Source organism: Panthera onca (assembly GCF_046562875.1).
Source record: "Panthera onca isolate mPanOnc1 chromosome E1 unlocalized genomic scaffold, mPanOnc1 haplotype 2 h2.Chr16_ul_1, whole genome shotgun sequence".
NCBI lineage: Eukaryota > Metazoa > Chordata > Mammalia > Carnivora > Felidae > Panthera > Panthera onca.
In genome coordinates this window covers 360,771-431,831 of record NW_027675808.1, presented here as the reverse complement: position 1 = coordinate 431,831, position 71,061 = coordinate 360,771, and the positions used below count along the sequence as shown (strand labels likewise).

The 71,061-nt window shown below is 42.8% G+C and overlaps 1 protein-coding gene and 3 long non-coding RNA genes across 9 annotated transcripts; 1 reads left to right on the top strand and 3 right to left on the bottom strand.

Moving 5' to 3' along the window:
* Positions 1-15,915: 15,915 nt before the first annotated feature.
* On the top strand, positions 15,916-65,401 carry LOC144615167 (uncharacterized). 6 transcript variants are annotated; one of them, XM_081794674.1, is made up of 14 exons: positions 15,916-21,342; positions 23,607-23,678; positions 28,952-29,023; positions 33,106-33,177; positions 33,892-33,972; positions 44,688-44,759; positions 45,323-45,397; positions 53,217-53,335; positions 55,369-55,412; positions 57,736-57,840; positions 62,021-62,070; positions 63,602-63,656; positions 63,736-63,878; positions 63,980-65,401. In XM_081794674.1, the coding sequence occupies exons 1-14, from the start codon at positions 15,974-15,976 to the stop codon at positions 64,080-64,082; spliced, it is 6,432 nt and encodes a 2,143-aa protein (XP_081650800.1). In that variant the 5' UTR covers positions 15,916-15,973; the 3' UTR covers positions 64,083-65,401. The 6 variants fall into 6 exon arrangements, with proteins under 6 accessions (XP_081650800.1, XP_081650801.1, XP_081650802.1 ...); XM_081794679.1 differs by lacking the exons at positions 33,106-33,177; positions 33,892-33,972 and adding exons at positions 55,914-56,114; positions 56,286-57,353 and having other exon boundaries at positions 15,959-21,342; positions 55,369-55,646; positions 63,980-64,206; XM_081794675.1 differs by lacking the exon at positions 28,952-29,023 and having other exon boundaries at positions 63,980-64,206.
* Positions 21,516-22,976, bottom strand: LOC145715111 (uncharacterized). Its single transcript, XR_014137124.1, has 2 exons — positions 22,645-22,976; positions 21,516-22,439 (listed from the first exon to the last, which is right to left on the bottom strand). It is a non-coding gene; the product is annotated as an uncharacterized LOC145715111 (long non-coding RNA).
* On the bottom strand, positions 29,287-34,939 carry LOC144615323 (uncharacterized). The gene is made up of 3 exons (XR_014137115.1): positions 34,660-34,939; positions 33,916-33,970; positions 29,287-29,633 (listed from the first exon to the last, which is right to left on the bottom strand). It is a non-coding gene; the product is annotated as an uncharacterized LOC144615323 (long non-coding RNA).
* LOC144615172 (uncharacterized) lies at positions 39,069-51,766 on the bottom strand. Its single transcript, XR_013553652.1, has 2 exons — positions 51,684-51,766; positions 39,069-39,105 (listed from the first exon to the last, which is right to left on the bottom strand). It is a non-coding gene; the product is annotated as an uncharacterized LOC144615172 (long non-coding RNA).
* Positions 65,402-71,061: the final 5,660 nt, after the last annotated feature.

Genomic DNA, 71,061 nt, shown 5'->3' with positions numbered 1-71,061 from the left:
TTAACAGTCTCTTATGCTTTGGCTCTCTCCCACTCTAGCCTCTTTTTTTTTTTTTTTTTTCCTTCCCCTCCCCCATGGGTTTCTGTTACCTTTCTCAGGATCCACAGAAGAGTGAAACCATATGGTATCTGTCTTTCTCTGTATGGCTTATTTCACTTAGCATCACACTCTCCAGTTCCATCCATGTTGCTACAAAAGGCCATATTTCATTTTTTCTCATTGCCACGTAGTATTCCATTGTGTATATAAACCACAATTTCTTTCTCCATTCATCAGTTGATGGACATTTAGGCTCTTTCCATAATTTGGCTATTGTTGAGAGTGCCGCTATAAACATTGGGGTACAGGTGCCCCTATGCATCAGTACTCCTGTATCCCTTGGATAAATGCCTAGCAGTGCTATTGCTGGGTCATAGGGTAGGTCTATTTTTAATTTTCTGAGGAACCTCCACACTGCTTTCCAGAGCGGCTGCACCAATTTGCATTCCCACCAACAGTGCAAGAGGGTTCCTGTTTCTCCACATCCTCTCCAGCATCTATAGTCTCCTGATTTCTTCATTTTGGCCACTCTGACTGGCGTGAGGTGATATCTGAGTGTGGTTTTGATTTGTATTTCCCTGATAAGGAGCGACGTTGAACATCTTTTCATGTGCCTGTTGGCCATCCGGATGTCTTCTTTAGAGAAGTGTCTATTCATGTTTTCTGCCCATTTCTTCACTGGGTTATTTGTTTTTCGGGTGTGGAGTTTGATGAGCTCTTTATAGATTTTGGATACTAGCCCTTTGTCCGTTGTGTCATTTGCAAATATCTTTTCCCATTCCGTTGGTTGCCTTTTAGTTTTGTTGGTTGTTTCCTTTGCTGTGCAGAAGCTTTTTATCTTCATAAGGTCCCAGTAATTCACTTTTGCTTTTAATTCCCTTGCCTTTGGGGATGTGCCGAGTAAGAGATTGCTACGGCTGAGGTCAGAGAGGTCTTTTCCTGCTTTCTCCTCTAAGGTTTTGATGGTTTCCTGTCTCACATTCAGGTCCTTTATCCATTTTGAGTTTATTTTTGTGAATGGTGTGAGAAAGTGGTCTAGTTTCAACCTTCTGCATGTTGCTGTCCAGTTCTCCCAGCACCATTTGTTAAAGAGACTGTCTTTTTTCCATTGGATGTTCTTTCCTGCTTTGTCAAAGATGAGTTGGCCATACGTTTGTGGGTCTAGTTCTGGGGTTTCTATTCTATTCCATTGGTCTATGTGTCTGTTTTTATGCCAATACCATGCTGACTTGATGATGACAGCTTTGTAGTAGAGGCTAAAGTCTGGGATTGTGATGCCTCCTGCTTTGGTCTTCTTCTTCAAAATTACTTTGGCTATTCGGGGCCTTTTGTGGTTCCATATGAATGTTAGGATTGCTTGTTCTAGTTTCCAGAAGAATGCTGGTGCAATTTTGATTGGGATTGCATTGAATGTGTAGATAGCTTTGGGTAGTATTGACATTTTGACAATATTTATTCTTCCAATCCATGAGCAGGGAATGTCTTTCCATTTCTTTATATCTTCTTCAATTACCTGCATAAGCTTTCTATAGTTTTCAGCATACAGATCTTTTACATCTTTGGTTAGATTTATTCCTAGGTATTTTATGCTTCTTGGTGCAATTGTGAATGGGATCAGTTTCTTCATTTGTCTTTCTGTTGCTTCATTGTTAGTGTATAAGAATGCAACTGATTTCTGCACATTGATTTTGTATCCTGCAACTTTGCTGAATTCATGTATCAGTTCTAGCAGACTTTTGGTGGAGTCTGTCGGATTTTCCATGTATAATATCATGTCATCTGCAAAAAGCGAAAGCTTGACTTCATCTTTGCCAATTTTGATGCCTTTGATTTCCTTTTGTTGTCTGATTGCTGATGCTAGAACTTCCAGCACTATGTTAAACAAGAGCGGTGACAGTGGGCATCCCTGTCGTGTTCCTGATCTCAGGGAAAAAGCTCTCAGTTTTTCCCCGTTGAGGATGATGTTAGCTGTGGGCTTTTCATAAATGGCCTTTATGATCTTTAAGTATGTTCCTTCTATCCCGATTTTCTCAAGGGTTTTTATTAAGAAAGGGTGCTGGATTTTGTCAAAGGCCTTTTCTGCATCGATTGACAGGATCATATGGTTCTTCTCTTTTTTTTGTTAATGTGATGTATCACGTTGATCGATTTGCGAATGTTGAACCAGCCCTGCATCCCAGGAATGAATCCCACTTGATCATGGTGAATAATTCTTTTTATATGCTGTTGAATTCGATTTGCTAGTATCTTATTAAGAATTTTTGCATCCATATTCATCAGGGATATTGGCCTGTAGTTCTCTTTTTTTACTGGGTCTCTGTCTGGTTTAGGAATCAAAGTAATACTGGCTTCATAGAATGAGTCTGGAAGTTTTCCTTCCCTTTCTATTTCTTGGAATAGCTTGAGAAGGATAGGTATTATCTCTGCTTTAAACGTCTGGTAGAACTCCCCTGGGAAGCCATCTGGTCCTGGACTCTTATTTGTTGGGAGATTTTTGATAACCGATTCAATTTCTTCGCTGGTTATGGGTCTGTTCAAGCTTTCTATTTCCTCCTGATTGAGTTTTGGAAGAGTGTGGGTGTTTAGGAATTTGTCCATTTCTTCCAGGTTGTCCAATTTGCTGGCATATAATTTTTCATAGTATTCCCTGATAATTGTTTGTATCTCTGAGGGATTGGTTGTAATCATTCCATTTTCATTCATGATTTTATCTATTTGGGTCACCTCCCTTTTCTTTTTGAGAAGCCTGGCTAGAGGTTTATCAATTTTGTTTATTTTTTCAAAAAACCAACTCTTGGTTTCGTTGATCTGCTCTACAGTTTTTTTAGATTCTATATTGTTTATTTCTGCTCTGATCTTTATGATTTCTCTTCTTCTGCTGGGTTTAGGCTGCCTTTGCTGTTCTGCTTCTATTTCCTTTAGGTGTGCTGTTAGATTTTGTATTTGGGATTTTTCTTGTTTCTTGAGATAGGTCTGGATTGCAATGTATTTTCCTCTCAGGACTGCCTTCGCTGCGTCCCAAAGCGTTTGGATTGTTGTATTTTCATTTTTGTTTGTTTCCATATATTTTTTAATTTCTTCTCTAATTGCCTGGTTGACCCACTCATTCGTTAGTAGGGTGTTCTTTAACCTCCATGCTTTTGGAGGTTTTCCAGACTTTTTCCTGTGGTTGATTTCAAGCTTCATAGCATTGTGGTCTGAAAGTATGCATGGTATGATTTCAATTCTTGTATACTTATGAAGGGCTGTTTTGTGACTCAGTGTGTGATCTATCTTGGAGAATGTTCCATGTGCACTCGAGAAGAAAGTATATTCTGTTGCTTTGGGATGCAGAGTTCTAAATAGATCTGTCAAGTCCATCGGATCCAATGTATCATTCAGGGCCCTTGTTTCTTTATTGACCGTGTGTCTAGATGATCTATCCATTTCTGTAAGTGGGGTGTTAAAGTCCCCTGCAATGACCACATTCTTATCAATAAGGTTGCTTATGTTTATGAGTCATTGTTTTATATATCTGGGGGCTCCGGTATTTGGCGCATAGACATTTATAATAGTTAGCTCTTCCTGATGGATAGACCCTGTGATTATTATATAATGCCCTTCTTCATCTCTTGTTACAGCCTTTAATTTAAAGTCTAGTTTTTCTGATATAAGTATGGCTACTCCAGCTTTCTTTTGGCTTCCAGTAGCATGATAAATAGTTCTCCATCCCCTCACTCTCAATCTAAAGGTGTCCTCAGATCTAAAATGAGTCTCTTGTAGACAGCAAATAGATGGGTCTTGTTTTTTTATCCATTCTGATACCCTATGTCTTTTAGTTGGCGCATTTAATCCATTTACATTCAGTGTTATTATAGAAAGATACGGGTTTAGAGTCATTGTGATGTCTGTATGTTTTATGCTTGTAGCGATGTCTCTGGTACTTTGTCTCACAGGATCCCCCTTAGGATCTCTTGTAGGGCTGGTTTCGTGGTGACAAATTCCTTCAGTTTTTGTTTGTTTGGGAGACCTTTATCTCTCCTTCTATTCTAAATGACAGACTTGCTGGATAAAGGATTCTCGGCTGCATATTTTTTCTGTTTAGCACACTGTAGATATCATGCCAAGCCTTTCTGGCCTGCCAAGTTTCAAAGGAGAGATCAGTCACAAGTCTTATAGGTCTCCCTTTATATGTGAGGGCACGTTTATCCCTTGCTGCTTTCAGAATTTTCTCTTTATCCTTGTATTTTGCCAGTTTCACTATGATATGTCGTGCAGAAGATCGATTCAAGTTACGTCTGAAGGGAGTTCTCTGTGCCTCTTGGATTTCAATGCCTTTTTCCTTCCCCAGTTCAGGGAAGTTCTCAGCTATAATTTGTTCAAGTACCCCTTCAGCACCTTTCCCTCTCTCTTCTTCCTCTGGGATACCAATTATGCGTATATTATTTCTTTTTAGTGTATCACTTAGTTCTCTAATTTTCCCCTCATACTCCTGGATTTTTTTATCTCTCTTTCTTTCAGCTTCCTCTTTCTCCATAACTTTATCTTCTAGTTCACCTATTCTCTCCTCTGCCTCTTCAAGCCGAGCCGTCGTGGTTTCCATTTTGTTTTGCATTTCGTTTAAAGCGTTTTTCAGCTCCTCGTGACTGTTCCTTAGTCCCTTGATCTCTGTGGCAAGAGATTCTCTGCTGTCCTGTATACTGTTTTCAAGCCCAGCGATTAATTTTATGACTGTTATTCTAAATTCACTTTCTGTTATATTATTTAAATCCTTTTTGATCAGTTCATTAGCTGTTGTTATTTCTGGAGATTCTTCTGAGGGGAATTCTTCCGTTTGGTCATTTTGGAGAGTCCCTGGCGTGGTGAGGACCTGCAGGGCACTTCCCCTGTGCTGTGGTGTATAACTGGAGTTGGTGGGCGGGGCCACAGTCCACCCTGATGTCTGCCCCCAGCCCACCGCTGGGGCCACAGTCAGACTGGTGTGTGCCTTCTCTTCCCCTCTCCTAGGGGCGTGATTCACTGTGGGGTGGCGTGGCCCATCTGGGCTACTTGCACACTGCCAGGCTTGTGTTGCTGGGGATCTGGCATATTAGCTGGGGTGGGTAGGCAAGGTGCACGGGGGCTGGAGGGGCAGGCTTAGCTCGCTTCTCCTTAGGTGATCCACTTCAGGAGGGGCCCTGTGGCAGCGGAAGGGAGTCAGATCCGCTGCCGGAGGTTTGGCTCCGCAGAAGCACAGAGTTGGGTGTTTGCGCTGCGCGAGCAAGTTCCCTGGCAGGAACTGGTTCCCTTTGGGATTTTGGCTGGGGGATGGGCGGGGGAGATGGCGCTGGCGAGCGCCTTTGTTCCCCGCCAAGCTGAGCTCTGCCGTCCGGGGGCTCAGCAGCTCTCCCTCCCTTTGTCCTCCAGCCTTCCCGCTTTCTGAGCAGAGCTGTTAACTTCTGACCTCCCAGACGCTAAGTCGCGCTTGCTGTCGGAACACAGTCCGTCCGGCCCCTCCGCTTTTGCCAGCCAGACTCGGGGGCTCTGCTTGGCTGGCGAGCCGCCCCTCCACCCCAGCTCCCTCCCGCCAGTCCGTGGAGCGCGCCCCGCCTTGCCGCCCTTCCTACCCTCTTCCGTGGGCCTCTCGTCTGCGCTTGGCTCCGGAGACTCCGTTCTGCTAATCCTCTGGCGGTTTTCTGGATTCTTTAGGCAGGTGTAGGTGGAATCTAAGTGATCAGCAGGACGCGCGGTGAGCCCAGCATCCTCCTACGCCGCCATCTTCCGGAACCTTCTATTTCTGGGTTTTCTATTCTGTTACATTGATCTATGTGTCTTTTTGTGCCAGTACCATACTGTTTTGATTACTACGGCTTTGTAATATAACCTGAAGTCCAGAATTGTGATACCTCCAGCTTTGCTTTTCTTTTTCAAAATTGCTTTGGCTATTTGGGGTCTCTTGTGGTTCCATATAAATTTTAGGGTTTTTTTCTAGTTAAAAAATGCGTTGGTATTTTGATAAGGATTACAATAATGTACAGGTTGCTTTGGGTAGTATAAACATTTTAAGAATATTTGTTCTCTCAATCCATGAGCATGGAATGTCTTTTCATTCATTTGTGTTTTCTTCAATTTCTTTCATCAGTGTTTTACAGTTTTCAGAGTAGAGGTCTTTCACCTCTTTGATTAGGTTTATTCCTAGGTATTTTGTTATTTTTGGTGTAGTTGTAAATGGGATTGTTTTCTTCATTTTTCTTTCTACTACTTAATCATTAGTGTATAGAAATACAACAGATTTCTGAATATTGATTTGTATCCTGTGACTTTACTGAATTCATTTATCAGTTGTAGTAGTTTTTGGTGAAGTCTTTAGGGTTTTCTTTTTTATTAGTATGTTTTATTTAAACTTTAACAGTTCCCCCTCCCTTTTTTCTTGCCATTCATTTATTAAAGAAACTGGGTCATCTGTTCTAATATTTCTTACATTCTAGATTTCATTGATTATATCTCCAGGGTGTTCCTCAAATTTTTTTAAGTGTTTTATTTATTGTTGAGAGAGAGAGAGAGAGAGAGAGAGAGAGACAGCACAAGTGGGGCAGGAGCAGAGAGAGTGGGAGACACAGGCTCCGAAGCAGGCTCCAGGCTCCAGGCTCCAAGCTGTGAGCACAGAGCCTGATGTGGGGCTTGAACCCATGAACTGTGAGATCATGACCTGATCCAAAGTCAGACACTCAATCAACTGAGCCACACAGGCAGCCCTCCAGGGAGTTCTTTAAATGTTCCTCTACCACCTACACATTCTGTACACTAGGCAGACCTAAACACTTGATTAGATTTCAGGTTTGCTTTTTTTCCCCAGAAAGAATATTTACACCTAGTATCATGTGCTTCATATTGCATCACATGAGGAAGTGCATTAGCTTATATCTCTTTCTTTTTTTTTTGTTTTTTGTTTTTGTTTGTTTTTTTGTTTTTTTTTTTTTTTTTTTTTTTTGTATCTCTTTCTATATGATGTGAAAATCTACATCTGGACTCTGATGATGTCATTCTGATCCCATCCATCATAATATTCTCTGTCAGCCTTTTACCTAATTAATAGTTTTTAGCAGCTATTGATAATCACTACTTAAACCCATTATTTCACTTGGAGTTGCAAAATGGTAAAAATTCTTCATTCTTCCTGCATTTATTAACTAAAATACTTCTGAAAGAATTCTCTCACTAGTTATTTGGATTTTTACTTTTTAAAAATCTGAAATCTGAATCACTTACATCTTCAACTTAAGAACAATGACTTAATTATTAGATTTATACAAAAAGAAATCAATGTTCAGTCTACAAATTTAGAAAAATATACAACTGTTTGGGTAACAACAAACATCCATATACTGGTATTGCAAAGCTCTTATTACAAGAATAATTCCTATTCTAGTTCAAAGACTTTTTCAACAAGAAGACTATATGACAATCTTGTAATTTAGAAGTAACTATGTATCATAGTCTCTTGGGCACCTGGCTGGCTCAGCGGGCTAAGCGTCTGACCCTTGATTTTGGCTCAGGTCATGATCTCAGGATTCAGGAGTTCAAGCCCCATCTCAGGCTCCGTGCTGATGGTGCAGAGCCTGCCTGGGATTCTCTCTCCCTCTCTCTCTGCCCATTTCCCACTTGCTCTTTCTCTCTCTCAAAATAAATAACTTTAAAAAAAAAAGAATCTCTGTACATCAACAGATGAAGTAAAGATAAGCACCTGTGGCAAATGCTATGTGGATATCTCTGAATCAAGAACAATATCTGCTAGTAATGGAAAGACTGCAGACCCTGGCCACCCCCATCCAAAAAAAAAAAAAAAAAAAAAAAGTTGTTCAAAAGAGTGTCTGGAGATTTTGAACAAATCCAGACAAGCATGAAGAAGCGTGTCTGGAGCTGAGCCATGGTGAGGAGTATAGATAAGACTTGTCTACAGAAACATAGAGGCTAATAGTCAGACAACAGGTGCTCTGCTCTCTTAAGACTACAAAAAGAGGCAGCTCAAAATTAGCTTGCACACTGTCTTTCCTGGGGTCTCCTCAGCAATGAAAAACTACAAGGCTCCGGGGTTTTCTATATAGAGTATCATGTCATTTGCAAATAGTGAGTTTTACTTCTTCCTTACCAATTTGGATGCCTTTTATTTCTTTATGTTGTCTAATTGCTGTGGCTATGACTTCCAGTACTATGTTGAATAAAAGTGGTGAGAATGGACATCCTTGTCTTTGTTAGCCATGGATTTTTCATATGTGACCTTTATTATGTTGAGGTGTGTTCCCTCTAAAACTACTTTGTTGAGGGCTTGTGTCATGAATGGATGTTGTACTTTATCAAATTCTTTTTCTGCATCTAGTGAGATGATCATATGGTTTTTATCCTTTCGTTTGTTGATGTGATGTATGACGTTGATTGATTTGCGAATACTGAACCACCCTTACATCCTAGGAATAAATCCCACTTGATCATGGTGAATGATTTTTTAAAAGTATTGTTGGGTTCTGTTTGCTAGTATTTTGTTCAAGATTTTTGCATCTATGTTTATCAGAAATATTGGCAGTGGTGTCTTTATCCGGTTTTAGTATCAAGGTGATACTCACCTAATAAAATGAATTTGGAATTTTTCCTTCTTCTATTTTTGGAATAGTTGGAGTAGAATAGGCATTAACTATTCTTTAAATGTTTGATAAGATTCACCTGTGAAGCCATCTGATCCTGGTCTCTTGTTTGTTGAGAGTTTTTTAGTTACTGATTTAATCTCCTTGCTGGTAATCATTCACTTCAAATTTTCTATTTCCTCCTGCTTCCATTTTGGTAGGTTATATATTTCTAGGAATTTATCCATTTCTTTTCAGTTGTCTAATTTGTCGGTGTATAGTTTTTTCTAATATTCTCTTATAATTGTATTTATGTGGTGGTGTTTGTTATTTCTCTTCTTTCACTGGTGATTTTGTTTGTTTGAGTCCTTCTCTCTCTCTCTCTCTCTCTCTCTCTCTCTCTCTCTCTCTTTTGATGATGAGTCTGGCTAGTTTATCAATTTTGCTGATCTTTTAAAAGAACCAGCTCCTAAAAATCTATAAAGAACTTATCAAACTCAACTTATCAACTCAGTGAAGAAATGGGCAAAAGACATGAACAGATACTTACCCAATGAAGACATGGCTTCCAATGAAGATGGCTAACAGACACATGAAAAGATGCTCAACATCACTTATCATCACAGAAATACAAATCAAAATCACACTGAGATACCACCTCACGCCTGTCAGAATGGCTAACATTAACAATTCAGGAAACAACAGATGTTAGTGACATTGCAGAGAAAGGGGAACACTTTTGTGCTGTCGGTGGGAATGCAAACTTGTGCAGCCACTTTGGAAAACAGTGTAGAGTTTGCTCAAAAAATTAAAAATAGAACTACCCTATGATACAACTGCACTACTAGGTATTTACCAAAAGGATACAAAAATGCTGATTCAAAGGGGCACGTGCACCCCAATGTTTTTAGCAGTACTGTCAACAATAGCCAAATTATGGAAAGAGCCCAAAGGTCCAGCGACTGATGAATAGATAAAGAAAATGCAAAATATATATGCAATGGAATACTATTCAGCAATCAAAAAGAATGATATTCTGCCACTTGCAACAACGTGGATGGAGATACAGTGTATTATACTAAGGAAAATAAGTCAGAGAAAGATAAATATCATAGGATTTCACTCATATGTGGAATCTAAGACACAAAGCATGTGAACATAGGGGAAGGGAAGGAAAAAATAAGATAGAAACAGAGAGGGAGGCAAATCATAAAAAGATTCTTTTAAAAAAAAGTTTTTATTGTTTATTTATTTTTGAGAGAGAGAAAGACAGAATGTGAGCAGGGGAGGGGCAGAAAGAGAGGGAGACACAGAATCTGAAGCAGACTCCAGGCTCTGAGCTGTCAGCACAGAGCCGGACATGGGTGAACCCATGGACCTTGAGATCATGACCTGAGCTGAAGTCAGACACTTAACCACCACCCAGGTGCCCCCATAAAAGATTCTTAAGAGAGCGGGAAGCAAAGCATAAAAGACTCTTAATGGCAGAAAACAAAATGAGGGTTGATGGAGGGAGGTGGGCAGGGGATGGGCTAAATGGGTGATGGGCATTAAGGAGGGCACTTGTTGGGATGAGCACTGAGAGTAATATGTAAGTGATGAATCACTAAATTCCACTCCTGAAACCATTATTACATTATATGTTAACTAACTTGGATTTAAATAAAGTTTTTTTAAAAATTAAGGGGCACCTGGATGGCTCAGTTCATACGGCATCTGACTTCAACTAAGGTCATGATCTCACAGTTTGTGAGTTCGAGCCCCACATCAGACTCTCTGCTGTCAGCACAGAGCCCACTTTGGATCCTCTGTCCCCCTCTCTCTCTGCCCTTCCTCCATTCATTCTCTCTCTCTCTCAAAATAAATAAATCAACTTAAAATCTTAAAAATAAATAAATACAACTTTAAAAATTAAAAAAAAAATTAATATGAAATTTATTGTCAAATTGGTTTCCATACAACACCCAGTGCTCATCCCAAAAGGTGCCCTCCTCAATACCCATCACCCACCCTACCCTCCCTCCCACCCCCCATCAACCCTCAGTTTGTTCTCAGTTTTTAACAGTCTCTTATGCTTTGGCTCTCTCCCACTCTAACCTCTTTTTTTTTTTTTTTCCTTCCCCTCCCCGATGGGTTTCTGTTAAGTCTCTCAGGATCCACATAAGAGTGAAACCATATGGTATCTGTCTTTCTCTGTATGGCTTATTTCACTTAGCATCACACTCTCCAGTTCCATCCACGTTGCTACAAAGGGCCATATTTCATTCTTTCTCATTGCCACGTAGTATTCCATTGTGTATATAAACCACAATTTCTTTCTCCATTCATCAGTTGATGGACATTTAGGCTCTTTCCATAATTTGGCTATTGTTGAGAGTGCTGCTATCAACATTGGGGTACAAGTGCCCCTATGCATCAGTACTCCTGTATCCCTTGGGTAAATTCCTAGCAGTGCTAGTGCTGGGTCATAGGGTAGGTCTATTTTTAATTTTCTGAGGAACCTCCACACTGCTTTCCAGAGCGGCTGCACCAATTTGCATTCCCACCAACAGTGCAAGAGGGTTCCCGTTTCTCCACATCCTCTCCAGCATCTATAGTCTCCTGATTTGTTCATTTTGGCCACTCTGACTGGCATGAGGTGATATCCGAGTGTGGTTTTGATTTGTATTTCCCTGATAAGGAGCGACGTTGAACATCTTTTCATGTGCCTGTTGGCCATCCGGATGTCTTCTTTAGAGAAGTGTCTATTCATGTTTTCTGCCCATTTCTTCACTGGGTTACTTGTTTTTCGGGTGTGGAGTTTGGTGAGCTCTTTATAGATTTTGGATACTAGCCCTTTGTCCGATATGTCATTTGCACATATCTTTTCCCATTCCGTTGGTTGCCTTTTAGTTTTGTTGGTTGTTTCCTTTGCTGTGCAGAAGCTTTTTATCTTCATAAGGCCCCAGTAGTTCGCTTTTGCTTTTAATTCCCTTGCCTTTGGGGATGTGTCGAGTAAGAGATTGCTACGGCTGAGGTCAGAGAGGTCTTTTCCTGCTTTCTCCTCTAGGGTTTTGGTGGTTTCCTGTCTCACATTCAGGTCCTTTATCCATTTTGAGTTTATTTTTGTGAATGGTGTGAGAAAGTGGTCTAGTTTCAACCTTCTGCATGTTGCTGTCCAGTTCTCCCAGCACCATTTGTTAAAGAGACTGTCTTTTTTCCATTGGATGTTCTTTCCTGCTTTGTCAAAGATGAGTTGGCCATACGTTTGTGGGTCTAGTTCTGGGGTTTCTATTCTATTCCATTGGTCTATGTGTCTGTTTTTGTGCCATGAATATGATTCTTATATTAGGGTCAGCTATATTTTTGTGAACCTTGAAAGTGGTCAGGCTATTGAATAGCATCGATTGTGTTCTCTATTGAGTTCTACGATGGTGTGAATGTTACAGGCTGTGCTCCAAGGGAATTTTATAATTAGTAACGAGTCCCCAAACAATTGCCGCCCCCACCCCGCCCTCGCCGCTTCACAGTCTTGCAGGCTTAGAGACTGAGAAATCCTAGCTAAGTTTCAGAGGCCTTATTTGCCCATAAGAGTTGACCCTGGATTGGTCTCAGGCTTCCAGCCTGGACAGCTCTTGCAGTGAAAGTTGACTTCCCTGGTCATCAGGTAGAATCTCCATTAGCTGTCAATTCTGAGTAACAACCTTTAAGAACCAAACTAAACCTTTGGGTTGCTGACCTCTCCCTAACATGCTATGGTATCCCTTGTACACGATCAAAATGTTGTAGCTGTACTTTGCCTTAAGGGGAATTGTATTGTCTATAAGGGACATGGGCCATTTCTGCCAATAAACTGTCCAAGCGCATTCTCTCCCTCCCCCTCCCCCTCCCCCTCCCCCTCCCTCTCCCTCCAAAGCATTGTTCATCGTATCTGGTGGGATTTTGTTTCCGGGGAGTAGACACTTGCCTTGTTTCTAACATGAAGTATCAGCTATAGTCCATGGTCTGTATTCCAGAACTCACACTGACCTCTACCTAATGCCTTACTGTCTAGTCATCTGATTTTGAACATTGTTGTTTCCATAGTTTTAACTTCCTGTGTCATTATTCCTTAGTTCCTATCTCTTAAGATGATAGCGTTTTTGAACTACACAGTTGTTAACTTCATGTGTATTTTTTCACACATAGTTATGATTAAAAACTGAAGTGTGAGATGAGAAAACTTCTAGGGAAATGCTTTTATTTTCTGCTTTTATAAATAAAAAGAATGTCTAGTTATTGGGTGCTATCATTGTATACAGCTAGTTTTAGAACAAGGAAAATTCTGAATTGATCTTGTTAACTTTATTTTTTAAATGTTGATTTTTGAGAGAGTAAGCAGGGGAGAGGCGGAGAGAGGGGGACAGAGGATCTGAAGTGGGCTCTAGTGCTTACAGCAGAGACCCCAGTATGGGGCTTGAACTCATGAACCATGAGATCATGACCTAAGCTGAAGTCAGACGCTTAACTGACTGAGCCATCCAGGCGCCCTCTTTTTTTTTTTTTTTTTTTTTTTCCAATCCTTATTCACTTTATTTCAGAAAGTGGTAAAATAGCTGTGGAATACAGACCCTGTGAAGAGATCACAGATGCCAGTACTGAAGACGAGCTGCAGGATTTAATTCAAGTATGTGGAGATTAAAGTTCAAGGGTGACATAGCCACTGTAGCCATAATGTAAAGCAACCAGCAGAATTTGGAAGACTTTGGCATTAGCTCTATCATCCTTTGGGAAATGTGAAACTCAAAAACTGCTTTTGACTGCAGGGGATTTCTGGGGCTTTTCCTGAAGTCCTGACCCTTGGCTCTGACCCCTTATTTGAAATTTGGAGAGCAAATTTCATCAGAGCACTGCCACAGTTGTGGACATAGGAGAGGACACAAGCCTTTTAGAGCTCCCCTCAAACAGAATCTCAAGGATTTGGGAACAGAGTAACTATGGCCTTAAATGTGATTATACTACAGCGTTTGAAACCATTATGCCATTCAAATAGGATGTATCACCCAGATGTCGGCATCTCATATATATCTTGCGTGAATATCTTGCTGAAGAACTTTTCTGTAAATCACTCACATGGATGTCCTGAATTAGGGATTAAGTTGCCGAAATAATTTCTAAAAAAAATTTTTTTTTTACATTTATTTATTTTTGAGACAGAGAGAGACAGAGCATGAACGGGGGAGGGTCAGAGAGAGAGGGAGACACAGAATCTGAAACAGGCTCCAGGCTCTGAGCTGTCAGCACAGAGCCCGACGCGGGGCTCGAACTCACGGACCACGAGATCATGACCTGAGCCGGAGTCAGCCGCCCAACCGACTGAGCCACCCAGGCGCCCCGCCAAAATAATTTCTAAAAGAAAATAGTAATGTGCCACATACAGAATGTTAAAAAAAAAAAAAAAAAAGCAAAAATGTGTTTCAGCTCATTGAGAGCTTAATTTGGGGCTAGATTTGTGAATTTTTTTTTTAGATTTTTTTTTTTAATGTTTATTTATTTTTGAGAGTGAGAAAGAGCGTGAGCTGGGGAGGGGCAGAGAGAGAGGGAGACGCAGAATCTGAAGCAGGCTCCAGGCTCGGAGCTGTCAGCACAGAGCCCGGCGCGGGGCTCGAACTCACAGACTGCGAGATCATGACCTGAGCCGAAATCAGGCACTCAGCCAGCTGAGCCACCCAGCCGCCCCTCGATTTCTGAATATTTCACTCACCCCACAGTTGCAAAGTTTGTTTTGAAGGGAAGAGAGTGGAGAAAGAGAAGATGGTTACTTTCTGAAAAAGCACTGGAAGATTTTTCGTGCAAAATAATAATGTTAATTGAATCTAAATCAAACCAGTCGAGGAAACTTCAGACGTTTCCAAGTTTAGGCTTTGAGAAGTCTCGCTTCCTGGGGTGCCTGGGTGGCTCCATAGGTTGAGCATCCGACTCTTGATTTTGGCTCAGGTCACGATCCCAGAGTTTGTGGGGTCAGCCCCACGTCGGGCTCTGTGCTGAGCGTGGAGCCTACTTGGGATTCTCTCTGTCTCTCCCTCTGTCCCTCTCCTCCGCTCACGCTTTCTCTCTCTCAGGAAAAAAAAAATTAAAAAAAAAAAGTCTAGCTTCCTGAAAAAGGTGAAAAGATGAGAAAAAGATTCAGCATTGATGCTAAAGATTTCAGAAACCTGATTATAGCAACAGATCCATTCCTGCATGAGGCCAGTCTTGGAATCAGTTCCATATAAAAACTATTCCTGTGTGCTAGACATTGGGATTAAGATAAAAATCCCCTCTCTCTTGCATTTTACATGCTAGAGGTTGTGCCAGACCATAAGCAAGGACTAAAAATACATTAGAAAAGGGGCTGTGAAGGAAGTAAACTGAGTGCTAGTTGCAGTATTTCAAGAAAATTGTTTAACACGCTGACTATAACATCCTAAGTGCCTTCTCCATGTGGGCGCACAGAGTGGACCTCTGAAAAGTGGCCTTGTTACTTTTTCTAGATCAATGGCTATGTCCAGTCAAGATGAGATGGGGGAAGTTTTCCCACCCAGTGTAAATAAAGGGCTAGAATTGGTTTCCGGCCCTCTTTCCCAGAATGAATTGCTTAGCACTCCCCCCAAACTCCTCCTACAGACATTTAGGGGCCATCGCAGATTCAGTGGTAGGCCCCCATCTAACAGAGTGGTGAATTAATAATCAGCCATGGGTACTGAGAATTTAGAGGAAATGGCAACATTTTAGAATATCTGACTGTGAAGTGTGTTCTCCTCCCCATCGCCCTAACTGGTGCTTATTTTGCAGGTCAGCTACTTTTCTTGGAAGCAGTATGGCCAGGGGGAGGAAGAACGTCTCTCGGATTTAAGCTTTGAAGAGCAAGAGTTCAAATTGCTAGAGCTGGACTAGCATTTTTTAATTTCCCAGGATGCCAGGTCCTGTGGCTTCCTTGGAAGCTCTGCTCCACTCCCCCACCCTTCCACCCCTCAGAGCTGCGGGAGTGCGGGGCCACCCAGATCTGAGTCCAAGTACTACCTTGCTGTGAGCAGCCCCGGGCCGGGGAGGGGGGGGGAGGGGGGAGGGGGGGAGTGGGGGGGAGTGGTGGCCTTTGCAGGGTGGAGGGAGGCCTGGGCCCCAAGTGATTCTGGGAAAAGGGCCCGCTCTGCTGGTGCGGAGCCCATCTCCAGGGAGCTAATAAAGGTGGCGTAAATAAAGACATCATAAATAAAGGGTGGGACGTGGGCGGGGAGGGCGCACAGTTGCTAACTGCGCGTGCGCATCATGGGGCTGCCATAATGGTTTGGCTCCCGCTCAGGGCCCAGCGCCAGTACCCCACTCGCCTGGGTCGCTGCACCCCGGAGCCTCCGCGTGTCATGTCCCGGCTGCGCCTGTTGGCCCCACTGCTTCTCTTTATGTGGCAACCATTGTGGCTGCTGGTCCAGGCAGCTCAGCCTCCGGAGTGGGCCCTGGACCCTGCCCAGCTGACTTCCGACCCCCTGGAGGCGGCTGAGCCCTGGTCTTCTCACTCCTCTGATCCCCCGCCCGAATCGCCCCAGGCACTTACACCCCCAGCTGAGCCGGGGGGCTTTAATTACCTGGGGTCCTCTGCTCCAGCCCAGATGTTGGCCCCGCCTAAGGAGTTGACCGAGACTTTGGTTCCATTGCTGGACACGGATTCGTTTGGAGAACTACCCCCAGGGCCAGATGAGGATCTGAATGACCAGCTAACCCAGCATCAAAGGCTCCCAGAGGTGGTTCCAGTGCCAGGTTGGGATCAGAATCAGACCATAGCTCCGCCTCCTCATCTCAAAAGTAAGACTAAAACTGTAGGTTTAGATCAGGCCGAAGATCACCAGTCATTTGATTCCAATATGGGTCTCCTGTATCCTGAGGAGAACCTACCTATGGGTTTCCCAGGGGGACCAGATCAACTTCCAAACTTCTCTGAGGAGGCTGAAATTCCTCCACCCTTGCAGAAGACCCCACATCATCTAGAGTCCCCTGAGGAAGCTGAATCTTTTTTGCCCCAAGGGGAGGCTCAGGCTCAGCATCCAGAGCCCTCTGAAGAGACAGAACCATCTCTACTTGAGCAGGAGGCTCCATCTCAGCGTCCAGAGTCCCTTAAGGATGGAAATTCAGCAAACCCACAAGAAGCCCCAGCTGAGCCTTCAAGTACCCCTGAAGAGGTCGAACCTTCTTCAGTCCAGCAGGAAGCCTCAGCTCACCCTACAGAGGCCCCCGAGGAAGTGGAACCTTCTCCAACCCCCCAGGAGGCCCCTGCTCAGCCTCCAGAGCCATCTAAGGACATCATATCTCAACTGTTAGCACATCATGAAGTAAATGTGCTATCTCCAAGTCAGAGTGAAGCTCAGAAGCCAAGCTTCCCCAATGTCACTGTTAAACCTCTGGATCTTACCATAACTCTAACTCAGCCTGCGGAGCACCCTGAGGAGGCTGGACCTACCCCAGTCCAGCAGGAGGCCCCTGCTCAGCGTGCAGAGCGCCTCGAGGAGGTTGAACCTACCCCAGTCCAGCAGGAGGCCACTCCTCAGCCTGCAGAGCGCCTCGAGGAGGTTGAACCTACCCCAGTCCAGCAGGAGGCCCCAACTCTAGTTCCAGAGTTCCCTATCGAGTATTTAACTCAACTTGCAGTAAGTGATGAGGTGACATCTCTACCTCTAGGTCAGTATCCAGATTATTTAATGTTTCCCAGGGTTATAGGTAAGCCTTTAGATGTGGAATTTACCACAACTCCAGGGCCTGATAAAGGTGTTGAATCTTCTATAGCCCAGCAAGAGGCCCCACCTCAGCCTCTTGAACATACTGAGGAAGCAGAACTTTCTCTAACCCAGCAAGAGACCTCGGGTAAGCCTCCAGAGGAGGTTGAGCCTTCAAGTGAGCAGGAGACCCCAGGTCAGCCTTCCGAGCCTCCTGGGGTGATTGATCCTTCTCTAAGGCAGCAGGAGACCCCAGCTCAGCCTTCAGTGCCTCCTGAGGAAGGTAAGCCTTCTCTAAGCAAACAGGAACCCCCAGCTCAGCTTCCAGACCGTTTTGGAGAAGCTGAACTTTCTCCAACCCAGGAGGAGGCCTTAGCTCAGCTTGCAGAGCTCCTTAATGAGGCAGAATCTTCAACCCAGCAGGAGACTCCAGCTCAGTCTCCAGGGGAGATAGAATCTTCTGCAACCCTGCAAGAGCAACCAGCTCAGCCTCCAGAGCTGCCTTCCAGGGAGGTGGAACCTTCTCCAACCCAGCAGGAGCACCCAGCTCAACCTCTATGGCATCATAAGATGACAGTTTCACCTCCAGGTCACTACCATGATCAACATTTAAACCTGCCCAATGTCAGTGTGAAACCTCCAGATGTGCAGCTTACCATGACTGCAGAACCCACTACAGAGGTGGGACCTTCTGCAGTTCGGCACGAGACTATAGCTCAGCCCTCAGTGCCTCTTAATGTGGAACCTTTTGAAACCCAGCATGAAGCCCCAACTCTGCCTCCACAGTCCCCTGAGGTTGAATCTTTGCCAGTCCAACAGGAGACTCCAACGCAATCTCCAGAATCTACCACACAGGAGAAACTTCCAACACAGCAGGAGACCCCAGTTCAGTATCCAGAATATCCTGGAGAAGTTGAACCTTCTACAACCCAGCAGGAGGCCCTAGCTCAGCAATCACAGGCCCCTGAGGAGGGTGAATCATCCTCAACCCAGGAGGAGGCCCCGACTCAGCTTCCAGAGGCCCAGGAAGAGGGTGAACCTTCCCCTCTCCAGGAGGAGGGCCAGGGTCAGCACCCACAGGCCTCCGAGGGGAGTGAACCACCTACAACCCAGGAGGAGTCCCCAGCTCAGCATCCACAGACCCCTGAGGAGGTTGAATCTTCAACCCAGCAGGTGGCCCCAGCTCAGTTTCCAGTCCTCCAGGAGTCCCCAGCTATATCCCCTGAGCCCCCTAAGGAGGTGGAACCTTCTCCCACACCTCAGGAGCCCCCAGCTCAGCCTTCAGAGCCCGGTAATGAGGCAGAATCTTTTCCAACTCAGCAGGGAGCCCCAGTTGTATCCCCTGAGCCCCCTAAGGAGGTAGAACCTTCCACACAGCAGGAGGCCCCACCTCAGCCTTCAGACCCTCCTGAGAAGGTGGAACCATCTCCAGTCCAGCAGGAAACCCTATCTCTACCTCTCGAGCCACTTAAGGAGATAGAACCTTCTCTAACACAACAGGAGGTACAAGCTCAGCCTTCAGAGGCCCCTGAGAAGGTAGAACCATCTCCAATTCTGCAGCAGTCTCCAACTCAACCTCCGGAGCCCTCTAAGGAGGCAGAAACTCCTCCAGCCCAGCAGGAGGCCCCAGTTCAGCCTCCAGAGCCACCTGAGGAGGTTGTAGCACAACCTCCAGTCCATAATGAGGTGACAGTTCCACCTCTAGGACAAGAGCAAGCTCAGCATCCAAACTTGCCCAATGTTACTGTTCAGCCTGCTGACCTGGAGCTTACTGTAACTCCAGAACCTACTGTGGAGGCTGAGCAGTCTACAATCATGCAGCAGACTCTAGCTCCTCCAGAGGACACTGAGGCGACACCTCCACATCCAGAGCAGGTCCAGGCTCAGCATCCAAATTTGACTGAAGTCAGAGTTCAGCCTTTAGACCTGGAACTGACCATAACTCCAGAACCCACTACAGAGGTTGAAACTTCAACCACGCAAGAGATCCCAGGTCACCCTTCAGAGCCACCTAAGGAGGTTGTAGTTCAGCCTCCACTGTTTCAGGAGGTGACAGTTCCAACTCCAGGTCTGGATCAAGCTCGTCATCCATCGTCACCTAATGTAACAGTTCAGCCTTTGGACCTAGAGCTTACCATAACTCCAGAACCCCCTATGGAGGTTAAAGCTTCTACAGCCCTGAAGAAAACTACAGCTCCTCCAAAGGACCTTGAGGTAACATTTGCACATCTAGAGCAGGTTCAGGTTCAGCATTCAACCTTGAATAAGGCCACAACTCAACATTTGGACCTGGGGCTTACTATAACTCCAGAATTCAATAAGGAGATTGAACTTCCTCTACCTATGCAGGAGACTCCAATTCAGCCTCCAAAGCCACCTGAGGAGGTTATTGGAGCTCAACCTCCAGTATATCAGGAGCAGACTGTTCTGACACCAGGTCAGAATCAAGCTCAGCATTCATCACTCCCCAATATAACAGTTCGACCTTTGGACCTGGAGCTTACCATAACTCCAGAGCCCACTGTGGAGGTTAAAACTTCTACAGTCCTGAAGAAAACTACAGCTCCTCCGAAGGACCTTGAGGTGACATTTCCACATCTAGAGCAGGTTGAGTCTCACCATCCGACGTTGACTGAGGTCACAGTTCAGCCTTTGGACTTGGAGCTTACCATAACTCCAGAATCCACTACAGAGGTTGAACCTTCTCCAGCCATGCAAGAGACCCCAGATCAGCCTCCAGAGCCGCCTAAGGAACTTGTAGCTCAACCTCCAGTATATCAAGAGGCAGCAGTTCCAACCCCAGATCAGGATCAAGCTCAGCGTCTGTGGTTGCCGAATGTAACAGTTCAGCCTTTGGACTTGGTGCTTACTGTAACTACAGAACCCACTACGGATGTTAAACATTCCTCAGCCCTGCAGCAGACTACCGCTCCTCCAAAGGACCTTGAGGTGACATTTCCACATTCAGAGCACATTCAGCATCCAACCTTAACTAAAGTCACAGTTAAACCTTTGGACCCAGGGCTTACCGTAACTCCAGAATCCACTACAGAGACTGAACCTTCTCTAACCATGCAAGAGACCCCAACCCAGCCTCCAGAGCCACCTAAGGAGGTTGTTCAGTATCCGTCCCAACAGGAAGTGACAGTTCCTACTCCAAGTAAGGATCAAGGTCAGCAACCAACATTGCCCAGTGTCACAGCTCATCGTGTGGACTTGGGGCTTACCATAACTCCAGAACCTACTACAGAGGCTGAACATTCTACACCCGTGAAGGAGACTACAGCTCCTCCTCCAAAGGACCTTGAGGTGACACTTGCACATCCAGAGCAGGTTCAGAGTCAGCATCCAAACCTGACTGAAGTCACAGTTCCACCTATGGACCTGGAACTTACTGTAACTGCAGGATCCAGTGTGGAGACTGAACCTTCTCCAACCATGCGAGACACCCCAACTCAGCCTCCAGAGCCACCTAAGGAGGTTGTAGTTCAATATCCATTCCAGCAGGAAGTGACAGTTCCAACTCCAAGTAAGGATCAAGGTCAGCATCCAGCATCACCCATCATCCCATTTCGTCATGTGGAGCTTACTATAACTCCAGAACCTATTACAGAGGCTGAACATTCGACAACCCTGAAGAAGACTACAACTCCTCCCCCAAAGGACCTTGAGGTGACACTTGCACATCCAAAACAGGTTCAGAGTCAACATCGAAACCTGACTGAAGTCACGGTTCCACCTATGGACCTAGAAATTCCTGTAAGTCAGCAACCAGAGTCATTTGAGACAGGTTTTCCTCCAACAACTGAACATCCTGTGGTGCATTTTGTAAAGTATACCTCAGAAAAGGCATACACAACTTTAACTTGGCAACCAGAACAGAATGCCACCACAGACCTCAAAATATGTGAGCGCTGTACCTGCAAAGAGGAGACACTGTCGTGTGTTGGTCTCAGCCCACAGCAGAGGCTCCGCAGAGTGCCCGTGCTGGAGCCCGACACCTACAACGGCACCTTCACCATCTTGTAAGAATCGCCTTTACTTGTTTGTTCTCTGCCTCCTGCTTGACATGGCAGTCTCTTCCTCAATGTCGCCCTGGGCCTTCCTCATCTCCCCAACCACGTTGACTGACTTTCTGTTTTTACCTTTTCTTTGTCAACTATCCCTTATCTTCATTTTCCTTTTTACTACTGTTCGCCCTTCTGCAATCTTTTACTTGTAATTGTCCTTATTCTTTTTCCTTATCCAATTTTTAGCCCCATTATTTCATTCCTTAACCTCTACTCTCCCATTTTTGCTCCATCCTCTATAATAGGATACAACAGAGTAGTGAAGAGTAGAGATTCTGGAACTAGATTGCCTGCGTTTGGGCCGAGGTCTGTCATCTATTAGCTTTGTGACTCAGTTTCCTTTTCTGTGAAATGGAAATTATGATAGTTACCATCTCATGGGATTATGGTGAGATCTAGATGAGGTAATACATATGAAGCACTTGGATCAGTGCCTGGCGAAATATGAGTGTTAGCTGTTATTATTTTGATTCCCCAGACCTCATCTTTGACGCCCGGCCTTCCACATACAGTACTCAGTTTGGGCCCAACCCAAGAGTAAGTACTATGGGCGCCACACTAGGATGAAATCGTCTTCAGAACATGAAATGACAGGTGGGAAGAAAGGAAATGGTCATAAAAAGGGAGGTGGCATGTAATTAAGTACTAAAAGAGGTACCATGGGTGTTGGAATTCAGCAGACTCTGTAATCAGCGGAGTATGGAGGTCAGGGAGAGCTGCATGGATAAGCTAACACTTTAGCTGAGACTTAAAGAGTGGCTCTGATGTGTTAAATAGAGAAAAAATGGGTATAAGTCTAGGCAAAGGCACGGCTGCAGGAATGATCAGGAATTAAGAATTAGGTTAAGCAGTTAAAGATCCAATTACGAGAAACCTTGACTATCAGCTAGAGAGGTTTGAACGTTAGATTCTGAGTTATAGAGAGCCATTGAAAGTTTTCAAGCATGAGATATACAGACCGCTGAAACAGGATTATTTTCAGTTCCCCATATAGGCCGATCTGGAGAGGAGAGCTTGATCCAGCGAGACCAGATAGAATGTTCTAACAAAACCTGGGAATAAAGTAACAAGGGGCCGACTCAGAGTGGCTGAAAAGAGTAGAAAGAAAAGCCTTGAGAGCACTGCAAAGGAGGAAGTGACAAGATAGACTAACTGATGACAGTCGCGGGTGGGGTGTGCACGGGAAAGAGAAAACTCAGATATTACTCTGAAACTTCTGTCCCAGATAAGAATGATGGAAGTTGAGGCATCTTTTACCAGGGAACACAGAGCAACCAGAAGGCTTCAGGTTGACTGGAAATGTCCACCAGGCACATGGGCAGATGGGTATCTGTTTTGAATTTATTCCTGACTCCCCTGAAAAAAATGTGTATATAAACTGACCAGGTAAGCTGTTGCTGAGGGAAGAGGACAAAACTAAAGGTAAAGATTCAAAGTCATACGCAGAGTTAGCGGTTGAAACTGAACCTCAGGCATTTAATAGCTTCTCTTAAACATGTGTAATTCATGGATACATGAATTATCATGGATACTTTTTTTTGTTTTTAATGTCACAGGTATAGAGGATAAAACGTGAAAATCCCACCCCACCCTCCCTACCACTCATAAGATAACTCCTGTCACCTTTTTGGTGTGTGTCCTTCCTTCCCATCTCTTTCCTTTGCATTTTTTCCTAATTTCCTAATGAGGGGATACTTTTTAATTCCTTGCCCAGTGATTTGTTGCTTTTCCCTATACAATATGTCTAAGAAATCTTTCCATGTTAGTTATTCTAATTTCTAACTTCCCTTATCCTTCTAACACCTAGAGAGGTTTCAGTAGAGGGCTTCTTTACATTTGTTTGCTGATAATGGTAAATTTTTTACCATTTTTTTCGTTGAATTATTATTTTCTCATTGATTTGTGGAAGGAACCATTTTAGACACATAAGTGATTTGGGGAAAAAAAATACTTATCTCCAGAGTAATTAACAGGCGTTATCTACCCAAGGAATGGAACAAATAGGAAGTTCAGGTTCTAAGGAGCTGGCTTGTTTGTGCCAGTGGCCCCACGCTATCTCTTTATTAATTGCACCACCTGGGATGCTGATAGCCGCGGAAATTAGAAAGTTGGCATTTACTGCATTGGAATATTCCCCACAAGGTTGCCAGTGATTCTTTTATTTATTCTGTTCATTCCTTTCCTACCTATTCAAGGATCTGAACTGTGTTTCTTCACAGAAATTTCCAAGGAAACTCTATTTCTCACATTGATGAAAATGTATGGAAGGGATACCGTTGGGCTGAGAAACTGTGAGTATATTCTCTCCAAATACGAATACAAAAAAAAAAAAAAAAAAAAAAAAAAAAAAAACTAACTGCATTCTAAGGTCCTTCTTGGTCCAGAACTTTGAAGTCAGTAGCTCTGAGGAAAGGTGTTTCCCCTTCCATATCCCAACTCGACCTCTACCGATTGCAATTCTGTGTTAATTTTTTTTTTTAACGTTTATTTATTTTTGAAACAGAGAGAGACAGAGCATGAACGGGGGAGGGTCAGAGAGAGGGAGACAGAGAATCTGAAACAGGCTCCAGGCTCTGAGCTGTCAGCACAGAGCCCGACGCAGGGCTCGAACTCACGGACCGCGAGATCATGACCTGAGCTGAAGTCAGCCGCTTAACCGACTGAGCCACCCAGGCGCCCCATCTGTGTTTATTTTAAAAATTAAATTTGGCAGGTTCCCTTTAAAATTAGAATCAATTTCAACTTATTTTCCATTATACAAGGAATACGTGATTATAGTCTCAATATATAAAAATGAAATAACAGGGGGGCCTGGGGGGCTTATTCGGTTAAGTGTCCAACTTCGGCTCAGGTCATAATCTCAACGGTTCGTGGGTTCAAGCCCCACGTTGGGCTCTGTGTTGACAGCTCAGAGCCTGGAGCCTGCTTCAGATTCTGTCTCCCTCTCTCTCTGCCCCTCTCCTGCTCATTCATTCCCTCTCTCTCTCTGTCTCAAAAATAAATAAACATTAAAAAAAATTTTTTTGATGAAATAACAGATCTAGTGAACACCTGCCTTATGTTCTAATCCCCCCACTGCTGGGATAGCCACTACTCTGGATTTAGTATATATCCTTCCAGACCTTTTTCCATGCATTTGCCTACATACATATTTACAGCAAAATAGGTTTGTTGTGTGATTTTCTTATCTTTTTTTTACATAAATTGTAACATCCTACAACTCGATTCTTTTGCTTCGTGGTATGTCTTAGACTTTTTTTCTTCCAGTACATAGAGGGTTACCCCATCCATGCAAGCTGCTGCATAATATTCCATAGTATGAGTGTATTATGATTTAGTAATTCCCCTCCTGATGGATGTTTAGGCTGTGTCCAGTTTTCTTATTACATGCATTGCTGCATGGACCACCTCATACATGCATCTTTGTGTACGTGGGTGGGTATTTCTGTAGAATAGATCCCTGGAAATGGAACTGTTGGGATGAAGACGATGTCGATATATACAATTTTAATTGCCCTCAAAAAAGGTGTGCCAATTTACACACCAATCCATACACCATGACAGCATTCATTTCCTCCTACCCTCCCACTCTTGGATATTCTCCATTTCTTGGCTGATCTGGTGGGTGAATAAAATGGGTCCCTTCTGAATTTGAATTTTTCTGATTACGTATACATTTAAATATCTCTGTATGTTTCCTGGGCATTTGTGTTTCTTGTCTGAATTTTCTGTCCTTTGCCAATTTTTTTGTTATCTTTTTTTTAAATTGATTTGTAGAAAAAGTCAGTGTAGACACAAGTAATTTTGGAAACAATATTATACTCAAAGTAACTGACTGGCATTTTTCATGACAGATTGTGTGTCATATCATTAGTTCAACTTGGGTAGATAAGTCATAAATGACTTCTGAATTAATAATAAAAGACATAACAGTCATAGTAATCTAAATGTAGGGATTATGATCCCCCTAAAGTAGATTCCCCCCTGCCCCTTAGTCTGATAACCTTACTGGTAAGGGACAAATGGTAGAACAAGGTAGTTGTTTTCTTATGAATTTTATGAATTTCTTAAATACTATATATAGTTTATATTTTCTCATGATAGTATCTAACTTGGAGATCTTATTTCCCAAACTTGTAAGAAAAATGAAAGTAATTTGGCACAAGGAACAAGAGAGAGTGGAGAGAGTGGGTAGGCTGAGGGACAGGGGTAGGAGAAAAACTTTGAATTGTGTATTATATACCTTTGGAATTCTGAGCCATGCAAATATATATTACCTATTAAAAAAAATAAACTGAAGTTAAAAAAATATTTTTTGAAAAGCGTGTATTTGGTAGTTTATATACTAGAAGATGAATCTGGTAAGATTTGATGATTCTTAAAAAATTTTTAAATGTTTATTTATTTTTGAGAGAGAGAGAGAGAGAGAGAGAGAGTGAGCAGGGAAGGGGCAGAGAGAGAGGGAGACACAGAGTCCTAAGCAGGCTCTAGGCTCCGAGCTGTCAGCACAGAGCCTGATGTGGGGCTCGACCCCACAAACTGTGAAATGATGACTTGAGCCGAAGTCAGACACTTAAGCAACTGAGCCACCCAGGTGCCCCAAGATTTGATGATTTCTAATTCAGCTTGAGGGTTATGCCTTGTAAGACAGAAGTTTTTAACTATGGGTCAATAGTCCCCTGGGGCAGGATTTTTAACCTTTTTTTCTATATATCAAATTTTTAAAAAAATTTTTTTCAACATTTATTTATTGCTGAGAGACAGAGCATGAACAGGGGAGGGGCAGAAAGAGAGGGAGACACAGAATTGGAAGCAGGCTCCAGGCTCTGATCTGTCAGCAGAGAGCCCAATGTGGGGCTCGAACCCACGAACCGTGAGATCATGACCTGAGCTGAAGTTGGACACTTAACAGACTGAGCCACCCAGGCACCCTTCTATATATGTATTGATGATCTGCAGAAGCTTATGTTCTTGGGATGATGTTTTCAAATGTATAATAAGTTAAAATATATAGGAAAAGGAAATTATGTGGAAATAGAGTTTTCAAAAAATTTTTAAAAAGATTAGTGATATAGCAATAAATCTGCTTCTGTTAGAATATTAAATAACAAAATATAATGGTACGCCTACTAACTATTATAACTTCAAGGTACTGATGAGAATAAATGATATTTTGAGATATCCACGCCAAATATGTGATATGAAAATATCTGATTTCTGCTGGGGACCAAATTAACTACACTAATCTGTGGTTTGTTGCCTACATTCATAATGGAAGGAAATGCTAATTCTAGTTAGAGGTTTGTGAAAATAGAGATGTGATTCTATTTCCCATCCAAGTTTGGCACCCACAAATTCAGTCCATTCTATTCACGGACCTGAGCCCTAAAGGGATGGTCTGCAAATTGAAATCGCATGCACACCTTTGCACGTATTCAAGAAAGTGCAGTTTTCTAGGGAAAGGGTCCATTCCATAGCTTTTATGAAATTCTCAAAAGGTTCTTGTCTCAAAAGATTGAGTCACAAATTGGGGCGGAGGTGGAGAAAGACATTTGTTTTCCTGTGAAGTTGTACTTATTCTCATAAATGATGATAAATGAATGATTTGTTTTAATTAAAAGTAGTATATTTGCAAATTGATACCTGTCACTTTCTGAATTCATTCAACAAATATTTATGGAGCATCTCCTATGTCCCAGGAACTGTTTTACATGCCAGGGATATAAGCCCAAGAACAAAACTGACCAAATATCCCACTTGTCAAGGGGTTTACAAATATATAATATAAAAACAAATATGTAAATATAATAAATACATAGAATTTCAAGTATTGGTAAGAAATCAGTGGCCAGATCTCTCAAGTTTTCTAATTTATTCAACGACCGTTTCTGCTGCTCATAGACTGAGTTTTTTACTAATGATAATACTTTTCATTCATATAATCTTGAGTTGGTTCTTTTTATTAGATGTACTGTTTACCTCTGTCTGAGGATATATTAATGATGCCATTCTAAATTTTGTATACTGTTTAGTTTTGAGAGAGAGAGAGAGTGAGAGACAGAGTGCAAGTTGGGGAGGGGCAGAGAGAGAGGGAGACACAGAATCGGAAGCAGGCTCCAGGCTCTGAGCTTCAGCACAGAGCCCAGTGCAGGGCTTGAACCCATGGACTGCAACCTGAGCCGAAGTCGGATGCTTAACCGACTGAGCCACGCAGGTGCCCCATTAATGTTGGTATTCTCAAATCCTTTTGTGTTTTCTCTGTTAACTGTGTCATTGACTATAAGCTGTTATATTTGTTTTTTATTTTCTGTCCTGAATAGAATTGGCTTTCTCACTCCATTTGGTCATTCCTGAGTGCAATTTATCTTTGTAGTTGAGATTTGACTTGCTTCTGTTTTCTGGTCCTAAGGAAGAGGTGAAATGAACCACGGGGCTTGTTATTGGTGACAGGTCCCCCTGAGAGTTAAAGAAGAGGTGGGAGGTGACTTCTAATGGCTAGTCAGAGTGTATACCCTTCCTCCAGGGTTCTGGGACCCTGCCCCCTTCTAACACCAATGGCTCCTGCCTGGAAGAAAACACCCTTTGCTGCCAGATCCAAGGAGGAAGGATGTGGGGTTGATGTGCTGTCCTTGGTCCTACTGCAGTATCCCAGCTAATCACCCTGTAGGTGGCTCCAAGGCATTTCTGGTGGGGAGTGTTTGTAGAGCTACTCCCTTGGCTTTGAGCTAAGGTTGTGGATTTTCTAATTGTATCTTTTCTAATCATCCTTAGGGACTTTGGTGGAGTTTGGAGTTTGGTAGAGACTTGGCATGTTTCAATCTGCCAGCTTGAAATAGCACAACCTCTTAGGAAGACAATTTTGTACCCCTGTTAAATCCTGGAGAAACTTAGGCAAATGTGTACTAGGATATAAACAGAAAAATGTCCAAAGCAGCACTGTTTATAATAACTAAAAATTAGAAAAATCTAGTATCCACCAACAGTAGAATGAACAAATAGTGTTACACGGGTATTTACTCTATACTTATTAAACTGAGCATTTATGTTATGTGCATTTTATGCACATTTTTAGTTCTCACAGATATTTTTTAGATGGGGAAAAAAATTAGATGGCTTTACTTGTAGCACTGATATGGTTATAAATAGGGCTTCCACAATAAAATTTGGGAAAAGAGAGGAGGAAGTGGCAGTTCTGTCCATGTTTTTGCCACTCAGGGCTGGGTTCTAACAGAGATTTTGTGATCCAGAGAGTAGGCATTAAATGTACATTTTGGTGTGAAGAGTGGATAGGGGTGTGTGTGTGTGTGTGTGTGTGTGTGTGTGTGTGTGAGAGAGAGAGAGAGAGAGAGAGAGAGAGAGAGAGAGAGAGAGGGAGAGACAAAGGAGTATGTGAGAAGAAAAGATTTGAATCAAACAGCAGAGATCACCATCCCTACATTAAATAAGAATTAGTGTATTTGGTGGCACCATTACCCAGGTTTCTCTCACATCTAGCGGTCCTGTGTAGCAAATAGTTGTAGTTATTTTTGCATTTTGACCCAGAAATGACCTTTTCATTTTGCAGAATTCTCAGGGACAATTATCTGACCGAATTACATAAAGACACATTTGAAGGCCTGCTATCCCTCCAGTATTTGTAAGTTAATCAGTTCATCATTTATTATGAGTTTTTAGTTATATTATTTATTAAAAAATACAGGGTTCAAATTGGGTAATTGCAACAATTTCTTCTAACAGTAGAATTCTATAATTCTCTATAGTGGAATTCTATAATTCTCTCTATTAAATTCTATAACTCTGTAAGTCTGTGGGGACCCAGCCCATCTCTAGCATTAAATACCTCCTATGCATTTTCAACTTTTTAATTTTATAGACAAGATATAGGAAAAAGCCCTTCAGTTGTAGAGGAAAAGGGGTAATGAAGTCTGAGCAATTATGGACACCCATATGAACCTTGTTATGTAAGTGTTCATATACCATCTGCTTTTATTTATATTTATTATTTATGGCCCATGGATCAAATCCTGTGTATGGTCTGTCTTGATACAACCTATGAGTTCAGAATGATTTTCATGTTCTTAAAGGGCTGTAAAAGAGAAAAGAAGAGAAAGAAACAGAGAATATGTGACAGAGACCGTATATGGCCTGCAAAGCCTAAAATATTTACTGTCTGGCCTTTACAGAAAAGGTTTGAAAAAGTTGGCTTAGTAAAATGAGAGGAATTGAAGTTAACCTCAAATTGTCACCTACAAGACAAGAAAATATAGAACACTTACATTAATTTGAATGCCATTAACCCAGAATTTTTAAATAATTTAATCTAAATTAAATATTTAAATATTAAATATTTAACTAAGCAGGTGAATTATGTAAGCAGTATTACCAAGTACATATTAAATTATTAAGAGATTAAGGATTTCAGTGTGGGAAATTTTATTAGTTTATTTTTTTATTATTATTTTTTATGTCATTTATTGTTAAGTTAGCTAACATACAATGTGCACTTGGCTTCAGGAGTAGATTCCTGTGATCAGTGTGGAAATTCTTATGCCACCATAAAAATAGATGTTTAAAATGATGGTTAAGGGGTTGGGGCTCCTGGGTGGCTCAGTTGGTTGGGCGTCCGACTTTGACTCAGGTCGTGATCTCACAGTTTGTGGGTTCGAGCCCCGTGTCGGGCTCTGTGCTGACAGCTCAGAGCCCGGAGCCTGTTTCAGATTCTGTCTCCCTCTCTCTCTGCCCCTCCCCCACTCATGCTCTGTCTCTCTCAAAAATAAATAAACATTAAAAAAATGATGGCTAAGGGGCACGTGGCTGTCTCAGTCATTAGAGTCTGCAACTCTTGATCTCGAGGTTGTAGGTTAGAGCCCCATGTTAGGTATAGAGATTACTTAAAAAAAATGAAATCTTTAAAAATATAATGATGGTTAAGTGGTATAGTTAGAAATGTTTACACTAAACAAACATCAGAAATGCCTCTAACTTCGCTAATTACAGAATAAACATCTCTCCAGCCTCATTGTCAAGGAAGAAATGTTTGCATATATCTCTGTACATTAGACATACAGAGATACTAATGTTCTTTGCTATGGAGGTTCAGTGTTTATTCTTTGTCCATGCCATGCAAAGCTGTGTATTTCATTAATCCTTTTTAAAAAAATTTTTTAATGTTTATTTATTTTTGAGAGAGAGAGAGAGAGAGACAGAGTATGAGCAGGGTAGGCACAGAGAGAGAGGGAGACACAGAATCCGAAGCGGGCTTCAGTCTCTGAGCTGTTGGCCCAGAGCCTGATGCGGGGCTCGAATTCATGAGCAGTGAGATCATGACCTGAACCGAACGAAGTCAGATGCTCAATCGACTAAGCCATCCAGGCACCCCTCATTAATCCTTATTAATGATGTGCTTTAGAAAATAGATTCTTCTTGCAAATGTGGAAGGCTTAAGGGTAGTGAGTAAAAAGAATCTCATATGACACTAAAAATAGCCCTTCAAATTATCAAACCTTCCAAGTCTTAGGGGACAACCACTTTGTATTGGTCTTCTTGGCTACCTCTGCCATCTGGGCTCCAAACGTTACAAACACAGTTTGGAGAAAACCAAAAGAGACAAACTGCGCAATGGATAGGGCCTTTCATTATTTCTACTATGAGGTACTTTGTAAGCCAATTATTTCATGTCAGGTGAAGTGTTCTCATTCATTCATTCAAAAAAAATGTGAATCAAAACCTAAAAAAGAATGTGACAGGCCCTATGCCCAGTACCATAGGCACGCAGATGGTTAAGACAGGCTTCCCACCCTTGTAGGAACTCATGATTTCACAGGGAAAATAAACAGAAGCTTAAACCATAATGCCTAAGCACTAAATGGATGATGAAGCACTGACAAAGTGCAGAAGAGGGAGCCACAAAGTCGTAAAACCACATTTCTTTTCAGTCGTTTTGCTCCTTCTACTCACTACCCAGCTGTTAATTTATTTTATAAATATTTGAGTTTGTTCTTTGTCCATGCATCAGTTTTAAACACAGTAGACAACGCAGATGAGCAAGACTAGTCCATACTTTCATGGAGTTTATGCCCAGAGGAAATGGAATGCCAGAATAACTATATTAAGAAGAAATTGGGGCACCTGACCGGCTGAGTCAGTAGAGCATGCGACTCTTGATCTCAGGGTCGTGAGTTCAAGCCCCAGGTTGGGCGTGGAGTCTACTTTAAAAAATTAAAAGAAGGAGAAGAAGGAGGAGGAGGAGAGGGGGAGGGGAAGAAATGGATTTGGGCAATGAGAAGTATAAGTTGTTTTTGGAACACAGAAGAGGGGGGGAAGACTTCAAGTTGGATCAGGGAAGTTACTAGAGAAATACTGTTTGAACAGAACCTTGAATGGCTATGACGTATCATCAGATAGACATCTTGGGAAGAATATGCTTGCAAGATAGAGTGAGTGAAAGGCAAAATGCAGGAGAAATTTCTTTGGTATCTGTAGAGTAGGAAACTAGAGCCGGATTTAGGATTTTGAAGGCCTTGGATGATATGCCACGCTACCGTGTTATCACAGCAGTGCTCTAGGACAAACTTTAGACTGCACCAGGGTCACCGGGAGGCCTTGTCAGAACACAGGTTCCACCTCCACAGTTCCTGATTCACTCAGTCCAGAGTAGAGCTGAGAATTTGCATCTTGAGTAAGTTCCCAAGTGACTCTGATATTTGAGAACCACTCCTGGAGAATTAATCTGGTGACTGTGTGCAGTATAGATTAGAATGGGAGAGACCAGAGATGAAAATGCCAGTCAGAAGATGGTGGTACCCATGTAGGTGGAAAGTGAGGGACTCGGCTGAAATCCATGGAAATAAGAGGGTCAACCATAATCAAGAATGGGTGTTTCCAAATAAAAATCCAGGACCGTGTTGTTTTTTTGTTGGCCCCACTTGCAGCTGAAGCAATTGATAAATTCATAGACCGTTTAGGCAACGTACAACCAAAAATAAATTTCTATTAATATGATAATATAATTCTGAGTTCGTTCAAAGTTAGGTATTGATTAGAGGAGTAACTTCTTTTCAAGTTAAATGAAAAGGTATCTTTTACCTCTTCTGGTATTGACTTGGTGTCAAGAAGTAGAACTAAACCAGGAAGGTGTGCTAATGTGAGAATATCCCTTTTAATGTTAGAAATTATAGGGGCGCCTGGGTGGCGCAGTCGGTTAAGCGTCCGACTTCAGCCAGGTCACGATCTCACGGTCCGTGAGTTCGAGCCCCGCGTCAGGCTCTGGGCTGATGGCTCGGAGCCTGGAGCCTGTTTCCGATTCTGTGTCTCCCTCTCTCTCTGTCCCTCCCCCGTTCATGCTCTGTCTCTCTCTGTCCCAAAAATAAATAAACGTTGAAAAAAAAAAAAAAAAGAAATTATATGTGGCGATCACAACTTTGAGCTCATAATTTAGAAATTGATGAGGCCACAAAAAGTCATTTAATCAATTCTTCTGCTCTCAGGAAACATTACTTCCAAGATCTATCAAGATCTATAGTTGTATATTTTATGTATGAAGATCACAAAGGTGAGACTCTTAAGAAAGGTGAGGACAGGGTTAGGGGCTCTGGAAGGTTCAATTAACAATTCCTAATACTCAGAGTTTAGCCAAAAGCTACTTATTCAATACTACCATCCTACTAATTAGATATCTTATAGCTAATTGAGGCAATATTTTCCTTTTCCTTTTCCTAGAGATTTATCCTGCAATAAAATACAATCTATTGAAAGACGTACATTTGAATCACTACCTTTTTTGAAGTTTATGTAAGTTACAAATATAATTTCATTATATTTGGAATTTGTATTAAACTTAATTGTAAACCTCTTTGTTATTCATTTGGAATGAATGAACCTTTATTAGTCGAAAGCTACTAAAATTATGTAGCAAATCTTTTTTGTCTGTGGCAAAGTTTGGTGTGAGAGTTATTATAGAGATCAGAGTGAATCGTTCTAGAGCAGCAGTTCTCTGCCAGGGTGATTTTGCATCCAGGTGACACTTGGTAGTGTCTGGAGACATTTTTGATTGTCAGACTGTAGATGTGCTCCTGGCATCTAGTGGGTGGAGGCCAGGGCTGCTGTCACACCCTACAGTTCACAGGGCAGCACCCCCCCCCCATAACAAAGATTATCCAACCATAAATCTCAACAGTGCTAAAGTTGTGAAACGTTTTTCTAGAGAAATAAACTTACTTCTCTAGAAAAAAATACTTACTTAACACAAGTATTTATTGAGCATTTACTGATTTGTATCTAATGCACCACATGTATAAACATGAAAGTATAAATCTTTCATGCAAATATTTTTTTAAAAAGGCAAGTATCTTTCCTAGTGAGATTTCTTTAGTGTATGGAGAGAGTATTGTGGTTATGTTTCATTATCTATAAATTAGAATCACTGCCAAAGGATAAATATTCTGAAAGAATATCTTTTTTTTCTCTTTGTTTGTCTTGTTTTTGTGTGTGTGTGTGTGTGTGTAGAAATCTTGGTTGCAATTTACTCACCGAACTGAGCTTTGGAACATTTCAGGCCTGGCATGGAATGCCGTTTTTACACAAGCTGTAAGTGAAATAGAAAATGAATACATGTAAAAAAAAAAAAAACTACATGTAAAAATATCATACAGTGATTGGTTAGGTGTGTGTTAATAAACCCAGTATGAATTCTGGAAAGTAGGTCTTAAAATCCATTTTTTTTTTTCAAATGAGGAAACTAAGGTACAAAGAGGCCAAGAGACTTGTCTTAACTCCTAAATGGCACTCTCTGCCCTCCCTCGTACCCAGCTTTGTGTGGGCAATGAAAGCCCCAAGCAAGTAACACCCAAGTCAGTATTATCATGGGAATTCGTGACAGTGATGCTTCCCCAAGGTGTGCATGGTCCTTGAAATCCACTTTTGAATTTAACTTTGATTCCTGCTCATGTGCAAGTTTCCTATGCAAAAGAGAACTTCAAAGAACTAAGTTTAGCACAGAGTTTTCCAGGCAGCAAAAGGTGTGGGTGCTTCTTGAGCCATCAGGAAAGCAGAAAGAACTCCTGAATGCCTGCCACAGGGCACTGCTCTCCATGTGTTTTCTTTCCTGACCACTCTTCAATTAAGAAGTATGTTATTCCCTTTCAGCCGGAAAATTCTGTGATTTCTCTGTAAAAAAGCAAATCATACTGGACATGTTCAGTGGCCTGAGGGGGATTTTTAGACTCAAGGTTGAAGACCCTCCTCTAAAGCAGACGCTGGAAAAGACTGTCTTACTGTCTTGTGGTTCAGAAATCCGATTTCACAACTTATCTTCCGTTAGATGAAAGTGTTTACGGTGTGTCCGGAGCTGGAGTAAGTTCCTGCGGGTGCCCAAGAGCAGGGGCCTCCTCTCTCCTCTCATTAATTTGCTGATGCCTAACTTGGGGAAAGAATACTGAGGGTCAGTTTTTTGTTTTGCCGGCATGCCAGAGAACGGGCTCATTGAGTTTCTCCACCAAGAGGTTTTAGTGGTGTCAATATAATGTCTTAAAACTCACCACCTCTACTAAGCATCTTATAACACCGAGAGTCTCTTCGAAGAATCTGAATTTCATAGTTAGGTAGGCAATACAGGACAAAATAGGGTGGAATCCGTTGATAACAATGAATGAATTCATTGAAAAACACTCAGTGCCACGCGCACTCTATGTCGACAGTGTACTAAGTACTGGGGGTACAAAGAATACACAGGGACTGTCCCCAAGAATCTTTCATACTGGAAGGAGAAAAAGATGGCCGTTGATGGGAAAACGTATGTGAGCCATGCTGGCATCAGTGCAGCAGGGTAACGAGCTAGGGGGTGACAAAGTAGGGGATGGTTGTGGAATAGAAAAGATTTGTTGTGGAAAAGGCAACAACTTGCTTGTGTTGAGTTTCCACGTTCATCTTGATGAAGTTTTGGGGAGATGGTGGGGAGTCGGGAGCCGACGGCCAAGAAAGAATTCTTGAACATGTCTTTGGTGCAAAAAGGTGATTTTATTAAAGCACAGGGACAGGACCGTGGGCAGAAAGAACTGCGCTGGGGTTGTGAAGAGTGACAGGTTATATGCTATGGAATTGGGAGGTCAAGTCAAAAGGGAAGTCTCCAGAGGGACTGTGATATGTGAAAGAGGACTCCTAAGATACCAGAGGCCTTGCTATTGTCAAGCTAAGGTTGTTTTTCCGTCTAGCAAAGCATTAAGACAGTAGGGAGTTCCTGGAGAAATATTTTATTTGCCTGCCTCAAGTATCTGTCAATAGGCTGCAGGTTATAAGGAAATTTAATTTTACCTGAGATTTCCTTCTTGCCTTTGTTCCCCATATCACTATGGAGGGGTGATGTGGGGTCTCCAGGAAGCTGATTCTGTAGGTTTCTGGCGATTAGGCTATTGATAAGATTGCCTTTTTCTTGTAATTTACTAAGATATTTGTAAACTGATGGAAACTCCTATCTTGCCCGACTGAGATCTCTTATCAGTTAACCATTTGTTTTCTTTCCTTTCCTTTGTCCTCGAGCAGCCAGAATCACACATATCCCACCTGGGGCAGGGGCATGTGCTAACTTGTATCTTGCCCTCAACTTGCCTCATGCTCCCTCATCAATCTTACATGACAGAAAAAGGTAATTAAAGAACCAGAGCTAGCTGGTATTGAGAATAAATTAATACTCATGTCATGTGTGTTATGCCCAGAATTCGTGATCCCCAAATACCGCCAGGGAGCCGAGTCCGATGTAAAAGCAAAAGAGCCTTTATTCGAGCTAGCTCGAGCTCAATCCCCTACCTGCACTGATGCAGAGGTGAGATACCGGGGAGAGAGAGCCAGTTTCAAAAGGACAAAGGTTTTATGGGGGCCTAGGGGCAGTTGGTGAGGTAATGGCTGTGGCCTCAGCTGATTGGCTGGGGAAGGGTCCTGGGGAAGAGTGCTGTTAGGCAGGTGGGGGGGGGGGGTTACTCAAGGGGAGGAGGTGTGGTCAAGGTGAAGGACACAGAACAAGATGGAGTCAGCCGGCGTAGGCCCGCCCTTTCAATGTGGTTTGAATAGAGCTGTACTACTAAAACGAATTCACAGTTAACTTCCAAAAAATTATCACAGTACAGTAAGTGTGTATTGGAGGTTGGGCTCCTTGTTTGGGGCCAAACTTTTCTTTTCTTTTTTCTTTTTAACGTTTATTTATTTATTCTGAGAGAAAGAGAGCATGCGCAAGGGAGATGCCATCCCGTGAATTCAGTCACGTTATTACCTATGTGACTTAATTACTGGGGTGTTTATAAGTTGAAACAATATTTTCTCCAGCATTAAATAAGTTTGTAAACCTTTTGGGCCCCAGCTGAGGTGGATTTATCTTGAACTGACTGAAGCTTAAACTTCAGGTCTTCTCACTTACATAGGCCCCTTCCAAAGTCTTGGGAGGGACCCTCGCAGTTCCTGTACGCATAATTTTGCATGTTTTGATGAGGCAGGATTTCCCAAAGTAGATGAGGTTCAGACCCTACAAGGCCTCGATACACCCCTGGGTTTCAGGTAATTCTATCTCAGTAAGTTTTTTGAATGAAGCCTCTTAAGTTATTGATAAACACTGAGTGAACACGTTAGCGGTGTGGTAAAGTCTATTTTGAATCTGAAATCCACCTCAAAGCCATGCCAAGAGTTTATTAATAAGGTACCACTTTTTGAATGGTAGTAATAATCCTATTTCTTTCAGATGAAATCAGGAATGAAATATATTATGGAAAACCAACAGTGGTTGATAATCCTAAATGTTAAGTATACTTTTTTTTTTCCTGACTTTAAAGTGCTTCTCCTTCATTCACCTACACAGGTGCAGACCGATGGCTTATTTTAAAAAATTCACTTCATTGCTTCTAACAGTACGAGCTCCATGAGTTTAGAAGCCGAAGGACTCTACGATGTAGAAAGGCTGTACCTTATCGGGATAGAGCACATTCACATGCTGGCTCGTCTGTGGCGCATCAGTATTGTGCCAAGAACATAAGCTCTAAGGGAGAATAAGGAAAATCTAAGCCTTACCCCTTTTGAATTATTGTTGAGAATATCGTTGAGGTAGGTGTGGCCACCCTCTGAAGGCAAAGTCGAGCCGCAGTCACATTGACGCCCTAACGCTCCCCCAGTCAACTGGCATCTGCTTCCTTTTAGACGGCTGCGTGCCCACACAAGTTGACACACTTCAGGATATTGTCATCGCTTTTTGGTATGTACTGGAAATCCTGGCAGCTTCTTCTCAGATTCAGAAAGGCATCAACGTTAAGGATGAAGATGACAACTCAGGGCTGTCCTTTTGGGGTGATTTAGGGTAACTTTTATTATTTTCCGTGTGTGGTAGTTCAGAAGCTTTGCGATAGTCATACCCAACTGTTACTTTTCTTCTCCCAGCTGCCTCTGATTCTTCCCACGTATATGCCAAGGCATCTTCTTTCTCTGGGAAGCATGGTAGTTGCTCCTCTGCCCCATATCATTTCTTTAATACCTACCTCTGTTAGGTATTTACTGCGCTCCGGCACTACGCTAAGACCTTTCGCTTGTGCTGCAAGTAAGACAGTGTGTCTTAAACTCTTAGAATAGAGCCTGGCACGTGGGAAATGCTCCGGACGTGGCCCCTCACACGCCACTTCATTTTCGTTTTTCCAGCAACTCTTGTGATACAGGTAGTATCATCCTCATTTCGGGGATGAGGAAGTTGAAACTCAGAGACATCGGGTGACTTGCCTAGGTTCACACTGTCAATAAGTGACAGAACCACTTAAGAAGCTTCGCGAGTAATACAATTCCGCATTCCCTGGCACTAGGTAGGACCTGAATGACAACCGGCCTTTTGGGCGTCGTCCCTTGGAGTCAGCTTCTCACTGGAATAGGACCTTTCGAGCAGGGAGCTCCTTTTCCCTATGCTTCGGGAGCTCCTGGCCATGCCACCTATGGGCATCCCCAGGCTTCCTGCTCACCGCCTGGTGCAAATATCACATCGTCACTGCTAGGCACCCACTCTGTGCCCAGCCTTATGCTAGGTGCTTTGCACATGCTCTTTCCTTTAATCTTCAAGTTGCCTTATGAGGTAAATGCTGCTAAAAAGACTCGGAGACGTTCGTTACTTAAGTCCCTTCACCAGGAAGTGACAGCCAGAATTCAGACCTAGGTCTGCCTGATTCCGGGGCCCTTGCTTCTTGGGCTGTTCCTCACTGCCAGAAACTCCTCTTCAAGGCTGTTCTCAGAACTTGAATTAAAACATGGGCTCACCATTTCAGATTCTTTAGGCTTCGCCCCTCCCCCCGCCCAACCCCTGAGAGAGGATCTACGTGATGCCGTTAGATGTCTTGTATTGAGGAGCTTCGCATGGGGAGTCATGTTCTCATGGCTCATGGACCTATGTAGATGAATAAAGGAAAGGGGTTATTCTATCCCCAAGTACTTCAAACATACTGGAATAGGGTCTAGATCACTCTACTTATTTCTTCAACTGCTTTCCTCCAAGGAGCCAGTTTTCCCTCCATGCCTTGGGATTCCAGCATAGAGAGTTTGGAGTCTGTCCTATTTGAAATGTATTTTCACTGCCTGCTTTGGACATTTTTTCAGCCAAAGCTGTTAGGATTTCAGTACATTCAGGACAGTGGTGACAAGCTTCAGTCCTCAAGTCTTCTCTGTCTCCTCAGTTAATAGAAAGGAAACGTAGCCCATCTGTCTGGACCTCTGTAGAAGAATTTGGAGAAAAAAAAAATAACACGTAAGAAATGTTCCCTTATTTTGTGAGCTACCTTTAGTCTGTCCCGTTGCTCTGCAACGGAAAGCTTTTGCAAAAATACTTGAGTTTTCCTCTTCAAATAAGATAGAGTTTTTAAAAAACAAAAAAATATCTAGAACAGTATTTCTTCAACTTTGATTATGAGACAGTCTTTGAGGATAACTGTTGTTATGTTTTACTCCCATAAAGATAAGCCCACGAATATCCAAAAGCCAATAGACTGAGTCAGCACACGTTTTATCTGTAAAATGAGGGAATTGAACGGAAATGGAGATGATGTCTAGTGCAGCGTCCACCGTTCGTGCGTATCGCAGTCTGTGGAAAGACAATTGCTGTCGGTCCAGCAGATGTAACCTGTCGGGTCAGTTCTCATTCTCCCCTTGGCTCGGGCACAATAGCTCCATGAAGAGAAGGCGGCACTAAAGACAGGAGGAGATAGGATAACTTGGAGTGGCCTGTATTTTGTTTTCACTACAGATAAACACAGGGCATTCATCTCAGCAGGAGGGCTGCCTGGGTAAGAGGAAGCACCGAGCCGATGGGTATAAGGCCATGGGTGAGCTACCAGGAAAGAGGGGGGGACAGTGGGGGTAGAGCACTGAGATAGTTGGGGGGAAGGATAACAAACTACTAAATTGTTTTGGCTGCATAATTCTTCATAGTCTTTCTTAATAGGGAGCCAGGGGGGCGGGGTGGGGGGGGGGGAGAAGTGGGCAGGGGAAGACACACACGTGGAAGAGGTTACTTGCACAGAGCCCGCCAGTAAGCTTGTAGGTATTAATGCCATTTTTATGTTTTCAAAGCCAAAGGACATTCGGAGCCTCAAGGTTGAGGAACTGTGTTTAACCAGACATGTGACACTCACGTTCTTTCTCTTCATAACATTGTCTGACTGGATATTAACTAGTGTTACACAAACCCGACATGTTAATGGGCCTGAAAAAACGTAGAAGAAGGGGCTGGAATAGGAAGAATAGGGGAGTTTCCAAGGCAAGAACAAAAATGCATGGCTCCCAGCCGCACCGCTAACTCCCTCTGACCTCCGCGTGGAAGAGTTTGAGTCTTCGCTCCCCTTTTCTCCACCTACTAACGTGTTTGATCTTCTGGCAACTGGTTCTCTATTTATCACAACATGGTTCTTTTTTTTTTTTTTTTTCAAATTGAGATATAGTCCGCATAATAGAATATGCAACATTATAAAGTATATAGTCCAATGGTATACTTTGATAGACAATAATCACTGCTAATCCAGAACATTGTCATCGCCCCCCTCGAAAGAAATACCATACCCATCAGCCTTTACTCCCCATTCTCCCCTCTTCCCAGGCCCCTGGCAACAACTAATTTACCTTCTGCCCCTATGGATTTGCCTATTCTGGACATTTCATAGAAATGTGTGTCTAGTTTCTTTCACATGGCTTGTTGGCTTCAAGATTTATCCGGTTGTAGCATGTTTCAGTACTTCATTCCTTTTTTTAATGTTTATTTATTTTTGAAAGAGAGCACACACAAGCAGGGAAGGGGCAGAGAGAGAGGGGGACAGAGGATCCAAAACCACAGAGCCTGATGTAGAGCTCGAACTCATGAACTGTGAGATGACGACCTGAGCCAAAGTCAGATGCTTAACCGACTGAGCCACCCAGGTGCTCCAGTCACATTTTGTTCATCCATTCGTGAGTTATTGGACATTTGGATTATTTTGACTTTTTGGCTATTGTGAATAATGCTGCTATGAGTATTCATGTACAAGTTTTTGTGTGGTCATATGTTTTTAATTCTCTTGGGTACATACCTAAGAGTGGAATTGCTGGGTCATGTAGTAACTCTATATTTAACCCTTTTGAGGAACTGCCGAACTGTTTTCCACAGTGACTACACCATTTTACATTCCCACCAATGTATGAAGATTCTGGTTTCCCCAAATCTTGCTACCACTTATCATTGTCTCTCTGTTCGATCATAGCCATCTTAGTGAGTGTAGAGTACTATCTCATTGTAGCTTTGATTTATATTTCCCTAATGACCTAAGACATTGAGCATCTTTTCATGTGCTTATTGGCCATTCATGTATTTTCTTTGGCGAAATGTCTCTTCAAATCCTTTACCCATTTAAACATTTGATTATTTGTCTTTTCACTGAGTTTTAAGAGTTCTTTATATATTCTGGATGTTCTGGATACTAGACTTGTATCAGACATATGATAGTTTTGGGTTGTTTTTTTATTTTTAAATAAAGTCCAGTTTATCTATTTTTCCTTTGGTTTGTTGTGCTTTTTGTGTCATGTCTAAGAAACTGGCGCCTAAATCCAAGGTCATAAAGATTTCTCTCCTGAGAGTTTTATAGCTTGAGCTCTTCCATTTAGGTCTTTGACTCATTTTGAGTTAATATTTATATATGGTGTGAAGTGTAGGAATCCAACTACATTATTTGGTATGGGGATATACGGTTGTCCCAGCATCATTTGAAAAGACTAGTCTTCCCACGTTGAATGGTGTTGGCACCCTTGTTGAAAATCAGTGGGCCATAAATGTGAGGATTTGTTCCTGGACTGTCAGTTCTGTTCCATCAACTTACATGTCTGTTCTTTTGCCAGTACCACACCGTGATTACTGTAGTTTTGAAGTAGGTTTTGAAACCAGGGCATGTGAGTCTTCCCATTTTGTTGTTCTGTGTCAAAATCGTTTTGGAGCACCCGGGTAGCTCAGTTGGTTAAGTGGCCGGCTCTTGATTTCAGCTCAGGTCATGACCTCATGGTTTGTGAGATGGAACCCTGTGTTGCAATCTGCACTGACAGCATGGAGCCTGCTTGGGATGCTCCCTCTCCTTCTCCCTCTGCCCCTCCCCTGCTCACACTTTTCCCCACTCACACTCGCTCATGTTTGCTCTTCTGCACGGGTGTGTATGCTCGCTGTCTCTCAAAATGAATAGATAAACTTTTTTTTTTTTTAAAAAGATCATTTTGGCTATTCTCGGTCCCTTGAATTGACATACAGATTTTAGAATTAGCTTGCCAATTTTTGGAAAGAAGTCAGTTGGGGTTTGGATAGGGATTATACTGAAACCACAGTTCAATTTGGGGTATAGTGCCATTTTAACACTATTGTCTTCTGATCCGTGAACATGGCATATCTTTACATTTATTTCAATCTTCTTTAATTTCTTTCAACAACGTTTTGTGGTTTTTAGTGTGATTCTTGCACTTCTTTGGTTAAATGTTTTCCTAAGTATTTTGTTCTTTTGAGTACTGTTATACATGGAATTGTTTTCCTAATTTCATTTTTGGAATAGTCATTGCTGATGTATAGAAATAAAGCTAATTTTTACATATTGATCTTGTGTCCTGTAACCTTGCTGAACTCATTTATTAGTGCTAAGGTTTTTTTTCTACATTCCCAGGAATATGTCTTGTGGTCTTCTAGTTACCCAGGAAGATGTTGGAGCATTTCAAAGTCCCTATGGACATCTCATTTCTCAGCTTTTTCCTTTTAGGCTTTTTGTTTAGGCTATTTTTTGTCTTGTTATCAATTGCCTCACATAGCTGCCAGATTAAAACATTTATCTATAATTGTTTTCAAAAAATGCCCCTTGGGAAGAGGCTATTTTAGCACTGTGCAGTTCTCAGTGAGGTCAAGGGCAAGGCTTTCAAGTGAAGTTTTTTAGGGACCCCACTAGACAGGTAAAACAATGACAGTTTGTTCCTTGGGAATGAGGCTTTAAGGAACTTCAGCTCCATTCTGTTCCCCTGGGATGTGGGCAATTTTTAAGGCTACCATCAGGATGGAGAGCAGAGGTTGAGGACAAGTTAAAACAACAGAGCTCACTGTTCTCATAGAAATTAGTAATTTTTTCTTTAATAAATGCTCTCCGGGTTGCTGCAAGCCCATTGGTTAAAATTTCCAAAGTTCTGAGAAAGTTGATTTTGACCATTTTTGCTAGTTTTTGTTGTTGTTGTTGCTTTTACGGAAGGATGAATTTTCAGACGTCCTTCCTTTCTCATTTTCACTGATTCACCTGTAACAGGGCTTTAAAATGTCTAAAGTCTCAGGGCACCTGGGTGGCTCAGTTAACTGCCTGACTCTTGATTTCGGCTCAGGTCATGATCTTGCGGTCATGGGATCAAGCCCCATGTCAGGCTCTGCACTGGGCATGGAGCCTGCTTGGGATTCTCTCTCTCTCTCTTCCTCTGCCTCTCCTTCACTCATACTCTTGTACTCTCTCTCTCAAAAAATAGAATACAAAAATAAAAAATGAAATCTCTAAAGTCTCAATGATCACAGGCTAATTAAATACTTAATCATGGGAGATGATTAGAGGAAAGGAATAAAAATAGAAAATGTAATTCTTAGAGAAGCTCTCCCAGATGGAGAGATGAAGTTCAGCAAAGTGTTTCTATATTTAATGCTCTCAAAGTTAAGTTTAAGGTAACGGCTATTTTAAACCCCCTTTTTTTTTTCATACAAGTTAAATACAGGCTTTGGAGTCAGAACTGAGTTCAGATTCCAGCTCTGCTTCTTGACTGGCTTGACAAACTGGGACAAATTATACAACCTCTCTGTACTTCAGTTTCCTCACTTGTAAAATGGGGTAATGATGTATCTATCACATAAGGTTATTGTGAGGTTTAAATGTGAAATGCTGATCACAGATGCCCTATAGCTCAATAGTATTGGTTGTGATGATTATCCTTATAATTTTGCAAAAGTACAGTGATGATTCTTGAGCAGAGTCAACTTAAAGGCAGATTTTCTTTTCTTTCTTCCTGTTTCCTTCACTTTATTTTTGCTGTAAAGAATTGAGAAGAAAATCTACTCGGCATTTTGGAATAAAAACTTGTGTCAAACAGTGACAAAATGTTATTTATTCAACAAGCCTTCACTAAGTAACTAGTAAATAACAAGCACTCTGTCAGGCACAGGGACAAAAATGACAATAGAGCATGGTCCCTGCCCTCAAGGAGCTGGCAGTCCAGGAGATGGATAAGGAAACGGGATCATATGCCACCTAACAAAGGCTGTCATAGGAGAATACACATGGTGGGGGTATAGCTTTCACCATTTCCTCTTAGATTAATCCCTTTGTCTTTGGCCCCCAAACTGAGAAATTGGTCCTATTTTTGTCTTTAACCGGGTGTTTTAAACTGTGGAATTTTTTACATTTCTAGAGATAAAGGAAAAGCACCTAGAATTATAGAGGACACTAGAAACAGTCTTTCCTACAGAGCCTGGGCTTCCTACCAGCATAGTCACTTCTAGGATTTTCAGCCCAAAAAGTTCTTTGGCATATCTTTGCTTTGCTGTCCACGTAAAAAAAAAAATTTTTTTTTCCTCTTTCTGTTCTCCACTTTATCGTCCAGAGAGCTGGGTAGTTCCCAAAGGAAGAGTGCTTTACAGAATCTAAGGGTGATTTATAGGCAAAGGCAGAAAATGATTAGTTTTCACCTTCCAGTTCCATACACCCAAAATGAACATAAACTTTCATGGTAGTCATTACTGGAAATGCAGATAATTTTAATTCCATTGCATTTTTCAGAATTATCAGTCGTAACCCTCTGTCAACTGTTGAAGATTCCTATCTTTTTAAGTTGCCAGCATTAAAATATTTGTAAGTATTGCAACAATCTCATGGCTCATGAGATGATTTCTGATCTTTTTTGTTGTCATCAAAAGATTAAGTATTTTGCGTTTTGGTTAAAAAGTCGTAATTTAAATTTTAACTGGGTTATTGAAATAAGCATTATTAGCAAAGAAAAAACGTATATGGGCAAGATAGCCTGCAGAGGAAGGAGTAGTATTGAAGAACACATAACAGACATGGGACTTGTAGATGTAGGTAGAAATACCATTTATCTCAAAGTGGAAAGTGGAGTAAGGTGTATATTAAAAGAAAAAAAGACTAATCAAGAGAGGTGGATGCAACTGAGAATGAAAATGAGGATAAGAGTAAAAAGGATTGTACTGTTGAGCACCAAGGTGATTAATTTGATGATGCACATAAAATGTCTTCATTGGGAGCTTTCTGAAATTATTGTCCATAGCAAGAAAACTCTTGAGCTGACTTGACAAAGAAGCCAGAATTGAAGTAATCACATGTTGTTAAGTATCTTTTTAGGTACAGAATTTTTATCCTTGGGTTCAAATCACGCATGTTTGGGCTTTCTCCTTCAGAGACATGGGATCAACACAGGTGTCACTTACAACAGTTGAGAGCCTCCTCATGATGACCCTTGAATTGGAAACACTGTAAGTTGATTTTTCTTATGTGTATTTTCACTTAGTTGTTTACTTAGATTTGTTTTATTGTTTTCTTAAGTCAGATTTATTGAGGTATAAAATTTACTCTTTTTAAGCATACAGTTTGATGAGTTTTGACAAACGTGTAGTTATGTAACCACCACCACATTTGAGACGTAGAACATTTCTGTCACCCCAAAAGGCCCCTATGTGCCTTTGCAGCCAATCCCCTTTTCTCACCACCAGCCCTGGCAACCACCAACCTAATTTTTGTCCCTATAGTTTTGCCTTTTCCACAGTGTCTTATAAATGAAATCATACCAGGGGCACCTGGGTGGCTCAGGCAGTTAAGCGTCCGACTTCAGCTCAGGTCATGATCTCGCGGTCTGTGAGTTCAAGCCCTGCAGCGGACTCTGTCCTGACAGCTCAGAGCCTGGAGCCTGCTTCAGATTCTGTGTCTCCCTGTCTCTCTACCCCTTCCCCACTTGCACTCCATCTCTCTCTCTCTCTCAAAAATAAATGAACATTAAAAAAAATAAATAAATGAAATCATACAGTATGCAGTCTTCTGTGATTGGATCCTTTCAGCATAATCCTTTTGAGATTCATCCATGTTTTTTTTTTTAACTTTTTTAACGTTTATTTATTTTTGAGAAACAGAGAGCATAAGCAGGAGAGGGGCAGAGAGAGAGAGAGAGAGACACAGAACCCGAAGCAGGCTCCAGGCTCTGTCAGCGCAGAGCCCAATACAGGACATGAACCTGCGGAACATGAGATCATGGCCTGAGCCAAAGTCGGTCACTTATGTGACTGAGCCACCCAGGCACCCCAGAGACTCATCCATGTTTTTGCACATGTCAGTAGTTCATTTCCTTTTTATTGCCGAGTAGTATTGCAGTTGTGAGGATATACCAGTTTGTTTATGCATTCATCAGTTAATGGGCATTTGAGTTGTTTCTAGCTTTTTGGCCTTTACGAATAAATTTGCTTAAAACACTTACATGCAGGTCTTCGTGTGAGCATATGTTTTCATTGGGGGAGGGGGGAGGTGGTAAAATACCTAATGGCAGGATTGCTACATCATATGCTGAGTGTATATTTAACTTTTTAAGAAACTGCTTACCTGTTTTCTAAAGTGGATGTACCATTTTGCATTCCAGCCAGCAGTATATGAGATCTTCTATCTATCCTTTCTTCTAATGTCTTTATCTATTTTTCATAAGGTGAATGTTGGCCTTAAAATTGAGTTGGGAAGTATTCCCCTCTCTTCAATTCTCTAGTACTGTTTGTGCAGAATTGGCATTATTTTTTCCTTAAATGTTTGCTAGAATTCACCAGTGAAGCCATGTGGGCTTGAAGCTTTCTTTGTGAGAAAGTGTTAAACTACAGATTTTATTTTTGTAATAGTGCTACTTAAATTACATACTTTATTTTTTTGAGTAGTTCATGTCTTTCAGGGAATCTATTTCATCTTGAAGTTATTGACATAAAGTATTTTATAATAATCCCTTATTATCCTTTTAGTATCTGTAGAATTGTAGTGATGTCATTCCTCTCATTTTTGATATTGATAATTTGGTCTTCTCTTGTCTTTTCTTGATAAATCTGGCCAGAAGTTTATCAGTTTTACTTATCTTCTCTAAAAAGTGCCTTTTCATTACACTGACTTCTCTATTTTTGTTTTCCTTTTCAAAAATTTCTGCTTTGATCTTTATCATTCCATTTTCTCTCCTTACTCAGTGATGAATTTCCTTTTCTTTTTCTAGTTTCTTAAAAGTGGACACTGGGGAAGATGAATACTATATGAGCAACATCCCACATGTTGACATGTTGTGTTTTCAGTTTCAGTTGGTACAAAATAGTTTCTAATATCCATTTTGACTTATTTGACCAATAGGGTTACTTAGGAGTGTGTTGGTTAGTTTCTAAATATTTGGAGATTTTACAGATCTGTTAATTTGTTATTTAATTCCATTGTGGTCACAGAACAATATGTTGGATGACTGAAATCCTTTTAAATTTATTGAGGCTTGTTTTATAGCCAATGAATTCTGGTAATAGATGAGAATATGGCCTATTTTGATAAATATTATGTGTCCACTTGAAAGAAAATATGTAGTCTGCTGATTTGGTGTGGAGTATTCTATAAATGTCAACTAGGTCAAGTAGGTTGGTAGTATTTTTCAAGTCTGATGTATCATTACTCATTTTCTATATATTTTTTCTGTCAATTATTGAGAGAGGGATATTGAAATCTCCAACTATAATTGAGTGCTTATGTGTCTCTCTTTCCTATTCTCCTTAATATATTTGGAAGTTCTATTATCAGATACATAAATTCTTAAGTTATGTCTTTTCTAATAGTTGACATTTCTATCACAATGGAATAACCTCATTTATCCCTGGTAATATCTTTGCTTTGAAATTGACTTTGTCCTATAGTAAATATAGCCACTCAAGGTTTCGTTTGATTAGTGTTAGCAAAGCATAATTTCTTCCATATTTTTAACCTACTTATATCTTTGTATTGAAGATGAATCTTATAGACAGCATATAGTTGGCTTTTGCTTTTTTATCCAGTATGACAACTCTATCTTTTAATTAGGTGATTATACCATTTATATTTAATGTAATTATTTATATGCTTACATTTAAAGCTACTGTCTACTCTTTTCTATGTATCCCATCTGTTCTTTGTTTCTTTTCTTTTTCTTTTTCTTCTTCTTCCTGCTCTTGGGTTGATTTAGTACGTTTTATTATTTTTTGGTGGGGGGATAAATAGTTACAACTCAGGTTTTGTTATTTTAGTAGCTGTTTAATGGTTTGTAGTGTTCATGTTTAACTTATCACAGTCTATCTTCAAATGATATTATATGATTTCATGAATAGTATAAGAACCTTACAATAAATAGTGTACTTCCATTGTTCCCCTCCTGACCTTTGTGCTATTGTTTTCATACATTTTACTTTTAGCACACCATATTATTTTTTTTGTTTAAATAGTCAGTTATCTTTTTTTATTTTTGTATTTTTGAGAGAGACAGAGTGCAAGTGGGGGAGGGGCAGAGAGAGAGGGAGACACAGAATCTGAAGCAGGCTCCAGGCTCTGAGCTGTAGACACAGAGCCTGATGTGGGGCCTGAAATCACAGACTATGAGATCATGACCTGAGCTGAAGTCAGATGCTTAACTGACTGAGCCACCTGGGTGCCCCTCAATTATCTCTTTTATTGAAGTATATATAGATCATGTAATATTAAATTAGTTTCAGGTGTACAACACAGTGATCTTTTATATACATTATGAAATGCTCACAACACAGTGATCAATTATATACATTATGAAATGCTCACCACAATAAGTATATTACAGTATTATTGACTATATTCCCTATGCTGTACTTTTCATCTGGTGACTTATTTATTTTATAACTGCAAGTTGGTACCTCTTAACCCTTTTCACTCATTTTGTCCATATCCCCAGTTTGTTCTCCGTATTTACAAGTGTTTTCTCTTTTTTGTTGTTGTTTATTCATTCATTTGGTTTTTTGTTTATTTTTTGTTTATTTTTTACCTTGTTTTATTTTTTATTTTTTAAAATTTGCATCCAAATTAGTTAGCATATAGTGCAACAATGATTTCAGGAGTAGAGTCCTTAGTGCCCCTTACCCATTTAGCCCATCCCCCCTCCCACAACCCCTCCAGTAACCCTCAGTTTGTTTTCCATATTTATGAGGCTCTTCTGTTTTGTCCCCCTCCCTGTTCTTACATTATTTTTGTTTCCCTTCCCTATGTTCATCTGTTTTGTCTCTTAAAGTCATCATATGAGTGAAGTGATAGGATTTTTGTCTTTCACTGACTAATTTCACTTAGCGTAATACCCTCCAGTTCCATCCATGTAGTTGCAAACGGCAAGATTTCATTCTTTTTGATTGCCAAGTAATACTCCATTGTATATATATACCACATCTTTCATCCATTCATCCATCAATGGACATTTGGGCTCTTTCCATACTTTGGCTATTGTTGATAGTGCTGCTATAAACATTGGGTGCACATGCCCCTTCAAATCAGCATTTTTGTATCCTTTGGTTAAATGCCTAGTAGTACAATTGCTGGGTTGTAGGGTAGTTCTATTTTTAACTTTTTAAAAACCTCCATACTGTTTTCCAGAGTGGCTACAGCAGTTTGCATTCCCACCAGCAGCGCAGAAGGGTTCCCCTTTCTCCACATCTGTTGTTTCCTGAGTTATTAATTTTAGCCATTCTGACACATGTGAGGTGGTATCTCATTGTGATTTTGATTTGTATTTCCTTGATGATGAGTGATATTGAGCATCTTTTCATGTGTCTGTTAGCCTTCCGGATGTCTTCTTTGAAAAACTGTCTATTCATGTCTTCTGCCCTTTTCTTAACTGGATTATGTATTTGATTTTTTGGGTGTTGAGTCCTTTATATATTTTGGATACTAGCCCTTTATCAGATTATGTCATTTGCAAATATGTTCTCCCATTTCATCAGTTGCCTTTTAATTTTGTTGATTGTTTCCTTTGCTGTACAGCTTTTTATCTTTTTTTCATGGATGTTTATTTTTGAGAGAGAGAGCACAAGAGTGGGGTAGGGGCAGAGAGTGAGGGAGACAGAGGATCTGAGCAGGCTCCGCACTGTCAACAGAGAGTCGATGCGGAACTCGAGCTCACAAACCGTGAGATTATGACCTGAGCTGAAGTCAGAAGCTTAACCGACTGAGACACCCAGGTGCCCCAGAAGGTTTTTATCTTGATGAGGTCCCAATAATTCATTAAAAAAAATGTTGTTTGTTTGTTTGTTTATGTTTATTTTTGAGAGAGAGAGACAGAGTGCAAGCAGGGGAGGGGCAGAGAGAGAGAGGGAGACACAGAATCTGAAGCAGGCTCCAGGCTCCAAGCTGTCAGCACAGAGCCTGACACGGGGCTCAGACTCACGAACTGTAAGATCATGATCTGAGCCAAGTGAGATACTTAACCAACTGAGCCACCCAGGTGCCCCTATTAATTAATTAATTAATTAAGAACATGGACACACACATACATGTATGCATGGGGGGGAGCAGAGAGAGAGGGAGAGAGAGAATCTCAAGTGGAGAGAGAATCCTGATGCGGGATTCAATCCACGACCCTGAGATCACGACCTGAGCCAACACCAAGAGTCAGGCATTCAACCCGCTAAGCCACCCAGGCACTCCTCAGTAGTTCATTTGTACTTTTGTTTCCCTTGCCTCTGGAGACATGTCTCTACTAAGAAGTTGCTTTAGCTGAGATCAAAGAGGTTTCTGCCTGTGTTCTCCTCTAGGATTTTGATGGTTTCCCGTCTCACATTTAGGTCTTTCATCCATTTTGAATTTATTTTTGTGTATGGTGTAAAAAAGTGGTTTAGTTTCATTCTTCTGCACGTTACGGTCCAGTTTTCCCAACACCATTTATTGCGAAGACTATCTTTTTTCCACTGGATATTCTGCTTTATCGAAGATTAGTTGACCATATATTTGTGGCTCCATTTCTCGGTTCTCTATTCTATTCTATTGATCTATGTGTCTGTTTTTGTGCAGTACCACACTGTCTTGATGATTCCAGCTTTGTAATACAGTTTGAAGTCCAGAATCATGATGCCTCCAGCTTTGTTTGTTTGTTTTTTCCCAACATTATAATTCGGGGTCTTTTCTTGTTCCATACAACTTTTAGAATTGTTTGTTCTCGCTCTGTGAAAAATACTGGTGTTTGATAGGGATTGAATTGAATGTGTAGTTTGCTTTGAGTAGTATAGACATTTTAACAATATTTGTTCTTCCAATCCTTGAGCATGGGATGTTTTTCCATTTCTTTCTGTCTTCTTCAATTTATTTTCATAAGCGTTCCATTGTTTTCAGCATACAGATCTTTTACCTCTTTGATTAGGTTTATTCCTAGGTATCTTATGGTTTTTGGTGTATTTTTTTTTTAATTTTAGAGTCAGAGTGTACAAGTTGGGGAGAGGGGCAGAGGAGAGAGAGAGAGAGAGAGAGAGAGAGAGAGAGAGAGAGAGAGAGAATCTTAAGAGAATCTTAATCTAATCCATGCTGAGTGTGGAGCCTGACACAGGGCTCGATCTCACGACCCTGAGATCCTGAGCCGAAATCAAGAGTAGGATGCTTCATCGACTTAGCCCATCCAGGCACCCCTTGTTTGTTTGTTTTTTTCTGAGATTCTACATATAAGTGAAATCATATAGTGAAATGATATACATACATATAGTGAAGTGAAATCATAACCTATATAGTTACCAGTTCTAATGTTCTTCATTCCTTTGTGTGGATCCACATTTCCGTCTGCTATCCTTTTCCTTCTGCTTAAAAATACTTTCTTTAGGGGCACCTGGGTGGCTCAGTCAGTTAAGCATCCAACTCTTGATTTTGGCTCAGGTCATAATCTCACAGTTTGTGAGCTCAAGTCCCGCGTTGGGCTTTGCTTGGGATTCTCTGTCTCCTCAGTGCTCTTTCCCCCTTGCACACGCATACTGCACGTGCCCTCTCTCTCTGTCTCTCAAATAAACATTTAAAAAAATACTTCCTTTGGCATTTCTACAGTGTAAGCCTGCTAATGATGAATTCTTCCAGCTCTTGTATGTCTCAGATAGTCTGTCTTGCTTTTATTTTTGAAAGATTTGGGTATAGAATTCTAGCTTGATAGCTATTTGGTCCCCCTCTCCTTTTCACTGCTTGAAAGATGTTGCCCCACCGAGTTCTGGCTTACATTATTTCCAACAAGAAATATGTTGTCATTGTTATATCTTTGTTGCTCTGTGTGTCATGTGTGGTTTTGTTCCTTTGGCTGCTTTTAAGATTTGCTCTTTATCGCTGGCTTTGACCAGTTTGATTATCATGTGCCGTGGTGTAGTTTTATCCGTGTTTAATGGATTAAACTAAACATGTAGTTTAATCCATGTTGTGCTCAGATTTCATTGACCTTGCTGGATTTGTGAGTTTATAGGGTTTACTTATTTGGAAATGTGGGGGCTATTAGTTTTTCAAATTTTTTTTATATCTCCTCTCCTTCGTGGACTCTAAGTATACATATATTAGGCCACTTGAAGTTGTTGCACAATTCATTGAGTTAAGGAGAGGCATGGGGTTTTTTCCATATATGAAATACTGTTATAATAACTTTTTTAAATGCCCTTGTCTGCTAATTGTAGCATTTGTGTAGATTATGGATTAGTTTTTGATTGATTGCTTTTTTAAAAAAAAAATTTAACATTTGTTTATTTTTAAGACACAGAGAGTGATCAGGGAAGGGGTAGAGAGAGAGGAAGTTAAATCTGAAGCAGGTTCCAGACTCCGAGCTCTCAGCACAGAGCCTGATGTGGGGCTCAAACCCATGAACCACGAGATTATGACCTGAGCCAAAGTTGATTGCTTTTTATCCTCAGTATGGGCCATATTTCAGATTTATTCAAACTCTTAGAAGTCTACCCTCTTTCTGTGTGCTCTCAACCCGAAGTGAGACTTTTGGCTTGGAAGGAGTTACCTGTGTATTAAACTACTGATCAGTGTCACCCAGTTCTAATCTCTATCTCATTCTAAGGGTACCATACCCCATGTCATCCTTACCTTTCCGTTGGGCACCTCTGTCCTTCTATCTGTGTATTTATAATATTCAAGAGCAGCAGTTGGCCAACTGGTCCCTACCCAACCATCCAGGCCATGTGCCTCAAGAATTCCTTTTTGCACAGCCCTGTGATGACTTTGGCCCGCCTCTTCTACCTGCTCGAGTAACTCCTTTACCACTAATTTAATTGTCTGTGTTTCCATTTATAGGATTTTACCTAGCCGTATGGCCTGCTGTCTCTGCCAATTTAAAAATACTATTGAGGTTGTCTGTAAGACAGTCAAGCTACATTGTGACAGTGCATGTCTGACAAATGGCACACGTTGTGGTAAGTCCTAATTGCCTGATGATAAATTTGTAAATTTTTATTTTATTTGTGGTTTAACTTTTATTTTTAATCAACAATGATAATTTTTTTTAATGTTTATTCATTTTTGAGAGAGAGAGCATGCACGTGCGTGAGCTGGGAGGGGGCAGAGAGTGAGTGAGGGGGACAGAGAATCCGAAGCAGGCTCTACACTGACAGCAGCAAGCCCCATGCGGGGCTGAACTGTGATATCATGACCTGAGCCAAAGTCGGATGCTTAACTGACTGGGCCACCCAGGCACCCTAACAATGGTAAATTTTTAAACTAATGATGTCATTGCATTATTTTTACTCATTCAGAGTTCAGATCCCTAAATTTCTAAGAACTATTCCTTTGTGAAAAGTCAGATTCTCAGTTACATTATTAAGTCAACTACCCACCCCCAAATGAAAACCTGTTCACATAGTACATCACAGCTTATAAACTGATTTTACGTGCGTTAGGTCTCAGGTGCCCTTTGTCTTATAGGACAGGTGGAGATACCTTTTTGTTTATTTTGTTGTTTTTATAAGTGTGTAAGAGTACAAGTGATGCTGATTTCTGAAAAAGTTTTATTTGGAGCCTCTGTGTTTCTGTGCCCTAACCAGAAGCTGCTACCCAACCGTTCTAACAGATGAGAGGGCTCTTCTATTCTTGGGCTGTCCAACTCTTGTTCTGAATCTTAAGCTTTTCTATCCAAAACACAGGTGCTTTTAGGTATTTTTCTGTTCTTAGGTTTTATTGGCACTAACTTGGTGACTTCCAAAATGTGCTTTTGCACCTGGATAGCTTGAATATGGGTCCCTGTCAATGGTCTAGGGCACAGCATAAATTACACTTTGCTACTTCTATAAGTGGTGTTGCTTGTTTTCCAAAACAATGTTTTACCAATTATCTTACTCCCTTCTCCCTTAGAGGTGGGCAGAATAGGCATTTTTTTTTTTTATCTCCTTTGACAGGCGAGGAAAAATGAGATCAGAGGTGCCTTAGCCTAGCACTCGAGTCTCCTCTCCCGTTTTGGGCGCTCCGCCAGCCCGCTGCTCCTCCTCTCTCGTGACCTTTATCACCTCCTCCTCCGATTCTCACCAGCACCACTAAAAATACTTTTAATTCTTCTGGAAAAACCCAGCTGCACAGTGCTGTTCAGTGTACACAAGCTGTACGCTTGACCTTCATGTAGTTGGAAGCTCTGGATGGTTCTCTCAGTAAAGCTAGAAATCTGGAAATGAAAGGAAATGAAAGCAAAGTAGGCATTTGACCAAAGTTTCTTTATCCCTTCTGCATTTTAAAACCTCAAGTATCATTCCGTTGATTTTTTTGAATGCCCCACAGTGGCATCTCTCTCATAGCTGGAAAATCTCTTAACCTATACCCCACATCTCTGCCCAAATTTAAGCAAAGAACCAGGGTGGACTTAGCGGGTCTTGTGTTTAGTTTTTTCTGTCTAGAGCTTATGTTACGGGAGGTGCGATATATGGGAGCAGGGACCAAGCGAAGGAATTGGTGGGTGGGCGGAGAGGGCGTGTCCAGATGAGGGCCTGCTGGTGACGGGTGTTGTCCCGTGCATATGTGATGGTAGCAAGAACTCAAGCCCACTGAAGACGTAGAAGGAGGAAGACTCGCGCTCCCTCTGCCCCCGAAGCAGGACAGGGTGGGGTATGTGAATGCCAGGAGTCGCACTAGAGCTGCACACAGTTTAGCCGAGTATCTTCCGGCCTTGGCTTTTCTTGAGGCCTGGGCAATCGGCCCTTAGGGACCAATGGAATAACTCTAAATATACTTATTCACACTGTGGAATGTTCTGAGGAAATAGCTACTTTTTCAAAACACATCTTTTTGTCCTTTTGTTGTTGCCAATCGTGGGTCCAAGTTTGAGTTCGTCTCCTCTCTAAATGGCGCTCGAGTATTTGCTGATTCTTAATTTGCTTGACTGGGACGTATGACTGTGCATTGACAAAGAGCTGTGCTGTCAGTCTTCCATTATCAGAACTCATCTCTTCTTCTTCTTCGACAGATCAGGAAGTATACCTAAGGAAGGCAGAGGGATCATTCATGAAGGTATTGACAGCTCGAAAGAAGAGCGCCAGCACGGAGCTGACTATTGAGCCAGAGAAGGCGTCCTCAGACATAGATCGTGTCAGTTTGTCAGCCTTTATGAACGAGCAGCTAGACTTCAATGACGAAAGTGATGTCATTAGTGCACTGAATTACATATTGCCTTATTTCTCGGAGGGCAATCTAGAAGACGTAGAATCGACGCTGTTACCGTTCATTAAACTTCTGTTTTCAAATGTGCAAGAGGGAGACAAGCCCGTGGGTCACTCGATGAACGACACAGGGGACCCTTCTCTTAAACCTGGATCCAACAATTCAACTTACAAGAATAAACTGAGAAAACTCTACTTTCTGGAAAATTTGGTAGATGCAGAAATTCAGGAAAAAATTGATGACGTGAAAAAGAAAGAAAAAATGGCCATGCTTATACATTCCAGCCTTTTAGGTCCCAAGTTTAAACGTCAAATCTTTCCAAAGAAATTGGAAACTGCCCAACCGCAGGAGAAGAGCCTAGACGAGGTTGAGAGTGTGGGGAAAAAGTTCCTGAGAGTGAACAAGGTCATCAAGGGCCCAAAGGGCATACGGAAAAGGCACTTAAAAGAACTGAGACGTCAGAACATCCAGAGGAAACAGAGCGCCCAGCCATCTGTGGAGAACATGGCCAAGGAAAGAAGGCTCAGGACACCATCCCCGGGGGAGCTTCCCGTGGCGCACAGGCCCAGCAAATCAGTGGGAAGCTCCTTCAATACAGAGCCTTCGTTCATAGATGAGCACAAGGCAGCGGTCTCTTCTCTCATGAAGCAATACTTTTTGGACAGGCCTTCTGCCACCCCCGCTCCCAAGGAAAGAAGGCTCAGGAGACCATCCCCAGGGGAGCTTCCCGTGGCGCACAGGCCCAGCAAATTAGTGGGAAGCTCCTTCAATACAGAGCCTTCGTTCGTAGATGAGCACAAGGCAGCGGTCTCTTCTTTCCTGAAGCAATACTCTTTGGGCAGGCCTTCTGCCACCCCCGCTCCAAAATCCCCACCTGACGTGAAAAAAGAATCAAAAGACTTAACGTACACCATTTTTGTTTTAGAAGATGCAAATGCTAGAGTTAGAAATATGAAGGCTTTCAGACCAGCCTCACTCCCCAGAAAGACACACCGCTTTCATAAAAGTCGCTCCCGTGTGGTCCACAGAACACCCAAGGCCAAACTGAATCGAAAGTCCAGAAAGGAAAGTTCACTCAGTAATAGACAGCTGCTTGCAAAGAGGCCTCCATCCTCTGCAGTCAGGAGCCTCATAAATTCCCCTTCACGAGAGGATTTTTCATCTCCGGGAGAACTGAGTCCTCAGAAAAATCCTTTTCCAGAATTATTTGCTCCTTCAGGAACTTACAGAGAAAACACTACTGTAGAGAACACTACTGCCCAAAATGTTTCTGAAGAAAATATTTCTACAGGAAACACTACTGTGCCAGAACAAACCCTCCCTGAATTCACAGACCGTAAGAATCTTTCCACTGCTAATTCTACTGTTACTGCAGACAACTCTATGCCGACCATTAAACAAACCAATGATACACAACGGGAATACCACAATGCGGGCACTGGCTTGCCCCCAAAAGCCACAGGCTTCACTGTGTCAAAGCTCTCGTCCCCAGGTGATCTGTTTGAAATTCAGTTAAACCAGCAGCTACAGTCCCTCATCCCCAGCAATGACGTGAGAAGGCTCATTTCTCATGTTATCCGGACTTTGAAAATGGACTGCTCTGAGACCCAGGTGCAGCTGGCCTGTGCCAAGCTCATCTCCAGAACAGGCCTCCTGATGAAGCTTCTCAGCGAGCAGCAAGAAGTAAAGGTGTCCAAGGCAGAGTGGGATACGGACCAATGGAAAAATGAGAATTATATCAATGAGAGCACAGAAGTCCAGAGTGAACAGAGAGGGCAGGAGTCAAGGGAGGTGAGGATAAATCCCCAAATGTGGGGTCTCGACATTTAGGTGGTTTAGGACATGGACCCAAGCACAAGGACCAGGGGCTCCTAGTCCGGGTCTTGTCTTGGCCACATAATTTTGGCTAAGGCAGTGATCTGCCACTTTGCTCATTTAGGAAACAGTGCCGCTGTTCCCAGAGGAGACAAAAAGAGGACCTAACATACAAGATACATCAAGTCTTGAAGAAAATGCTAATGATTAAGATTACATATCACATTAGATTTGGTATATTCCTTAAGAACCTATAAGCGATTCATCGGAAAGAATGGGGTTTTAGAGTCGTTAAAGAATAGTTAACTTTCATCCTATCTCTGTTTTCTAAAAAAATTGTTCTTTCCCTTTTTTTTAGCTCACAAAAGAAGTTCCAGGCTATGGCTATAACAACAAACTCATCTTGGCAATATCTGTGACTGTAGTAGTGATGATTTTGATCATAGTGTTCTGTCTCATTGAGGTAAGGACAACAATTAGTTCAGATTCCCAGACTATATTCCTTCTTTATAATAGATTCAGAACCCACAAACTGAAAATCAAAGCCACTTTCCCACCTATCACGACTTGATATCCCTCTTCAGTCTGGAGGACTGAGATATGCTTTGTCCTTTTATTGCAAAGTATATTCCAGGGATTTTAAAAGGAACCCCACTGCCGGGAGACATCTGTGGATTGTAACCAAGATAACAAGCCATTAGCTTGTTCTGAGACATTAGGTCTAAGAAGGCCACAGTTGACATGATAGTAAAATTTCTTCAACTCAAAAAAATGATGTCGATTCGATGCACTCACCAGTCATCCTCCTACTACCACTGATTTCTTTCCTCGTTGGCTAAAATGATGAGAGAGAAATAGTCTTCACCTTCATGGAGCTATCAGTCATCTTGGAAGAAAGGGCATGGCTTAGAGATAAAAGTGTCATCTTGTTGATTAATTAGATGTGCCTACAGCTCTCTCCCCCACTTCGCAAGGCATTGTGTAAACAGGTTCAGTTAAAACCCTGCAGCTAAAATCCTGCATCAGGCTACTCAGAGCGTGTCATAATTACAGTTGCCTATTCCTGGAGCTTGCCTGTTTACCTTTTATTCAATTATGTATGAATTGAATATATATTCAATATATTTATTCAAATATACATATGCTTATTATATATCTATATCTATATCTATCTATCTATCTATCTATCTATATATATATAGATATATATATATTGCCATCTGTCATGGCAACCCTCCATTTCAGCCAAAACAGCCCCTCACCATCCCCTAGTCAGACCATGCCCATTCCTACTTTTGTTGGTGACTTTGCCCACTTGAAATTCCTTTATTTCACTCTGCTGGTGGAAGTCCCGTGAGCCTTCAAAAGCCAACTCGAGTTCATCTTTCTTCACAAAGCCTTCCCCGAATACTGTAATACTCCTGGACCTAGTCCTTCTGTGAGATTGTCACCATTTCTTAGGGTCTACAGTGACGCATTCCCCTCCCCTGATAACAAAAATATGCTAAACAGTTTGTTAAAAGGCAGCTCCTCAAGAGAGAAATATCAAGGTCATGGATCAGAGCAGAGATATGTAAGGCTTCCTGGTCTATCAGATTTGAGTAAAACCTGACTGGATGTATTAACTGCTAAGGAGAAACATGTCTGTCTTCTGGAGGGTTGGTCAGTAGTAAAAGCATAGAAATGGTGAGGAAGAGACCAACATGGGCAGTGCCCACCTAGCCTTGCCTAAGAGTAGAGATGGCACCTCAGGCAGCAGATGAGAGTCAGGCCCACCAGCCGGGCTGTGCCCGCGGGGCAGATGGATGGATCTAGCTACCTCCGTCCTTTCCATGAAACACTGGATTCAGCTAATTACTTTTCTTCCACTTCTCTTCTCACCAAATAGCCTTCTGATTATACTTCAGTGTGCCACAGAGGCCTGTCTCCACAGGAGGTGATGCCCAATCATGTGGACACAGATGCCCTATCTGTGGAATGGATGTTTTCCTTATTGTCAAGTCATGACCTGACATTCTGATTTTGATCAATCCTGTGACATTGGTAAGGTGATATTGCCTCCATGCAGAAAGAAGTGCGTTCTCTCTTGATGAGATCAGAGTCTGATTTCTCAGCCTAAGAGCCTAGGAACTAGCGTGGGGTCAACTTACCATGACCTCTGGGAAGAGAAATCATTGGCCATTGTCCAGTCAGTACTCTGCATCTTGAGGTGGCCTGCAGCCTTTTGCTTTTGGGAAGTTCTATAAACTCCTATTGCTGTTTTAAATTCCTATGTGGTTTAACCTTGTGTTTATATTTTTTTATGTGGTTTCATTATTTCCTCTCCCTACTTAGATGATACACTTTTTGAGGTCAGAGACCATGCAGTTTTTTTCCTGTAGTGGACAATAATGATGTTCAAAGGAAGAGATGAGGCATTGTGTCAATTTCACAATGAGGAATAATGCAACGTAATATTTATGTGAAGTAGCCTACAGAGTCCAGCAATAGACAGATCCGTGGGTGACGAGGACTTTTAAAATGTTACCTTTTAGAGGCGCCTGGGTGGCTCAGTTGGTTAAGCGTCCTACTTTGGCTCAGGTCATAATTTCATGGTTCAGGAGTTCGAGCCCTGTGTTGGGCTCTGTGCTGACAGCTCAGAACCTGGAGCCTGCTCTGGATTCTGTGTGTGTGTCTCTCTCTCTTTGCCCCTCTCTCACTCTTACTCTCTCTCTCTGTCGCTCTCAAAAATAAATAAATAAACATTGAAATGTTACCTTTTAGTATTCAAATCAGTGGAAGAAAATAAATAAATGGTAATAGAACAACTGCTTAATTATTTGGGAGGAAAATAACAACAGATCCCTATTTCTCACCTTAAAAAAACATATTTCAGTACATGTAACAAAAGAGAAACAGGAACCCATCAAAGTGCTAGAAGAAAACAGAATCAATACTTTTATAATCTTGTGGTGAGAAAAAGCTTTGTGACCTGATACCACATGCAGAAACATTTGATAGATTTGATCGTCTTGTCTGATTTCTGCTTGGAATAAACCAGACATCTGATTTAATCCCCACAGTCCTGTGAGGATGATATCACCATCCTTCTTTCCTACATAGAAGGGGATCAGCTTAAGGCCCCTGTGGCAAAACCCAAAGCAGAACCCAGCTGTGCCTGCAGTCAGCCTGTGCTCCTATCCCACTGTTCCGTCTCCTTCACGATAAAAACACTGACAAATATTTGAAACATTGAAATTCAGTGAAAGCCTTTGAAAGGATTAATATATTTCATATGAAGAGAGTTTTATAAATCAACAGGAAGAGGACAAACAATCCAGGGGATCAAGGGGGCAAGGACTACGATGAACAGGGGGTGTGGACAGTCCGTCACCATATCTGCCTCATGGCTTATGGGACATGGGCCTCGTTAACAAGGCCTTTTCGCCTCATGGTATAAAAATAGTCTCTGATATTTTCTTCTGTACTCTTATAATATTTGTTGTGATTTATTTATTTTTAATCTGTATGGAATCTGTCTGGTGTTTTGGTACGGTCGAGGTAGGGGATCTAACTTTTTTCCCTTGCATAAAGATCCAGTTACTTTAAAATCTTTTATTGAATGGTTCATTCTTTCTTCATGGATCCAAAATACTAGTGTTATCTGGACTCTATTCTATCAACCTGGTTTTCTTTTCCTGTATCAGTATCACGCTACATACTTAACTGCAGTTGCTCTGTAAGAACGTATTTTAACGTCTGCTCTGTGATCTTCTTCTTCATCCATTTTGTAGCTATGCTTGCACATTTTCTCTACCAAATGTCAGCTGGCCAGTTTTTGTTTGAAAAACTGTCTTGGGATTTGAATGGGATTGCCCCGAATTTGTAGGTTAATTTGAAGGGAACTGACATCTTTACACTATTCTCGGAAAATAGTGTCTCACATCACGTATTCGTTTCTTCTTAATGTCCTTCAGAAGAGCTTTAGTGTTTTCATCTCATAGGTCTTACCCATTCTTTGCTAAGTTTATTCCTAGGTACTTTATGCCTTTTTATTGATAATTGTAAATGGGATAATTCTTCCATCTTTTGATTAATTATTTATGGAACATAGGAAAGTCATTGAGGTTTACATGTTGATCTCTTGATTTTATATATATCTAGCCATCTTGCTGAATTCTCATGTTTCTTCCAACAAAATTTTAGTTGATTCTCTTGGGCCTTTTAGTTTGTCTGTAATTTCATATGCAAATACGTCTTAGTTCTTCCTTTCCACGACTCCATTTTTTCCCAGTGCATCAGTTAGGACCTCCTCAACACCAATGAATAGCAGCAGTGATAACAGACATCCTACTCTTGTCCTTGATTTTAAAACAGTGCTGCTGTTTAGGTTTCTGGTAGACACTTTTCTTTTCCTCCTCCCAAGAATTTTTATTAGGAATTACCTGTTGAATGTTATCTGAGGCAGTCAGTAAAATGTATTACCAGCTGCACGCGAGTTAGGTGTTATTGAAGAGTCAAAGGACTATTCAACAAATTCCTGTCCTAGGAAAAGTTATCATCTCACTGGGTAGATAAGACCTAAAATGCAAAGGAATGAATAAAGATGTGGAGGGAGTGGTTATTGTGATGGGTAACTGTGATCATGTTTTCTTCCAAAACAGATTTATTCTCATAGAACAGCAGCCAAGGAAGGTAAAGAAGGAAGCTCAAGGTAAATATTAGTCTGGCAATCGTTAAAGTAGAATTTTAGAACTAGATTTTCAAACTCATCTATTTCAATCCCCTTGTTTTACAGCCAGGAAATCACCAAAGGCAGAAAGAATACATATTTGGCCTAATGCTTTGCCTGGATCCAGCAAAGTTAGCTGCCCAGCCAAACCCGAGTTAGAATGGGACTGGCACAGAGCACCTGCTCACTAGACCTTTAAAGAAAGATCGTGGGGGGACGGGGGTAGAAATGTTCAGACCCGTTCCCGCTGGCGGTGGGCATCAGGCCTGGCCACAGACCTTCTCAGAGGCTCTGGAGAAGGGATAGGGAGGGCCAAAAGTCGTGGGGTAAAGGGGCTAGTCTTCAAGCATGATGGAAGGTAGAATACATGAGTCCTTCCCGTAAAGTAGGGGGAAAACTTCCTTCTTCCTCCTTCTGGTTTTCGAGGCCCCGCTCTCCATTCCCTTTATCCAGACCCAATAGAATTTGAACTGGGAGAGACCTTAGATAATCATTTATCTCTTCCTTTTATAATAATGAGATGGAGAAGGAGAAAAGGAAGATGTCTTGCCGGACGGTTGTATCACTAGTACCACTAGAACCAGAAAGAAGATGGTTCCTTTCCAGTTGGGCACGTCTCTGACTACACTGTTCTTGGGCTGTGAACTGCATTTTATGTCACAACTCAGTGCACACATACCGTATAGACATAAGTACCTTCTAAAACAAACTTACCATACACTCTTGATTCTTTCTGTTCTGTTTTTTTTAAGTTTATTATTTATTTGGGGGGGAGGGTGGAGCAGAGAGAGAGAGAGAGAGAGAATCCCAAGCAGGTTCTACACTATCAGCACAGAGCCAGACACAGGGCTCAATGTCACAATCTGTGAGATCATCACTTGAGGCAAAATCGAGACTTGGGCTGCTCACCTGACTGAGCCACCCAGGTATCCCCTATTCCGTTTGTATTCAAAAAGAGTATTTTGTGTTTTAGCGCTAGCCGTGTGTTTTCAGGTGATTTCACGACTCACTCACTCATCTGCCTGCAGTGTGAAAGTCAGTGAGCTAGATAACTGCTGGTTGGACTCAGGCATTCACTCGGTGCGATTCATCTTGTAAGGTAAAGCAGCTAGGAAAATAGAAACACCTCCCCACCCACCAGCAAATGATGCCTGTGAGGCTAAGCCTGGCGGGGACTGATGTAAAATGCTTCTGGAGAGAGTTAGGTGCTTCTGCCGTGTGGTCACCCAGTTTGTTGACTGCACAAGGGCACTTGGCCAAGGGCCAGAAGGTGAGCAGGGTGAAAATCCTGCCTATACTTCATGTCAAGTTACATACAAAGGTCTCCCAGGGACACTGTGGGGCCATTATGGACAGACACAGGAAAATTCTGAAAGCCCAGCATGTATGGAATTATTTCTGAGATCCCAGGTCTGTGTTGATTTTGCTTGCTAATAAGACTGGAGAAATACATTGTGAGAGGCACGGAAAATGGTACGAATCACCAATTGTCTGTGTGTGTGTTTCCTTCCAGGGGCTTCTTTGGATCTCTGCTGCGTAAGAGATGCTCAGAGGAAAGTGACAATCAGGTAAATCTGAGGAGGATAAAGTACCGTGGCTGGAGAAGGCAGGGGAAACAGACCTAACGTTGTCCTTTCTGGTTTCTAGAAGGGCTTTTTCTGGAGAAGGCGGCCACTTTGGCTTAGGGACATGTACAGACCTCTCAATGCCACACGCAAGAAAAACATGGCACAGAAGCTACACGACAAGGATTCTTCTGATGAAGATGAGATTTTCAACATGGAACTAGGGTACGTGATTGGGGAAGATTTTCTCTAAAATGAGGAAATTATGAAGAGTTGAATTGTTCCTTTCGAGAGTCAAAGCCTTGGCATTCTCCTCCTTTTCCCAGGGAGGCTGGCAAAGCCACAGCAGAGAAGACTCGGACCACAGATTCCACTACTGAAGAGCTGGGTGACGAGAGTGAGACAGCACGTGAGATTGTCACAGAGTGAACGCCGTCCTGCCTCAGGCCACCTACAAAGTTTACTTTCCGATACTGGCTTCTCAGCATTGCTTGTAAAATACTTTTTTTCTCATATTAAAATGTATAAATCCATAACCAATTCTAGCCACGTGGTAAGGAATTAAAACGTAAACGGTTAAATATTTATCTACAGACAACAGGGGCCACAGGCGAGAGAAGCAGGACTGAAGCCAGAGTCCCTCGTGGTAGCCAGTATTTCCACAAGACACAGTATGGGCAAAGTAGGGTGAACGGGGCGTCTTTCCGTCATTTCCCTGATACGGTCAGTCTCTGGAAACTGGAAAACGTATCTTCAAGGGGCTTAGACTATTAAGTTAATTAACAGCCTATTCTGGTGCTCTCTCCCCTGGCTCACCAAATACCAGTTATTCACAACGCGCTTGACCCCCTGCCCATAGAGGATCATCTCTCTCTGGCCCCTCTGTGAGGTCTTTGGGGTTGCCAGAATATTTGGATCGCTGAGCCGACCTCCACTGTAGGGCTGAGGCCTGTCTTTCTTCCCAAGAGCTCAAACTCAGACACAAAATGTGTAGTTGGAAGTAGGGTGTTCCTCAACCTTACAAGCTAGTAGATAATTCCCATTGGGTTTTTTTGTTTGTTTTCTTTAAAAAAAAAAAAAAAAAAGTCCCCACCCTCAGAGAGCTAGCAGGGAGATGCTGGAGGGTTAGAGTAAAGAATGTGTGAGAGCAGTAATTACCCAGGACTGCCCTGCTCAGGCCTTTATTTCAGAACACTTATTGGTGGGGGCACTTACTGTTCACCTGTACCCCACTAGCCTCTGCTGACCCCACTGAGGGTCGGATGCGTGCGGCTGGGCTCTCTCCAGTTCAGCCCAGCACCACACCTACCACTGCTTTCCTACCCAGCTCAGATCAGGGCTGCACGATTCCAAGAGATAATGCAGCACAACGTGCAGAAGACGCAAACATCCCTCCACTTCTGCAGAGGAGGGCGTTAACCAGTCACATTTAGGATGTTGGGAGGAGTCGGGGTGCCTGGGTGGCTCAGTCCAGTGAGCATCCGACTTTGGCTCAGGTCATGACCTCATGGTGTGGGAGTTTGAGCCCTGCATTGGGCTCTCTGCTGTCAGCACAGAGCCCACTTCAGATCCTCTGTCTCCCTTTCTCTCTGTCCCTCCCCCCAGCTCACACACTGTCTCTCAAAAATAGATAAACATTAAAAATAATGAAGTCATCTATGCTTTCTGAGTACATGAATGACAGGTTTTAGAAAAAGGACGTCAGAGTCAAAATACAGTAGTGAATAAAAGAAATCCTGAATTAACAAGGTTTGATAATCTCTTTTCTTAATGTCTGTTTATTTTGAAAGAGAGCAAGGGGGGAGGGGCAGAGAGAGAGGGAGAGAAAGAGTCCCAAGCGGGCTGTGTGCTCAGTGTGGAACCCGATGCGAGGGACTCGATCTTACGACCGTGAGATCACAGCCTGAGCTGAAGTCAAGAGTCGGATGCTTAACCGACTGAGCCGCCCAGGCGCCCCTGACAATCTCTTTAAATGCCCCCAAATAAATGCTGGTGGCTTAGCGATAGGTGATGGAATATGGCACCAACCGCTGGCCACCAACAGAGTCCCCCGAGGGGACAGTAGGACTGGGGCACAGCCCAGCAGGTTTGGCAGGGTTGGTAGGAACGGTTCCAAGCGGGGTGATTGGCCCATCAGTGCCTCTTCGGCTTTATTAGTTTGCTGCTGCTGGGCAAGGACACCTGTTCTCCTGGTGCCTGCTCCCGTTCCCCCAGCGTTTTAGTGAGAACGGCCACCAAGTGTCTGTCTCTGTGTGGTGACGTCAGTGAGCCAACAAATAACTGTGTTGAAAGCACAAGACTAGAGAGTAACAGTAATCGGAAGCGGCAGCAGCACCTAGTTTACTATTTGCTTACTTGGTGTCAAGGCCTGGGTTGGGTGTTTTGCAGTCTTAATTTAGCCCAACAGTCCGTGAAAACATACTTTATTATCCCCATCTGGCAGATAAGGGGACAGGGCTTAAAGGATGTAGGTACCCTGTTCAGGTGCCCAAGGCCGCAAATCCAAAACTACCAGGTAGGGGTTTAATCCAGGCCTGTTAACTCCAAAGCCTGCTGACGGTTATACTGCCCTGCTGCAGGGTGCAGGGGTACAGAGACGTCTAAGCCATGGTTACCATCAAAGAATCAATAATTATAACGATGAGGATGGTGGCCGCTACTGTTTGTTGAGCACCTGCTTTGAGCCAGGCGCAGTACTAGGCCCTTTAGTCACTCTTAGGTCACAAGGGCAGAAACTCCTCATGCCAGCTCAAACTCCTTCATGAGCTGGGTGGAGCGGGGGCCGGTGGTGACTTTTTGAAGAAGAGAGGTGGACACAGAGACAGAGCTGACGAGAAACCAAGAAGACCCATCTGTGCATAGTTGGGCTTCCCGAAGTGTGGGCCGGGATTCCAGGCAACTCCATTCTCCTATTTTGGAATATTTCCATTAGCTCAAATGTGGTTCATAAAGTGAAGCTTAGAAAATGTTGTTTCTATAACACGACCTCAAATTTGCACAATACTTATCAGTCTCAAATGCTACCTTGCCGTATTTCTTTTAATTTTTTTTATGTTTATTTTTGAGAGAGAGGGAGAGAGAGAGACAGAGCATGCGGGCAGAGAGAGAGGGAGACACAGAATATGAAGCAGGCTCCAGGCTCTGAGCTGTCAGCACAGAGCCCGATGCGGGTCTCGAACCCATGAACCAACCACGAGATTATGACCCTCTCTGCCACCCCTCCACTCGCACTCTATGTCTCTGTCTCTTTCTCTCTCCAAAATAAACATTTAAAAAAATTTTTTAAAAACAACAATAAACATTTATTCCTCAAAAAACATCTTTTTTAATGTTTATTTTGAAGAGAGAACAAGAGAGAGAGGGAGACACAGAATCTGAAGCAGGCTCCAGGCTCTGAGCTGTCAGCACAGAGCCCAATGCGGGGCCCGAAGCCATGAATGGTGAGACCATGACCTGAGCCAAAGTCAGACGCTCAACCAACTGAGCCACCCAGGCGCAATACCCATCCCCAACCCTCCCCTCCCTCCCACCCCCCATCAACCGTCAGTTTTGTGAACATATTTTAAAACTACCATAGCCAGGAAAACAAACCATTCTAGATATTGCAAACACACACACACACACAAAGGTCATACAAGCAATTGGTGCTCACCACTGGTGGGGCTCGCGGTGGTGAAGGTCAGGGCCAGGGGGGAATCGCACCACTAGCTCTCAGGTTACTTTACCACAGTTGCTCTCCATAGATTCAAAGCTGCTGCTGCCACTCGGTCAGGAAACTTCGGGAAGCCACTGCCGGGGTCACTACAGCCCCATGGCCCCAAGCCTGACTGGTGGGGAGTATGGACTCCAACATTCGGCCCGCATGTCTGCTGCTACAGAGGAGAAAAGCATGGCTTCCACCTCCTTCCACCTCCGCCTTCCAAATTTCACACAGGTACGCTTTATTGGCACAATTCTGCTGTCGAGGGAATCTGTCAACGATGGTTCGTGGGTTTCCAGGACCTGCAAAGAAGGGGCTAGAAATGGGTGTCAAGAGCCAACCAACATCATCCAGCAAACCCCTCCTGATGGGGGGGTGTTCAAAGGCTTTGTAAAAGGGGGGTGGTGTCCACGTGGAGTAACCTGGTGGTCGTGTTTCTAAGTCGGAAACCCTGAAAGGTGTCATTCTAGCTGGGCAGCAGGTGAGGCGCTGGATGCTGACGACATACACTCATCCCCAGAGGTGACTGGAGAAGCGCCTGGAGTTGATTCTTAGTTTCATCTCTGGAACGTTCTCACTGGAATTAAAGCTGGATGGACTATTGGCAATGCAGTATCTGAGAAAACATAGCCCCCATTCAAAAGGGCTGCCAGAGAAAAGATCTCCACAGGGAAACATGTTTTCTCAAAATACAGCCTTTGGACCTCTATACGCAAACATCCCTGGGATGCTTACTTAAAAAGCTGATCCTGAAAATAATTTAATTTCAAAGGCTGTTGGGGCACCTGGGTGGTTCAGTCAGTTGAGCGACCGACTTCGGCTCAGGTCATGATCTCACGGTTCTTGGGTTTGAGCCCCACGTCGGGCTCTGTGCTGACAGCGCGGAGCCTGGAGCCCGCTTTGGAGTCTGTGTCTAACTCGCTCTCTGCCCCTCCCCCACCCCCCTGCTTGCACCCTGCCTCTCTCTCAAAAATAAATATTAAAAATAAAAAAATTAAAAGGCTGATCCTGCACACCTCCCCTGATGAAAACAAACAAAAGCAGACACTACTTAAAGTAATCCAGACAGATTTCAGTCAGTAACATAGTATTGCAGTGCCGTAGGGGAAAGGGTTCATCGTGAGCAGGCACCCGACTGGGATTATTACAGAGGTGATGGGGTATTTCACAGGGAGAATGAGGGACTAGGGAAGGGAATGAGTGGGGGGCTCTATAATCAGAAGTGAAAGATGACAAAAAGCAGGAAGGGACGCTGGCCCATATGAGACCCATCTGGCTTTGCTGACACTTCTCAAAGTTAAGCTCCTGCCCTCTCACAGAAGCTGGGAGACAGGGGCCCGATCTTCAGGCGTTGGCTGGACTCAGCAGCCAATCCTTTAGACAGCCGGGAGTTTTGCAGGCAGGCACTTTAAGGGAGGCTAGGGTCCTACTAGGGATGCGGCCACGAGCTGCCAGCAACCACGTCCGTGTTTGTTCGCCTTCACAGGCCAAGCAAGGTCGAATCAAGAAGAGGGCTCGGAGGAGCCTGGCGAGCATTTGGAGAAAGAATCTGTCACCCTCCGAACCCACATGCCCACCCCTCCTGAGCCCATCCCCCAAACAGAGGGACCACTTTGACAGGCCTTTTTATGCTCACCAAACGACTGAAGTAGGACAAGGCGGACGGGGAGGTGGGGGAAGCAGAGGTTCTCCGGCTTCTTCAGGGCTGGAGGTCGGCAGGGATTTGGGGGTGGGAGACGAAGGGCAGAGCAGATTGAGGATGACCAGGAGGCTCAACTGGATTCTTAACCTGGGAGTCCCGACTGGTCATGCTGGCCGGCTCCTGCCCCCACGGAGGTCAGGGCCTCTCAGTCCTGAGGACCACCAGGCACGACCAGCTCTGGCTCCTGTGGTCCTGGTGGGGGTATGTTGTTGAGACCTGGGGGATGGCGTGGAGCACCAGCTGGGGGGCGGGAGCACACTCATTCAAGAAGAAGAAAAGTCCCGAGGCCCAGAGCAGAGGCAGGAATGGTGCTTAGGCTGCGTGTGTTTCCAGGGCAGCGGCAGAGAGCGGTCTGGCGCCACACTGTGGAGGAAATGAAGATTTCAACGGTACAAAGGCCTCGTCTGGATGAGAGCTACACCCCAGGGTGGTAGAGCAGGAAAACAGAAGGAGCCTGGCTCCCTGACATAAGAGCCACCGAACCAGCCCCAGATCCAGTACTTAACCGGATTATCATATGAGAGATCAAGAAGCTGCTTCTTAAAAAAATTTCTTTTCAATGTTTACTTATTTTTGAGAGACAGAGACAGAGCATGAGCAGGGGAGGGGCAGAGAGAGAGGGAGACACAGAACGTGAAGCAGGCTCCAGGCTCTGAGCCGTCCGCACACATCCCGACATGGGGCTCGAACCCATGAACGGCAAGATCGTGACCTGAGCCAAAGTCAGACACCTGACCGACTGAGCCACCCGGGTGCCCCCAAGAAGCTGTTTTTTAATTTAACCCACTGTTGGGGCGCCTGGATGGCTCAGTCGGTTAGGTGTCCGACTTCGGCTCAGGTCAGGATCTCACCGTTCGTGGGTTCAAGCCCCACATCGGGCTCTGTGCTGACGGCTCGGAGCCTGGAGCCCGCTTCAGACTCTGTGTCTCCCTCTGCCCTTCCCCCACTCAATCTCTGTCTCTGTCTCAAAAATAAATAAACATTTAAAAACAAAGGAATTAAAGGGCGCCTGGGTGGCTCAGTCGGTTAAGCATCCAACTTCAGCTCAGGTCACGATCTCGGGGTTCGTGAGTTTGAGTCCCACATCGGGTTCTGTGCTGTCAGCCTGTCAGCACAGAGCCCGCTTTGGATCCTCTGCCCCACTCTCTCTGCCCCTCCCCCGCTTGCACTCTCCCCCCCGCCCCCCGAAAAAAAGGATTAAAAAAAAAGAATTAAAAAAAATCACTTAACCACTGTTGTGTTGGGTCTCTACTGCAGCAGCTGAACCTGTACGTAACCTGATAACGGAGGGAATCCATGTATCTGTTATCTTTTGCCACAACAGTGCTAACTAATAGACCATCCTCAAAACTCAGAGGAGGCTGGGAAACCGATTCTCACAGGTTGGCCGTTACCGCTGTACTTTAATGCCCTGCTGGCTGGATCGGCGCTGCTTCTCACTGCTGGTCTTTTCTCCCTGTGTTGCTGCCGGGACCCAGGCTGAAGAGGCAGCGGCTACCCAAGAGAAGCGTAAGAGAGCAAGCAAAAGAGCCATCGGGCCTCTTCGAGCCTAAGCACGGAACCAGCCCCCAGCCCCAAGCCAGGGGATGGGAAAGTACACTGTGGCCACGAGGAGACACAGCAGGAGCGGGGATGCGGGGAGGGCCCATAATTCTCTCTCCCAGAATGTGACAGAGTCCTGGGTCAGAGGCTACAACACGGTGGCCCTGCTCTTCTAGGCGTCACCTACGAATGGCGCAGAGTGAAAGACAGCGTCCGTCCATGTGAAGACTCAACCGCAGTTCTCTATCAGGTCAGGAGCCCTGACAAGACAAGAATCACATCTCCTTCCTCTTCCCAACGCCTAGGGCCAGGCCCTGCCCTCAGGGCTGACTCAGGGAGATTACTGGGTGAATCTGAGACCATTTCTTCACTCTCTGCGTCGGATTCCTTATGTGATACAGACTGACCTCCTAAAGGTCAGCACACAGTGCTAGGGGTTTGCCCGCAAAGCTGCAAAGGGACTG

Bases quoted from the DNA above. Each gene is read 5' to 3' on its own strand.
- LOC144615167 (XM_081794679.1), top strand. From the start codon at position 15,974: ATGTCCCGGCTGCGCCTGTTGGCCCCACTGCTTCTCTTTATGTGGCAA. The intron at 55,647-55,913 runs GTGCAAGAGGGA...CAACCGCAGGAG, and splicing joins TTAAACTTCTGTTTTCAAAT to AAGAGCCTAGACGAGGTTGA. The intron at 63,879-63,979 runs GTACGTGATTGG...TCCTTTTCCCAG, and splicing joins ATTTTCAACATGGAACTAGG to GGAGGCTGGCAAAGCCACAG.